The sequence below is a fragment of the Mobula hypostoma genome, chromosome 13 (assembly GCF_963921235.1).
Source record: "Mobula hypostoma chromosome 13, sMobHyp1.1, whole genome shotgun sequence".
Taxonomy (NCBI): domain Eukaryota; kingdom Metazoa; phylum Chordata; class Chondrichthyes; order Myliobatiformes; family Myliobatidae; genus Mobula; species Mobula hypostoma.
Window position 1 is genome coordinate 92282483 of NC_086109.1, and position 72089 is coordinate 92354571.

General features: G+C 41.9%; 1 protein-coding gene across 5 annotated transcripts; it reads left to right on the forward strand.

The window, feature by feature from the left end:
• Positions 1–9627: 9627 nt before the first annotated feature.
• On the forward strand, positions 9628–52947 carry kif23 (kinesin family member 23). 5 transcript variants are annotated; one of them, XM_063066171.1, is made up of 24 exons: positions 9628–9708; positions 19389–19455; positions 20546–20674; positions 20764–20869; positions 21235–21371; positions 23768–23877; positions 24688–24858; positions 27196–27237; positions 29691–29803; positions 31614–31735; positions 32686–32788; positions 33703–33782; positions 38526–38645; positions 38994–39153; positions 41110–41268; positions 42801–42967; positions 43334–43507; positions 43840–44025; positions 45843–46154; positions 50461–50694; positions 50943–51031; positions 51417–51492; positions 51632–51702; positions 52142–52947. In XM_063066171.1, exons 1-24 carry the CDS (start codon positions 9698–9700, stop codon positions 52155–52157), a joined length of 2955 nt encoding a protein of 984 aa, XP_062922241.1. In that variant the 5' UTR covers positions 9628–9697; the 3' UTR covers positions 52158–52947. The 5 variants fall into 5 exon arrangements, with proteins under 5 accessions (XP_062922241.1, XP_062922243.1, XP_062922242.1 ...); XM_063066173.1 differs by lacking the exon at positions 45843–46154; XM_063066172.1 differs by lacking the exon at positions 27196–27237.
• Positions 52948–72089: the final 19142 nt, after the last annotated feature.

The following is a 72089-nucleotide window of genomic DNA, read 5'->3' on the forward strand; positions in this document are numbered from 1 at the left end:
GGTAGGATGCTGCTCACCGTTGGGTATTGAGTGGAGTGGGCGTAAGAGTAATACCTTACATTTGATCGTTAAGGAACTGATGCTCGCATTACTGACCAAGTAGCAAAATTAAAGTCAAAGCATATTTAATATCAAAGTACATATATGCCTTAATAGAGGTGTACAATATAATAAGAGCATAGATCGGGTGGACAGCCAGAGAATTCCTCTATGGCAAAAATGACTAATACACGGGGGCTTAATTTTAAGGTGATTGGAGGAAGCTATAGAGGGGATGTTAGAGTTAAGATTTTACACAGAGAGTGTCGGGTACATGGAACTCCCTGCCACAGGTGATGGTCGAGACAGATACTTACACTAGGGACATTTAAGAAGTGCTTAGATAGGCACGTGGATGATAGAATAATGGAGGGTTATGTGGGAGGGAAGGGTTAGATTGATCTTAGAGTAGGTTAAAATCGTGAACTGGAGGGCCTGTACTGTTCTGTGTTCCATATGTCATCAAATTCCTCACTGAGGTTCATTTCCTTGCAGCTATTTACAGGAATATATACAGTAGAATTTATGGAAAAAACTATACATAAGTTGGGTGGTGGGGTGGAGATGCGTCTCTACCAAAGGAGGTGTAAGGTGCTCCTTCCGTCCGCTAGCCTGCAGGTCACCCTTGGGCAAGGTGTAGCACCTGCTTAGCCCCCCAGATCAAGGCCACATGGAGCCATGGGAGTGCTAAGGAGTATTCTGGAGTTAGGTTATGTAGCAAAATATTCACTTCAGCAACCAATCTTTCAACCTGAACGTGGACTGAGGGTTAAATTTAAAATGCAGCCCTGGACAATAGGTTTCTAGAGCTGTGAGCAGCAGTTAATTGAAAAAACAGACAATGCTGATTAATATTCATTTTAGGTGTCCGGAGTGTGGGTGCGAAGAAGGACAAAGAAGGAGGTATGTGATTCAAAGGAAGCATTGTAGGTACATTGTAAATATAGAATTGTCCTTTGATCTTTAGCATATAAAATGTCATGTAATGTTGAGGTAAACAGGCCTCTTCCGCTGAAAGGGTCTCAACATGATGCCTATTGATTGTCTTTTGTTGAATAAACAAACCACTTCTGTATAAATAGTTTCAGTCCCTCTCTGTTGATTTTGTTCATATTACAACAGGAGCAGGTGGTCGTATGAGCAGCCGGTGCAGATCACAAGTCCAGGTTACGCGACCACTGACACCAGGCAGTCAATCCCTAAAGAGTATTGATAATGGCTGGTGTCACCCGTCTTGTAAAGACACTGCCCAGAAGGAGGCAATGGCAAACCACTTCTGTAGAAAAACTAGCCAAGATGAAGACCTTGATCGCCCACGTCATACCAACACGGCACATAATGGTGGTGATGATGATACATAAACAAAAACTGAAAAATAACCAATATGCAAAAGAAGACAAATAGTGCAAATAGAAAAATAAATAAATAATGCCGAGACTATGAGTTGTAGAGTCCTTGAACGTGATTCTGAAGGTTGTGGAATCAGTTTGGAGTTGAGTGATTGAATTTATCCAAGCCAGATCAGGAGGCTGATGGTTGAAGACTATGACTGTTCCTGAAGATGGTGGTCTGGGAAGCAGGTGAACACAGCAGGAGACATTCTTGGGCGTGACCATAAGACATAGGAGCAGAATTTGGCCATTTGGCCCATCAAGTTTGCTCTGCCATTTCATCATGGCTGATCCATCTTTCCTCTCAGTCACAGTATCCTGCCTTCTCCCCGTATCCCTTCATGGCCTGACCAATCAAGAATATATCAACCTCTGCCTTAAATATACATAGAGACTTGAATTCCACAGCTGCCTGTGGCAAAGAATTCCACAGATTCACCACTCTCTGGCTAAAGAAATTCCTCCTCATCTCCGTTCTAACAGGACATCCCTCTGTTCTGTGGCCTCTGGTCTTAGACTCTCCCACCATAGGAAACATCCGCTCCATATCCACTCTGTCAAGACCTTTCACCATTCGATAAGTTTCAATGAGGTCATCCCTCATTGTTCTAAATTCCAGTGAATACAGGACCAGGGCCATCAAACACTCATCATGTGACAAGCCGTTTAATCCTGGAATCATCTCTGTGAACCTCCTTTGAACCCTCTCCAGTTTCAGCACATCCTTTCTAAGATAAGGGGCCCAAACTTGCTTACAATACTCCAAGTGAGGCCTCACTAGTTTTCTACTGAAGCCTGCTGGCTAGCTGGAGGTGCACTTTCAAAAGCAATCATGCCCCATCGTCCTAACAACATCATGCTAACATGCTGTATCACTGCATGGTACGGAAACTGCACTGCAGGAGACAGGGAGGCTCCACAACAGGTAGTCAAAACTGCCCAACTCAGCACTGGAACCAGCCTACCCGCAATCAAGGACATGTATGCAGAAAGGTTCTGGCAAAGGACCAGTAACATCATGACAGATCCCACCCACTCTGCTCATAGTCTATTTGTCCCACCCCCATCAGGGAGGAGGCTACATAGCATCCATGCCAAGACCACCAGACCCAAAAGCAGTTTCAGAACTTTCCCCAAACAATAAGGCTCCACCACTACTTTATTATTTTCCATCAGTCACCGTCTGTACAGCCTAGAGTCACTTTATGGAAATAAAATCCATCTACGTATATAAGCTATCTCTGTATTTATACTTACTGTGTTTTATTATTATTATTATTGTGTTCTCTATCTTTTGTGTTTTTTTTGTGCTATGTCGGATCCAGATTAACAATGATATCATTCTCCTTTACACTTGTGTACAAGAAATGACATTGAACAATCCTGAATCACGTCTTTGTGGGGTCAAACGTAGGACATGGCACGGTCTAATCAAATCTGGGTATTTGTCCTAAAGTGGAGTTACCCCAATATTTTGCGTTACGGCATGGAAGCTACGCCGTGAGTATACCACCTTAAGGTAATTTCCTATCTCATCCTGCGTTCCAGGTGGCAACCCTGAATCTATTGGGGAGCTGAGAAGAATCACTGCATTGAGCTTGCTTGATGAATAGTCTCAGGGCACCACGCCAGCGTAGTGCTTGGTACAACGTTTTGCAGCACCAGCAATCACCCGTTGGGTTCGGTTCCCGCCACTGTCTGTAAAGAGTTTGTGCACTATCCCTGTGACTGTGTGACTTTCCTCCGGGTCTTCCGGTTTCCCCCTACATTCCAAAGGCGTACAGCTTAGCGTTAGTAAGCTGTGGGTGTGCTGTGTTGGTGCCAGAAGCACGGCAACACTTGCGGGCTGCCCCCCCCCAGCACATCCTCGGACTAGTTCAGTCGTCGGTGCAAACAATGCGTTTCACTGTATGTTTCAATGTTACAATGTGCATGTGACAACTAAAGCTAATCTCTCCCCAAAGCTGGATAAGGAGTAGCTGAGCTGAAATGCTAACTCTGATTCCCTCTCCAAGGACGCTGCCTGGTTTGCAGAATACCTGAGTCGTCAGCTCATCTGTATCTACCTTTGTTGTTTATTTGTTTATTTTTAGAGATACTGCACGGAATAGGCCGTTCGAGTCACTGAGCCAGCAATCTTTGATTTAACCTTAGCTCAGTCATGGGACAATTTAAAATGAAAACTAACCTACTAATCAGTATGCCCTTCGACTGTGGGAGGAAACTGCAGCTCCCAGAGAAAACCCACACAAACCATAGAGATGAAGTACAGAGGCTCCTTACGGGTGAATGATAACTTGGCACGGACTAGATGTACCAAAAGTCCTCTTTCTGTGCTGTAGTGCTCTCTACTCTATGATGAAGTGTCCCAGCCCTGGAATTTTCTCCTCTCCAGATGCTGCCTGACCTGCCGAATATTCCCAGCATTCCCTGCTTTCAGTTCAGACTTGCGGTAGTATTTCAGACTTCTGAACAAGAGCTTACTCACCACGGCACTGAACTGATTCTGCAACCTATGGACTCACTTTCAAAGACAATTTACAACTCGAGTCCTTTGTGTTTTTTATTTGCACAATTCGTCATCATTCTGTACGTTGATTGTTAATCAGCCTTGTTCATGCATCATCATCGTCATCATCGTCATCATCGTCACGTACTGTGTTGTATGACGTGGGCGATCATGGTCTTTCCATGACCATGATTGTCCGTGGCAAATTTTTCTACAGAAGTGATTTGCCACTGTCTTCTTCTGGGCAGTGTCTTTACAAGACGGGTGACCTCAGCCATTATCAATACTCTTCAGAGATTGTCTGCCTGGCGTCGGTGGTCGCATAACCAGGACTTGTGATGTGCACCGGCGGCTCGTACGACCATCCACCACCTGCTCCCATGGCTTCACATGACCCTGATCGAGGGGGCAAAGCAGGTGATACATCTCACCCAAGGGTGACCTGCCGGCTAGCGGAGGGAAGGAGCACCTTACACCTCCTTTGGTGGAGACATATCTCCAACCTGTTTTGTATATGTTTATGTATAGTCTTTCTTAAACTCTGTTCTATTTCATTATTTTCAGGTAAATCCGTGCAAGAAAATTAATCTCAGGATAGTACGTGGTGACATATACATATTTTGATAACAAATTTATGTTGAACTTGGTATATAGATGACAGGGGCTTAGATGGACAAGGAAATGGAATTATCTTGAAAATATGTCCTGGTCAGCATGGACATTTGTGCTAAAGGGCATTTTCCTGTGCTCTGTATCTCCATAAGTTTAAACGTTAAGCATTCCCTGCCTTTATTTCAGTTTTCTAGTATCTGCAGTATTTTTTAACAAATGGCAGAGAGCAGACAAGGAGACAATTTTTTTCAGCTCTTATCTGATTCTTATCATGTTGTTATTTGCATTTTCAAATTGCTGCCAGCTTGTTCTCATGACATCTGGAGAGTGCAAGTGTCTCCCTGATTTTCTGAATGGAGCTGCTGTACTATCGTTGCCCACTTGAGGACAGCAGTGAGCCGAGACCCAGAGCAGCAGTCAAGGGCAAATGGGTAATTTAGAAATGAATGAAATTGCAGTGCTAACTTCACTGAAATGAAAGTGGGAGCAATAGAAACCCAAATCAAATTTCGGTAATTATGCAAATGTTGCAGAGATAAATACAGACCAGGGAATTAATTAGGCATATCTTTATTAATGATAATGACGATTAAACCATTGAATGGAAAACATAAACTACATTGAGGGTTAGAGACATCAATTTTAAATTAGGATTAAATTAAATAAAGACATCGAATAACTTAGAATGATAAGAAAAGAGATACAGGGATTGGCCATTCACCATGATCATGATGATCTGCCCAATCATCGCTCGCATATTTGTTCCAATTCCCCATTACCCTCAAAAGATAAAAAAAAAGATCAGCTTTGTTTCAAAGTTCAAAGTAAATTTATTGTTGAAATCTGTGCTATATATGTCAACATATCCTATCCTGAGTTGCATTTTCTTTCAGGCATTGACAGTAGAACAAAGAAATGCAATAGGTTAAATTTAAAACCTCAAAGACTAACAAACAACCAAGAAGGCAAACTGCAAGTAAAAAATGAATGATAAGATATAAAATAAAATATAACAATCATTTGTAGATACATAGAGAGAAGTAACAGAACGAGTTTAACCCGGTTAAATGTGCAGTGTTGCACTTTGGGAGATCAAATGTAGAGAGACAGTAAACCAGTCCTGCCAAAGCGTCTCGGCCCGAAACGCCGACTATACTCTTTTCCATAGATGCTGCCTGACCTGCTGAGTTCCTCCAGCACTTTTTGTGTGTTGCTTGGATTTCCAGCATCTGCAGATGTTCTCTTGATTGTAAACTAGGGTTTCCCAACCTGGGGTCCACAGATCCCTTGTTTCATGGTACTGGTCCGTGGCATAAAAAAGGTTGGGAACCCCTGCGGTATACTGTTAATGGGAAGACTCTTAACCGTGTTGATGAACAGAGAGATCTTGGGGTCCAAGTCCATAGCTCACGTTACCACCCTATCAAGTGAGGTTGATTGGACGGTAACAAAGGCAGATGGCATGCTCACCTTTCTAGCAAGTTAGGATAGGATTGTGAAGACACGTAGTCCTCTTTTATTGTCATTTAGTAACGCATGCATTAAGAAATAATACATTATTTCCTCCGGTGTGATATCACAAAACACAAGACAGACCAAGACCGAAAAAACTGACAAAACCACATAATTATAACATATAGTTACAACAGTGCAACAATACCATAACTTGATGAAGAAGTCCATGAGCACAGTAAAAGTTCAAAGTCTCTCAAATGTCCCACATCTCACGCAGACGGGAGAAGGAAGAAAAACTCTCCCTGCCATGCCCGACCACAGTCCGACTCCGAGTCATCCGAAAACTTCGAGCTCTGATCAGCTCTCTGACACCGAGTACTGAGCGCCATCTCTGTCCGAACGATTCGACCTCCTTCTCGGTCGCCAAAAGCAGGCAAGGCTGGAGATTTTGAGGCCTACCCTCCGAAAGATTCCCGACCACGCAGTAACGCAGACATTCCACCTCTCCCGGAAGATCCGGGAGTCTCCCACATATCGATAGTGGCTCCCTGACGCCCGGAAATTACATACAATATCACGGAAATAGATTTTTTTGAGAGAGAGAGGGAGAGCGAGCATCCTGATTGGTCTCTTTTCGTGCTAAGAGTGGTCCCCAACCACCGGGCCATGAGGAAACAATATGATTTGGCGATATGAAACAATATGAGTCATTTGCACCTTTCCTCATTCCCTGTCACGCACTGTTGAACTTGAACGCACGCGAGGTCATTACCCGCGCATCATCCATGTCAGCGTGGGAAAAAGATCAACTCCTCGAGCTTGTAAATGACGGCGGGCTGAAAAGTATGTTTGACATAACAGCTCTGCTGGCGTTCTGGATCAAAGTCAAGGCTAAATATCCTGAGATAGCCACAAAAGCACTGAAAACGTTGCTTCCATTTCCGACATCATATCGCTGCAAAGTGGAGTTTTCTGCAATGAATGCAACGAAAACTGAATTGCGGAATAGACTGGACATAAGAAGCCCCCTTCGAGTATCGCTGTCTCCCCTCATCCCTCGATGGAACCATGTTGTTGCAGGAAAACAAGCCCAGGGCTCCCACTGATTCAGCGATATTGGTGTGTTGCAATGATTTTATATGTTCATACGGGGAAAATATACGCTGTGTGTTTAATATCCAAACGTTACTTAAAATGTTATGATGCTATTGACTTATCACCTATATTCCGGTCGTGATTAACAACCCCCCCCCCCCCGCCCCCGGTCGGCTGGTCCACAAGAATATTGTCAATATTGACCTGGTCCACGGTGCAAAAAAGGTTGGAGACCCCGGCTAAGTAGACCTGTCAGTTTTCTCTGCGGGCAGGCTTTACAGTCGACCTCAAAAATAATGACAGTGTTGCTCGCTGCACTGTTTGCAACAGTGACTTTTCTATTGCCCATGGTGGGTTAAAACGTAAAAGACATGTTGAGGTGAGTTTAACAGGTGTCATTACAGCATAACTAACGTTATTTAAACTAGCTGGCTGGCTACTAAGGAGCTACACTATTGATGTCCTACGTGATGAGGCCAAACTCCCTGTAGACCTGCTTAAAGTTGTAATAGAATAAACATGATAATATAGTATAATATAAGCACATATTTTAATGTCACATTTGCTACATATACCCAACTTGGTTTACAGATTAGACAAAATCACTAAACAAAGTATTACATACACCCTTGAAGGTCGACGGGCGGGTGGGGGGGGAGCGTATGCTACCTCCCTGAAATGAGTTTTTGCAGGGTGGGATGTCTGGTAACGACAGCAGCGAACGGGCGTTTCAGAAATTTCTCCAGATGTCCCTCTGTGCTTTCACATCCATTCTCCATCAAATCAGAATTGTCCACGGCCCATATTTAACGGATACGATATCATTTTTCACCGGAGGGCTGCGCACACACAGGCGTGCCACCATCTTCTCCTCCCGCTTCTCCCGTTGAAGAATTGAGTTCAAGAGCAGGAAGTAAGGTTGCAGATTTAGAAAACTCCAGTTAGGCTGCATCTGGAGTTTTGGATGTGGAGGCTTCAGAGCGGGTGCAGAAGAGGTTTACTTGGATGTTCCCTGGATTAACGAAAGTGCTATAATGAAAGGTTGGACAAACTGCCACTGTTTTCTCTGGAGCAGCAGAGGCTGGCCGCGGGTGGGGGGGGGGCGCGGGTTCTGATAGAGGCTTATAAGATTATTAGAGGCATTGATAGACAGCCAGTATTTCTTCCCAAGGCTGAAATGTCTAAAACCAGAGGACATGCATTTAAGATGAGAAAGGGTAAGTTTAAAGGAGATGGTGAGGGCTGAGTTTTAGGTGACAGGGTTCTGGTAGTGGCAGATATGATAGGGACATTTAAGAAACTCTTAGATAGGCACATGAATGTACAGGGCCTGCAAGACAACTAACATTTAATTCAGTACAACATTCTGGGTCAAAAAGCCTGTTCCTGTGCTGTACTGGTAGATGTTCCAGTAGGAAAGACATTGCATTTCTCTGATTTGCTGTCAAGCTGAAAGCTTCCAGTATTTTATATTTTTATTTCACATTTCCAGCTTCTGTAGAATTTTTTAAAAAGCAAACCAATTGATTGACAGGGTATTCAATCCAATCAAATGACATACAACACACATCAAAGTTGCTGGTGAACGCAGCAGGCCAGGCAGCATCTCTAGGAACAGGTAGTCCTGACAAAGGGTCTTGGCCTGAAACGTCGACTGTACATCTTCCTAGAGATGCTGCCTGGCCTGCTGCGTTCACCAGCAACTTTGATGTGTGTTGCTTGAATTTCCAGCATCTGCAGAATTCCTGTTGTTTGCAATCAAATGACATATTTTGTTTGATTGGCAGAGACCAAATAAACATAATAAAAGAGGCTGGGTAAAAGTTGCAAACACGAGGAATTCTGCAGATGCTGGGAATTCAAGCAACACACATCAAAGATGTTGGGAGACGAATCAACTCTGATGTGTGATGGGTAGAAGTGGGCAATGATGATTGACAGTGATGACGCAGACCAATCAGGACACAGTGTGCTCTGATTGACGGAATTTTAACTAATGATAATGAAGAAAGGCTTTGATCGACAGCATTGCTTCCTATTAAAATATAGAATAGGGAAGGTTAAGCCAATGGCAGTGAACTAAAAATTTGATTGACAACAGCTCTTCCTATTAAAATATGGAATAAGGAATACTGAAGGTTGAACCGATAATACCTGAATGACAACAAAAACCAACAGGAATTCTGCAGATGCTGGAAATTCAAGCAACACACATCAAAGTTGCTGGTGAACGCAGCAGGCCAGGCAGCATCTCTAGGAAGGGGTACAGTCGACGTTTCAGGCCGAGACCCTTCGTCAGGACTTGAATGACACCAGTTTATCCTATGGAATGAAAAAAATCTATCGACCATTGGCTCAAAAAAAATACTGACAGTAAGAAGGGAAAATTAACCAATCAGAGGACAGTCTTAATGACTGGCAGCAAATTACCCAATTGCACCAGGAAAGGCGGGCTGGAGATGTAGTTAGACCAATAGAGCGGGGGCACCTGACGTAGAGCCAATGAGGGGCGCGGGATTTGAAATGGTGGCGGTTGGCGGGCGGCGCGCGGTACTGTGCTGCTAGGCGGCGGAGAGCGAGCGAGGGCGGCGGCGGCATGAAGGCGGCGTGAGTACCGACTGACCCCTCTCGGGGATCCGGGGCCTGTCATCACCCTCCCGTTTACTCCCTGCGTCCCGACCCCGGTGCAAAGTTGCTTGGTTAAAGTAGTCAGTGGCCGGCCGGATCACCTTCTGGTCAGCAGAGCCTGTGATCATCGGCCCATAAAGTTAACTTCTCCTTTAACTAGAGTCTCTGCTGGTTTTAAGTTAATTATCAATGAGCAGTGGTTAAAAATGTTAAGATTACCATTCTTAAAAATTAATTTTAATGTAGTTAATGGTTTAAGCAGGGGCTCGCTAAACTTTTAAACTGATTGCTCTGGGATAACTTACTGTTGTCATGCTGGTTTTGGTTAAACCAGTGGTCGCAAACTTTTAAAAGATAATCACTTGGGATAATTTTATTTGCATGTTAGGTGTTCAAGCCAATTCTTGTTAATCTTTTAAACAACTTCATTGGATAACTCTTTTTACTTATCATTTTAGTTGAAGCTTAAGCTAATTTTTACCTTTTAAACCATGATCACTTTAGTGAACTTATTATGTTAGTTTTAGTTAACTGTTTAAATCAGTCACTAACTATTTAAATCACGATTTTTTAAATTTATTTTTAATTGTGTTAGTTTGCTTGACGATTTAAATCAGTGGTTACTTTTTTCAAACTGTAATCATTTTGGTTGATTAAATTTACAGATGAAATATTATTTGAAATGTCAAAATGTTTTTTGAATGGGTTCCATACTGTTTCTTTGTTTTGTGGCTGTTAGAGGAAGACTAATCTCAGAGTTGTATAGTGATAATAAATGTAATTTGATCTTTAAATTCCTGGTAAAAGGATAAAACCTATGAAACTAGACCATCCAGTCTGCGCTGTCCTTATAGTTCCCCAGTCCCTCAATACAGTATCCACAAAAATACTGATTTTGCATTTAAATATAATCAGCAATGGGAGGGAGCTCCAACAATCCACCATCCTTTGTTTGCCATTCTGGATAATGGTGAGATAATGGTTTATATCGGGTTACACAATGAATAGTTACATTCTTGAGTATAGACGTGTAGGTTTTCTATGTTTCTATAGCCTAGTAGTTTCTAAGGTAGGGACATGTTCAGCACAACTCTGTGGGCCGAAGGGCCTGTATTGTGCTGTAGGTTTTCTATGTTTCTATAAGAGGCTGATAATGTTTTAGGAGCGATGGCAGAGGAGGGCTTTATCTGTTTATTGAAAACAAATACTTTTTTAACTGGTTTCAAATAGTAATACCCTATCTTTAATTCCAATTCCCATTTCCATTCTGACATGTTGGTTCATGACCTCCTCTTGTGCCATGATGGAGGCCACCCTCAGGGTTGAGGAGCATCACCTTGTATTCCATCTGGGTAGCCTCCAATATAGTGGCATGAATATAAATTTCCCCTTCTAGTTTAAAAAAAATTAGCTTTCTCTCTTCCCCCACCCCCCCTTCTATTCCCCACTCTGGCCTCTTACCTCTTCTCACCTGCCTATAACCCCCCGGGCCCTTTACCTTTCCCACCTACGTGGCTTCACCTGTCACCTAGCTATCCTACTGTCCCCCACCTTTTTATTCTGGCATCTCTCCCTTCCTTTCCAGTCCTGGTGAAGGCTCTCGGCTGGAAATGTTGACTGTTTACTCTTTTCCATAGATGGTGCCTAACTGCTGAGTTCCTCCAGTGTTTAGTGTGTGTTGCTATTGTATGTACCCCGTAACTGGGTTGTCAAACCAGCAGAAATGGAACACATGTTGGAGTCTGTGATTACTAGAAACTAATAAAGTTTATTAACAAAACTAGGTAATACAGTACACTAACCACAAGGATATAAATGTAACAGGTTAGCAATGATAGTATACAGATATACACAGAAATAGGGTAATAGGAATCAACCAAGCTCTATCGCAGTCTAGGGGTAAAATGATCAGGTGAAGCAAAGTTCAGTTCAGTCTGGTGTAGTTCGAAGTAATCGCTGTTGTACCGTTGTGGGGGAGGAAAGAGAGTGAGAGATACAGTTGGTTTCAGGCAACATCTGAATTGTGTGTCTCTCGTTATCTCTCTCTTCTCTCTTATTAGCATGTTGAATGGCTCTCCATTGTCTCTCATTATCTCTCTCATTAACATCATCTGTTCTGCAGTTCTGCTTGGCTTCACACATGACACTATCTTTAATGTAGAGTTCATCGGTTCCATGGTGTGAGTTCTGGCTGAATACTTAACTGTATTGCCATTGTTCATGTTCAGGTGTCTCACTTTTTTTAAAAAGAGGCAGAGCATTTCCTGATTTAATAATGGTTTGTCTTTATAAATCACTTCTCAATTAGTGCAGCAGTCCAGGAATTTTCATAAAACCAGATCAGACTGTTGAGCTAAGGAGTGAAAAAGTGGATCAGTGTTTATATCCTAAATGCAAACACTATCCTGGGAGGAGGTCGTCGTCGTGGCTATCCCTCGAGGTCGAGGATGATGGTCTTCGTTCTGAAGAAGTGGCCCACAGAGTGAAGCCGCCTGTGCGTGTATTTGTTTGACGTGTACTTGATGTTGCACTCCAAGAAGCACATGATACTTCACAAATCAACCAACTGATTCCAATGGCATGGAAACCACGACGATTGCAGCTGATGGATTTGTTGCAGCCTTCATCCGCCTTCACAGCCGTTGAGTTCAAAGTAACTTCGTCCGCCTGCTCCACGGTTGAGGTCTTGGATGGATTGTTCTTTGTCAGGAACCTCACCCTTGACCTTACCGCCATGGGTGACCCTATCAGACGGCACTGCTCTCGGGATCACAGAACCACACAAGCTTCTCCACCACGACAAGGTGACAATCCACGGAGAAGTGGGAGGAGGTACATGGGCCTGAAGACCCACACTCAATGTTCTAGGAACAGATTCTTCCCCACTACAATCGAATATCTGACGAACCATGTACACTGTCCTCCTCCTTCAAACAGAGGGCTTTCCTCCTTCCACACTCACCTGCATCTCTTCCATTCCACACACTTCTACCCTCACCCCATCCTTCCACCACCCGACCAGGGATAGGGTTACTCTTGTCCTCGATTACCACTCCACTGGCCTCCGCATCCAGCACACAATTCTCCACAACTGCTGCCACCTCCAGCACCAAGCTTACCCATTATCAGTACTCTTCAGAAATTGTCTGCCTGGTGTAAATGGTCGCATAACCAGTATGTGATGTGCAGCAGCTGCTCATATACCATCCATCAGCTCTCCCGTGGCTTCATGTCACTGATCGGAGGCTAAGCAGGTGCTACACTTTGCCCAAGGGTGGTGGGCAGGCTCGCAGAGGGAAGGAATGCCTTACACCTCCTTTTGTAGAGACACATCTCCATCCTGCCACCCAATCAATTTCTTTTATTTTTATATACATATAAAACTTGTTTTATTATACGTGTAATTAGTTTAGATAACTTGTAGAGATCTGTTTTCTCTTTGACACGAAAGTGTTTTTCTGTTGATCAGTGTCAAAACAGCCAAATCGACGTTGTAAAACAATAAAACACAAAGATTTCTGGTGGGGGGTGAATACTATATATATAGTGGAAAAAGTTTTATAAAACTTTTTCTTATTTTAGAATTTATCCACTAATGAGAAAGAAGCAACAGGCACTGATACAACAGCACTATTTGGGTTTGAATGTTCTAGTTCCACCATGAATAGTTACATTCTTGAATACAGACTTGGATTCTATGGTCAATGTTGTTGGGAGGGTAATGGGGTGAGAAGGAAGGGAAGGAAATATTAGTGGTTGGATTTCCAGTGCCTTGAATGTGTTGACCATGACATTATCAAGCTGTGGTCCTTCAGTTTCCTTTTAATCTGATCCTACCTTTTGGCAATTAGACCAGCACAGTGCCCAGATACTTGAAGATTCGAATATGTTTTGTATTAGGTTTTTTTTTTTGCATTGTTATTTTGGACAGTCCCTAAGTTTTGAGAATGACTTGCTTCCACTTCAGTTTGGTGGATTTTGAAGTGAACTGCTGGCTCTTCTATAGATGGGTAGTGGTTAATGTGTGAGGTAGTGTACTCCTTCCACTGCCTACGCTTGATGTGTGGATTGGAGATTCTCAATTACATCCTTAACGTCCCTTCATTTTGGGCAGGAGTTCCTGAGTCTGAGGACATTGCATGTTTTGAAGGAAGCAATGGGCACATTGTTGAATCTTTATCCCCTCTCTACTTTCAAATCTCTCCCCGTAACAGAGCTTGGTACGTAATGTCTATTTTGAGAGTGTTGCATCAGGCATGGAAATGATGTGGCCTCTCTGAACAGGCAGTCCAGCTAGAATTTCTGTGCTAGAGGTTTTAGCCTGAGAGGAAACGTGTCCTGTTCAAATTCAATTATCATTCAACTGTGCATGAGTACCCATGAATACAGCCAAATGAAACATCATCCCTCCATGACCAAGGTGCAGAACACATTAGCAACAGTCATACACAACACGTGGCACATACAAGATGGCAATAAACATGTGCTCAGGCAAAATAAATAAAGATAGCCCCATCGATCCACAGACGAATGCACACAATCCAGCTTTCCTTCCACTGAATGAACACTGGAGGCCAGACTGCAATCCAGCATGGATGCTGCACCACACTGCCCCCAAAGTCTTGCCTCCTGGATGGCTGCAACAAGCAAGCCCAAGGCATGAGGCCTAGTTTTCACTACAACTGATGCCCCTGTCATCAGTGAACCAGACTTGCCAGTGGATTTGAGGGCTTTTCAGAGGCAAGCTTGGTGGCATCTTTCCTGTCCCTAGAGGTGTCTGCTATAAGTGATCTCGATTTCAGACCTGTATAGGAGATTCAGTATCACTGCTCCCCAGCAGACCATGAGCTTTGTCATCGGTCTGAAGTTTTGCAATGCAAACATCCTTTTCCTTATCAGCTAAAAGCTACTGGCCTGTTGAAACCATCCTCACCACAGATGTCTGCCTGTGCTGAGAGGTGAGAAGTGATCTATGTTCTTCAGAGTCTCATCATGATAGTTGTATAGTCTATCCTATACCCCTTAACGAGAGAGCACAACAGCCACTCTGTAAACTCGAATAAAAGAGTGTTCTTACCAGTGAAATTATATAACATTGCACTGAAAACGCTGGAGAGGTAAAGTTTCATGTTGATTATTTCTAGCAAGAGCTGTCACTTGCAATGCTGCCAAAGTGAAATTGCATCTTTAACTTCCCAATTCCTTTTTCTTGGACAGGATCTTAGCAGTACTGCCCATAAGTTGTGTAAACCATTCAGCTGAGGCTTTCAAAAGTTTTCTGAAAACAAGCTTGAGATTGAGGAACTGAAGTTGTTGAGTTGCTTACTTATTTGAAATCTAAGTGTTGCTTATAAAATCCTGTGTGGGAAAATCTATTAGTATCCTCTAATGTGCTTATAAAATCCTGTGTGGGAAAATCTATTAGTATCCTCTAATGTGCTTGTCTTTTTATCCCTATCAAATGGTAGCAAAAAATCTGTCATTTGCTCCTCTGGGTTGGATGTGGAGATGTTGTCCAGAGGGTTCTTTGGAAGTCACAAATCAGGTGCACATCTTGTGGTTAGAGCAGTTTTTGTAGATGTTCATCATAATACAGGTCAGACAAGTTCAGCTTGCGCAGAAAGCAAGGCAAAGTAAGAAAGGAACTGTAACAGACTGTAGCAACACACAAAATGCTGGAGGAACTCAGCAAGTCATGCAGTATATATGCAGGGGAATAAACAGTGCATAGTTCAGGCTGAGACTCTTCATCACTGGCTGTATCTGGCACTAACTGTAACCATGGAACATGGATATATGGTTTCCTTTTGTACTGCAAACCAGTTTAGATAAGAAATCTGTTTAGCAGCTACCGACTTAATCACATTTCAGGCAGGCAAAGAAACTACGTAAATGTAGAACCAAATATGCTACAAGTTACTATTTAATAACTGGAAAGAAAATGTACAGTACTGTGCAATAGTCTTGGACACCCTATATGGATGTGCCTAAGACTTTGGACAATACTGTACCACTGATGGCCTTTCCTGTTTATCTAATCTGTCAATAACTCAATCTTGTATCTTTGAATTAATGTTTGTGCAGTTGACACTTCCTCACATTGTATTCCTTTTTTTTAATTTTATTTTTATTTGGATAAGGAATTCACAATTATCATGTACTTTTTTCACACATATAACCTTTTCCATTTTTTTATATGTATAAAACTACAATTATTTATACATTCTTAAGTACACATTGAGATGATATAAAAGGAAAATAAACGTTTAAATAGATAATTATGTACTGTGGTAAATCTAACCTATTAGGCTAAGTAATGAAATTAGTTGTTAAGAAAAATGGTAATAATAGTTTCCATACAACCCTTCTGGACCATTTCCACTCCTCACATTGTATTCCATCTGCTATCATTTTGACCATTCATGTAGTCATTGCATTGAAAATTTCTTGTTTGCATGAGTAGCTGCCTCACTTTGGCGATATCTGCAAGTAGAGTATTTGAAACATGGACAGATAAAAACAGAAGGATTTTCAAAAGGAAATCACAATATAAATCAACAGACCAGGCAGCATCTATGGGGGTGGGGGGGGGGTAATAAACAGTCGACGTTTCGGCCAAGACCCTTCAGAACTGGAGAGAAAAGATGAATTCAGAGTAAGAAGGTGGGGGTGAGGGAAGGAAAAAATGCAAGGTAGAAGGTGAGGGGTGAGGCCTGGAAGTTGATTGGTGAAAGAAATCAAGGACTGAAGAAGGGGGAATCTGATAGAGGACAGGATGCTATGGAAGAAAGGGAAGGGGGAGGAGCACCAGCACCTACCTTTTCGGTAAGTTCCTACGCTCCGTCTGCCCTGAACTGCATCTCTTCCATTTCGTGCGTGTCTGCGCTCGCTGCATCCTCTCACCACCCCACCAGTGATATGTAGGTTTTCTCTTGTCCTCACCTACCACCCATCAACCTCTGCGTCCAGCACAAACTCTCCATAACTTCTGCCATCTTCAACAGGATCCCTCCATGAAGCACAACTTTGCACTGCGTGCGCACATTCTGCTTTCTGTAGGGATTGCTTCCTATATGATTCCCTTGTCCATTCATCCCTCCTGGCACTTACTGTTGCAAGTGGAACAAGTGCTACAATACACCTGCCCTTACACCACCTCCCTCAGTACCATTCAGGGCCCCAAATAGTCCTTCCAGGTGAGGCGATACTTCACCTGTGAGTTTGTTAGGGTCATATACTGTGTCCACTGCTTCCAGTGTGGCCTCTTGTATATCAGAGATCCCCAACGTAGATTGGGAGACCCTTTGCCAAGCACCTGCGCGCTCTGTCCACCAGAAGAAGTGGGATCTTGCAGTGGCTACCCATTTTAATTCCACTTCCCATTCCGACATGTTAGTCCATGGCCTCTACTGCCACGATGAGGCCACACTCACCTTATATTCCCTCTGGATAGCCTCCAGCCTGATGGCATGAACATTAGTTTCTCACCCTTTAGGTAATCCACACCTCGCCATTCCCTATTTCCATTGCCATCTCTCACCTTACCTTACCTGCCCATCACCTCCCTTTGTGCTCCTCCCACTTCCCTTTCTTCCATGGCCTTCTGTCCTCTCCTGTCAAATTCGCCCTTCTCCAACCCTTTCTTTCACGAATCAACTTCTTAGCTTTTAATTTTACCCCCTCTCCGCCCACCCCCCCCCACGCTTCTGGTTTCGCCAATCACTTTCTACCTTGTACCTCTCCCTCCCCTCCCCCCACCTCCTTACTCTGACTTCTCATCTTTTCTCTTCAGTCCTGATGAAGAGTCTTGGCCGGAAACGTAAGCTGTTTACTCTTTTCCATAGATGCTGCCTGGCCTGCTGGGTTTCTTGTGTGTGTGTGTTTCCAGCATCTGCAGATTTTCTTTTTCACAATATAAATCATCCGCAGCATCTCGCTGTAATGAAGATTGGTGCTGCACATTATCTAGCTGCTGATTGTATTGCTGCTGAAGTACTAATTAGAACATATTATCCCGATGTTGTCCTTAATGCTGTGCAAGCCATTACGTGGTCAGTTGTCAAAGGGTGCTTCTCCAACACCATTTGTCCTTGGGCATGACGACACATTCTTGTATTGTAATGTTTTATCTCACCTTTGGGTGTGGGGGCTTTCTGAGTATGCCAGGTAATGTGAATGCCTTTCTGCAAATATGGATCATCTAATTCATGTTGAACAGCCTAATAAAGTCTGTCATTCCATAATTCCTCCTCATCCTTTTCCCAAATTTGAGGAATGTCTCAAGAATTCCATTTAAATCAAAGTAATTGGGATTGAGTATGTAATGAATGCAATTATCACAAAGCTCATTAAAAAAAACAACTGTAGGCAGAGTAATGTTCTTTAATGTGTCCTGTACATCATTAATTTATTTTGGGACCCAAGTACATCATTAATGCACCAGTGCTGGCAAAGAATCCTGTCTCAAAATTAACCATTCTCCTTCAAGCCAGTGGCAGGAATATCCAATATTCCCTGACCACAGCCACAAGAGATTGTTGTTTTAAAAAAAACCTCCATCTACTTTTCCTTTTTTTTTCCTCCCCCCACTCCCATGTGTTTTTTGGGAGCCGTGTATTGGCCAATTTCCTCGTTTATAACTCCATTGAGTAACTTGAGGGATATTTCAGAGGACAGTTAAGAGTCAACCATATTCCTTTGAAAGTCGGACAACAGCCGGTCCACACTGGGTAAAGAAAGCAGCTTTCTAAAATGAGTCAGATAGGTTTTTACAACAGTAGAGTTTCACTGTTCCAGAATTAATTTGATACAAGTTCCACAACTTCAGAAGCAGATTTAGTTTCACTGTTTGTGAGATGTTTTGCATCAGCAGTACATTGCAATACTTAATGGGGAAAAACCTTTAAATTACAATAAGTATATGTTTAAAAAATTAAAAGTTCAAAAAGGAGAAAAGTTAGTGAGGAAGTGTTAACAGATATTGTTGATTCAGAAATCTGATGGCGGAGGGGAAGAATTTGTTCCTGGAATGTTCAGTGTGTGTCTTGCCACCACCTTAATGGTGGCAATGAGAAATGGGCATGCCCTGGTGATGGGGGTTCTTAATGTCAGATGCTACCTTTTTGAGGCATTGCATTTTGACGGTGTTCTTGATACTGGGGAGGTTATTGTCTATGATGGAGCTGGCTGAGTTTCCACTTTCTACAGCATTTTCCAATCCCTTCCATACCAGATGCAACCAGTTAGCGTGCTCTCCATGGTACATCCATAGAAATGAATGTGTCATCGGTGACATACCAAGTCTTGTCAAACTCCTGATGAAAGATAGCCACTGCTGTGCCTTCTTTGTAATTGCCTCAATATGTTAGGCCCAGGATAGATCTTCAGAGATGTTGACACATAGGAGCTTCTGTATACTTGTCACCAAATTATTAATCCTAATCAATATACTTCCATTTTAGTCACTTCTACAACAATGTTATTTTACTCTTTGGATCATGACAGCTGATTTTGTGTTCACATTCATTTTGCTTGAAAGATTCAGTATGTTCTCACTCTAGGTCTAATTTGCATTCAAATTACAACAGGTCTTACTGTGAAAATTTGTAGTCACTTGCCTGATAGAATTCTAAATTTAATTTAGTTTTTTATGTATATAGGCGGTTACAGACTCCTAGACGTCCAGTCAAGAAACCATCAAATAACCGCCCCAAGGATCCAGTTGGCGTAAGTTCCAGGAAAACCTTTATTTCAAGATTTATTGATCTACTTACTATCAGAGAACATTTATGATTCTAGCTGCTGTGATTAAAGTTGTCACATCTTTCAATTCTGCATGTTTTTGTTCTAATGAATAAAGTTACCGCCAGCTGTTGTGTATATTGGTGTCCAAAGACATTTTGTTAGGACCACATTACAGTTGCAATTGGGGATACTGGGCATAATGATAAAAACTGAAATTTGAAAATGGTGAAGAAGATTGAATTGACAGAAGACAGGCTGATGGCTGGACAGACCTGAGGTAGATGAAATTGAAAGTGCTTTAAACTTTGGAAGGAAAAATGAGGTGATACCATAATGAATTGCAGACAACTAGTGCTTGCACTAATCTGAATATGGAAGAAAACGTACATGGTGCAGTTAGGGCAAAAGGCCCCTGGGTTTTATAGGGTATAAATTCTAGAAGGACGTGCTAATTTTAGATCAGCATATATAGCATAGATATGCCAGATCAGCACAGTCTTGAATATTGTGTCCATTTCTGCTCTCTGCATTATATATGTATTGTGGCAAGTGTACAGAAGAAATCTTGGGTATTAGACAGATTTTAAAATCAAACAATTTGCATAAGTAATGAAGAAAAGTTGTTCTCATGGCCAGTTGGCCAACTAGAAGTGAATGGCAAAAGGTGGCTAAGTCTTGGAATGCCCTGCTTTGTAGAGTTGAGATTCAGTACCAGCCATCAGAAGCAAGTTGATAAATAGTTGAAGGAGAAAAAACTTTGCAGAAGAGGAATGAAGTGGGTTCAACTGGGTTGAACTTTGAAGAAGTGTAAAGCCTCTGGTCAGAACAGCCTCCTTCTGTACAATATGACTGATTCTTTTTCAGGCCCACCAGCATGCAGTGAATAGCGGATATTTTATTTTCTAAACTTGTACCTGCATTTTGGAATGCTTATGTTGTACAGTTCACAATTCAGCCAATTGTTTCTCCTGGTCATCCTACTTGGTGCATTAGTTTCATAGTGTACTACATTAAATTAGAACTTTACCTTTAATGATATGAAATAACTCTTGGCACTCATGTTGGCTGACAGGTATATTGCCGTGTTCGACCACTGACTGCGAGTGACGATGCATGTTGTGTTGACGTCATCAGTAGTACGACAATCCAGCTTCATCCACCTGATGGGATTAGAGTCAACCGAAATGGGGAATTCAAAGAGGTAACTTGAGATCTAGAGCCATATGCTATCATCTCTTGTTTGTGGCAATTTCAGCAATCTAAATTTGAATTCTCTGATTGCACTTTTAGATGCAGTATTGTTTTAAAGAAGTCTTTGGTGCCTTCACAACTCAGAAAGAACTATTCAATGTTGTTGCTCAGCCCCTAGTAGAAGATCTGATTCATGGCAAAAATGGTATGTCAGTTAGATGCTATAAAAATATGGTTTCTGTTCTAATTCCAGGAACAATACCATTATTTCCTTGATATAAGCAAATGTGCACAGTTTGTTTTCAAAAATATTTTAAAACTTATTCCAATATTAACATATCCACTAAAGTTCAAAAATGTATGAGGAATTTACCAGATGATCTAAAACTGGATATCGAAGGAAGATCTGTTAATATTATCTGGGTTCAGACTGTTTATAATTTTGCTGTACTGCAACAATAATATCCAGAGTAGAAAGCTGTACCTTCTAATATGGTTGTGGGGTGGAGGGGGGGGGGTCAGAACATAAGAATATTCCTGTGAATGAGCTATGTGTTGATTGCCCATCAGGTTTGCTGTTTACATATGGTGTTACTGGAAGTGGTAAAACACATACAATGACTGGATCTCCTGGAGATGGTGGTCTTCTGCCCAGGTGCTTGGACATGATTTTTTGTAGTATTGGGCCATTTCAAGCAAAGCGTTACGTAAGTATTATTGTTCAGCAATGTTGTTGTAGACACAACATTGAAATGGGCCCTTCGGCCTGCCAAGTATTCATCATCATCATCATTATGTGTCGTGTTGTATGATAAGGGCAGCCATGGTCTTATCCTTGACCTTGATTGTTCTCGGCAATTTTTTTCTACAGAAGTGGTTTGCCGTTGCCTCCCTCTGGGCAGTGATTTTGCAAGTCTGATGACCCTAGCCATTATCAATACTCTTCAGAGATTGTCTGCCTGGCATTGGTGGTTGCATAACCAGGACTGGGATGTGCACCAGCTGTTCATTAGACCATCCACCACCTGCTCATGGGACTGAGTGGTTGCTATACCCTGCCCAAGGGTGAACTGCAGGCTAGCAGAGGCATGGAGAGCTTTGTCTCCTTTGGTAGAGATGTATCTCCACCCCGCCAAGTGTTACACTGACTGTTAACTACTTCTAAACTAATACTTTGTTTTTATTCTCTCCACATTCTCATCATTTCTCCCTAGAACATACCGCTTACCTGCTCACTAGGGACAATTTCCAGTAACGAATTATCCTAGAAACCAGCTAGTCCTTGAGGTATTGGAGGAAACCCATGTAGTTGAGAGGAGAAAGTACAGACTCCATACAGACAGATCCCTAGCTCAGGAATGAAAGCAACTCTGGCACTGTGAGCTACCAGTTCTGCTAACTGTGGCATTGCTTCCTTTTTGTATACTTAAAAAAAACAACAGCATTAATATGATGGATACCTTTCCTTGGGATGGGAGGTGTGAAATGACTATACTTCGTTTAATTATCTGTTTTGCTTAATTTTCTTTTTGTTGTTTGTTGAATAGCTGCCTTTCCTGGTGTTGAAATATTGGTTGCTTGGTACAAGTGTCAATTCCGCTGTTCAGGAAGCCAGCACCCTGATGCAGCATTCTGTATCTACTGATTGATTCCTATTGGAATGCCTTAACCATAAACATGCATCTACCAATTGCCATTAGTTTAGGATATGATTTCCGCAAGCCATCTGGTAAATGTCACCTATACCCATTTGGATTTTAACAGATTGATGCAAATGAATTTTTACAAAAATAAAAGTGAATTAAAAGCATGTTAGAATAAATTACTTTCCATGCTGAATTTCAAATGTAAATAATTTGAATCCATTATTGCAGTTAATAGACATTAGATGCTGAGAAAAGGAATGTGCCATGTAGAGCAGGTATATCAGATGAGATGTGGACTGAATGGCCTTGCACGTATACAAATTTAACATTTTATTAAGTTAATTCTTATTTTATGAAAAGGCTTTGTTTTAATTCACTGCTGTGAAGTTTCCTTTGTTTACAAAAATGCTTTGACCTGAGTGATAAATATTACAATAGTGTCATTAGATCATTTCTGTCTTTTGGTTGTTTTAAAATGCAAAAGAATGCATGGATTTCCCTCCCCCCACTGTGTCTCTATAGTTTTTCCCCCTGTAAATGATCTAACATTTTTGAGATTCGTTTTGTTTTCTTCTGCCCTAAGCCGTATGTTGCAATATAATTGTGTCATAGACTGTCTGGTAGGGATACAATTTGTGGATTTAGAAGTGGGCAGTGCTGTAGGATCTTTCTATTTACTTTATCTGGTTCCCTCGATTTTATATTTCAAACTGATTTTTGGTATTTATGCCAGAGGCAAGGAAAGATTTGGCTAAAATATGATGATCCTGGCATCATTGTAATTGTCATTTGCATCCTTTCTCAGTGCCAATGCACCCTTTCTGTAAATTGATCAGAATTGTGTGCAGTTATACCTTTTGGTCTAACATTTGTTTTAACACAAGTCTAGCATGATCTCTGTAATCTCTTTCTACAGTACGTTGCACAGCTAAAGCAAAGAAGTTAGGATGTCATCTGAATAGTTATCTTCAGAAATCTGTGGTGCAGCTTTTGTTCTCTATCTGAATTGCTATCCTATCATTTATTGTGCATTGCCTTGTTTAATCTTAATGTTTTACCTTGTATTTATCAGATTTGAATTCCAGATTGTACGCATCCTCAGTCTGTTGATAGATTCTACAGTCTACAAATTGTCCTTCTTATTATCAGTAGTGTCCTGCTTATTTTCATATTGTCAACCAGATGGGCGATCATCAGCAAACTTCTTTAATCATGGCCTCAGCATCTTGTGTGTAACATTATTGAGTACCATCAAAGGCAGGGGTCCTGGCTCTCAGGGTGCTGAGTAAGGAAACTTCTGGTTAAATCGTCTGCTATTCAATCTCACATTTAGTGATGAACAGCTGGTTGGGTGTTCATTCATGAACTATGATCTGTCCAAAAACTTTGACAATGTGTACAGATTTAACAAGCTGGGTTAACTACAATTTTGAATGATGTGTCTATCTAATGTGTAGGTTTTCAAGCCGGATGATAAGAATGCAATGGAAGTGCAGAATGAAGTTGATGCTCTGTTGGAACGTCAGAAAAGAGATGCCCAGCCATCTGCAACTCCAAAGATATCCAGGTACTTGAAATCCATGCTTGAGTCTCTACTTAACACTTTTGGTGAGTAATGTCATGGAGAGTTACAGCATGGAAACAGGCTTATTGGTCCACCGAGTCTGATCGAACAATCAACCACTCATTTACATTAATCCTATATTAATCCCGTTCTTCCTACATTCTATTAATCCATTACCCGAACCCTCCCTCCACCCCCCCCTCCGCCCCCTGCCAGATGCTACCATTTTCCCACACTAGATGACAACTAACTTATTGGGATTTGGGAGGAAGTTGTAGAGGAAACTTACTTCCACTTCATATTTTCCTTTTAAATTACAGTAGGGAACAAAGGCAAATAATTTAATCTTTCTAGCATTGTAATATCTTAAGCTGAATTCTTTCAAGTGCAGCTCATTGTATATTCTTTATTAATCTATGGTAATTTCTACCTTTAGAGGGCTTACTTTGTTTCTTGCATTATTATAGCAAGTATTGATTTCTGTCTACTGAGTGCATTGGTCTTGGATGATACAGAGTTACTGTTATTAGACTCACCACCACTGCACTCGCTATCATGTAGACACCTTGCCAAAGAATCAGGTGGAAAATTAAAATAACGTCGTCCCATTTGGATGATGTGGTTGTTTGGAAATATGGAAACTAAGTTGGAGAAAATCTAGAACACAAGGAATGGTGCTGAACTTCACATTTATAGCATATTGATTGAGATTTATTCATTATTGAAGTAACATTTAAATATTTGCATATTTGTTTAACTTTTTTATGTTGCCTTTAATCATTGTTGCACTAAATATTATTTTTATTTCAACAGGCAGAGAATGGATCCTGAGTTTGCAGATATGATTACAGTGCCTGAACATTGCAAGGCTGAGGGAGTGGATGAGGACAGCGTGTATAGTGTGTTTGTTTCATATATTGAAATCTACAACAACTACCTTTATGATCTGTTGGAAGAAACACCACCAGACCCAATTAAACCAAAGTAGGTTTTGTTAATGCTTTTATTGTTATTACTTCTGACTGTCTGCATTTAGAAAATATTTTTTTTTGCCTGGTTAATAATGACAAGGATGTTTATAGAACCCAGCTGCTTCTCCAAAGAAATTAACTGTGCTTTTGGGAGCTAGGCACTACAGGGGTGGGCAACTGGTTTAGCATTTCTAGCTTATTAACTATGGCCTAATGTTAGATTTAGAAGTGCTACCAACAGGAATGAAGGGTGATCTGGTTTCCCTGCATCGTGCAACTTTATATAGCAGACTTCAAAAAAGTGAGGGATGTTAATGTATCACAATACTGCAGAAATGTAAGTGTGAGATCATTTTAACCCAGAGCTGTTCTTGTCCATCTGCAGTAGCAACCTCTGCATTCTAGAATTGCACCTTTTATTTTGCCCAATCACATTGACTTGGCTAGAGCTGCAGATGATCTTTGTAGAGGATATAAATTTTAGTTTTTTCATTGTTGTCTCATTTGCTGTTCACATTACTTTCAATTCAATTTCTAATTTCTTATAAGTAATTTGTTGTTTTCTACTGATGATGTGCTTTTGGTTTGATAAAATGTGACTAGCACCTTGGGTCTGTCCTTGAATAAAAAGAATTTCAGTAGGTATCGTATACATTTCTGTAACATTAAATGTCCCTATCGAAACCTGTTAAAGTAGTCTTTGTACGAGTGTGTGATTTTTTTTTATTATTGTCATTAGTAATAACTTATTATTTTCAGATTGATTCTTGAATTTAACTTACCAGTTGCCATTATGGAATTTGAAATTGTCTGCGGATTAATGTTCTAGGAACTTAATAAATATATTATTATACCACCGCAAGTATGTTTTTAAAAAAATGTGGAAGTTAATGTTTTTCTGAATTCTTGCTGATTCTGCATCTTGAAATGTTATTACTTTAACAGTTAAACTTTATACTGGAAAAATATGTTTCTTGCCTTTGTTTTAATTGTTCTTGAAAAACAAATCCAACCTTTAACAATCCTTTAATCATATAATTTGCAAGTTTTTACCTTTTATAGATTGATCTTTAAATATCTTATTAATGTTTTGGAATTCATTGTGGCTTAGTTAGGATTTGTTTGAAATCGGGGTGACTATAGAAGAAAATTCAACATTATAAAGAGCTTATTTAAATTGTGCTTCATGTACTATGTTTTGCTTGTGTTCAGTTTGATTTGTGAGCGACCTTTTTGAATATGTATCCTTTTTCTGTATTGTGTGTGCATGTGTCTTGATTGTCAGTGACATAATTCCCGTTTAGTTTTTCGGGCGTCATGCCTGATGCCAACCTTAAACATGTCCATTTAGTTGATCCAATGAAACCATTTGGTGAGATGCACAATGTTAAAATTTAATCCACCATGAAGGAGAAAAAAAAGGAAAGTCACCTATGGTTTCTGCTCTTGGTGTCTTGTTCTTGGCTGCAATGCTAATCACCTGTACTCCAGTGCAACACAAAGAAACTTGTATAATTTTTTTAAACTTTAGTCTGTGACTTTTCGATTTGAAACCTTTATGCCTAATGTTTAAGATTTGAAGAAATGAACCATTCCATTCCCTAATATTGTTCAGAGAGATTCTATTTCTTGGACTTCAGTTGTGAGTATTTATGACTTGCTTCTCCAGAATACCTTTGGAAGTGAATTATTTTCCACACCTTGTTTCTCATTGAAGTTGAAGAAGAGAGAATAGAGGTTATTTACATTATCCACTTAAATGCCTGGGGTAAAAGTGGTGGGGGAGTGGGAAGAAAGGCAGACTTGGCAATAATGGTCAATTTTCACAATGGCAAGGCCTGAGGTGCCAATGTAATGTTAGTGAAGGATTAAGTACTAGCCAGGATAGTAGAAGAAAAAAAATAATTGTCTTTGGCTGAAGCTTTTAACTGAATAGTGTAAGTGAATAATTTATTCTCATAAAGTTGTTTATTATAGTATGCATATTTCAGAATACTCCAACTGAACTTAAAAACTGTTCAGTTTTTCTAAATGAAAATCATTTCTCAAAGCTTCCTCTTCCCAACATGCAGGTTTGAATTTTTAAAGGAAGGGAAATGAGCTAATTTCAGCATTTCATGTAGCCAAGTTTTCCCAATATAGAGCATATTCCACTTGTGCTGCTTTTAAAAGAAAACTTGCTACAAATTATAAGAGAATAAAGTATTGTGTGAAAATTCTGTGACAAAACACAATCTAATTTCTGCATGGTCGTAGATCAGTCAATACAACGCACGTTTACTTTTCCATACATCATCTGAAAGATGTATTGCATCAGACCTTTATAACTGTTGCCATATTTCTTTTTAAGGTGGATCAGTAATACCACTCCTGTGCGGACCGTTGAGTTCATGTACGTCTCTTTGATGTGCACACTCTGGATAATCTGTATAGTCATTGGGTAAAATTAGCTGGTTACTGGTTTGTGCTAGTTCATATTATTCCTTTGGCTAACAGTCCTTACTGACAATTTATCCCTAAGCTTTCTAGTTATTGTGACCAACAAAGGTCTCAAGCATGCAATAGAGGCTTTACTGCTTGCATTAGTGCTTAGGCTGTAGCACAAAACAATGCTAGTATACAATTTCATGGCTGTTAGCTTGCTTTGTTTAATGTCACAGTAGTAAACAATTAGTCTTGTCTGTTTAAACTTCTGAGCATTCTCCCTTTCTGTTTGTGCATTATTTATGCTATAACAAAAATTTGTAAGAGCTTTGTGGTTATCCATTTGCTAAGTCGTGCCCTGAAAATATGTATCAGTTTCTATCAGCTAGTATTTCTGTAAGCTGTTGTAGTTGCTGTATAGGTGACTGAGAACCAACATTGCAGCATTTGTAGTCATACAGTCCCTTAGGCTTAATCATTCATCATGTCCAAATTTATTAGGCACCACTGACATCAGTTTACATGAGAGAAGTTGGATTTGTGATGTGCCTTTGTGGAGCATATTGTGGCAAAATGTGAGGTTATAAAATAAAATCAAAAGGCAGACCATAGCAAATGAATGATCTGATGTCTTGTGGATGAATTGCAAAAAGTTAGCATCTGAACTACTACCAGGTTGCATATTGGGCATTTATTGCAGAGGAATTAGTATTGTTAGACTTGTATAGGATGTTGATGAGGCCACTTCTGAAGTACTCTGCACAGTTTTGGTTTCTCCTTGAGAAAGGATATGCAAGCCCAAAGAAGATTTGCTAGGTTTGACAATGTTGGTCTAAAACAAGCAGCTGTTTGTAGGTCTGTATTGTTTGCACTTCAGGATATTGAGGAGCGATCTTAAGGTTGTTAACATTCAATCATAATATCCTAAGGGGGTGTGACAGGATCAAGGTTTCCACCAGTGGGAGAGTCTGGAATGAAGGGACATAGTTGCAAGATAAAAGGAGTGATTGTTTGAAACTGAGGTGTGCATGAAATGCTTCTGGAGGGTGGTGAATCTATGGAATTCAATTGTAGAGCCTAGGTCATTAGAAATATTCAAAGGAGGTAGAGAACTGAGGACTGGGGAAAAGGCACAGAGAAGTTGAGGCCTGTAACAGATCAGGCTTGATCAGAGTACAGTGGCCTATCCCTACTCCTGTTTCTATTTTCTTGTTTTTTCATAACCTGTAGTGGTTCAGATGATGTAGCATGAAGCATAGGAACCTGTAAACCTGTAAAGTGGGAATACATAGCAATCAATTTGTACTCAGTACATCCCAACTTCAATCTGTGGTGTTGCATAATGTTTAATGAGCCCAGGACAAAGAAATACTTGAAGTTTATTATAGCTAATGTTTAGGGTTGGGCATTGTCATTTTCTAAAACTAGTATTCTGGTTTGTATCTTGAATTTCTCATTGTCTGATTTAGATTTGCAAGTGCATTTTAGAAATACTTGTATATTAGTCATCTACATTTTGTAAAAGTAGTTCCAAATTTTAATATGCTGAAAACAAAATGCTATAAATACTGACAATCTGAAATAATACACAATGTTGGAAATGCTCTGCTTGTCAATCAGAAGGTCTTTCACAGTAATTAAATGCTGGCTAACATTTTCTTTCAATGTATTCAGGGTGAAAAGTAGACTCCATCTGTAATGTAGTTTTAATTTTGTTGTCTTTTAAATTATCCTAACCTTGTAACACTGTTCTCCTTGCCAGCCAACTGCTGGCAAACAATCTCAGTTTAGTAAACTTAGTTGCTGGTTGGGAAAGGCTACCTTTACTTTGAAAATGGTGTTTAGATTAAAGCTTCTCAGAGTTAGATAATACCTACAGATGGATCCAGTTGTGAAATGCTGCTTGATGTAACTCCTGGTCTTAATCTAGATCAGTGATACTGATTTAACATGCAGAATTCTGCTATGTGCCTCATGTATTCACAACCTAAAAGTTGTTATGGCAATGCCACTAAATTCTGTCTTTGCTTCTAACAGATTTTCTTTTGTATATAAGATATCAAAATCATTGCAGTTGTTGAAATTAAAGTGGATTTTTCTTAGTGCTGGTTTAGCTAGAAAATCTCGATATGTTATGGGACTGGAAGAAATACTTAACATTTTTTTAAATGGGTGTGATTTGGCAAATGTGATTTTGTATTTGGGTCCCCTTATTTGCATGGTGGTGATTGGGAAAAGTACTGAATTTTAGCTTGTGTTTTTAACTGGACAGCCTAGTCCCTTCATTGCTGCCCATATGCACATATCTACTCAGTTTGGATGTTTATAATTAATGTAAGAGACATTTGAATCTTTTAACTTTGACCAATGTGTTTCTGGGATGAAGCTTTAAGATGTTTAACCATCAATATTCATTTACAGACCTCCACAATCTAAAAATCTTCGAGAGGATTCTAACCATAACATGTATGTGTCTGGTTGCACTGAAGTAGAAGTGAAATCAACTGAAGAAGCTTTTGAAGTCTTTTGGAAAGGTATGTAGTATTGGATTGTAGACATTTTCTCTCCAAGGTTTGTTTTCCTTTCTCTACCTTTGATCACAACTAAAGTAAGGTGTCGGTTCATCCAAATTGATCCAATGCAAAGGTCTTTGATTTGTGGATAAGACAGTGTGGTACTTCAGCCTGTGCTTTATGTTTCAACTGCTTTTCAGAAACTTTTTAAGTTGCAGATGTAAAACTTTTAAAAATTAGGTATACTTTATCTTCGGAAATCCATTCAACTCAAGGTCCTCGCTATTGCCCATCACCTGGTAGCATTCACATCTACTGAGAAGTGGTAGATATGAGTTCAGTTATAACATTTAGGATTTGATAGGTACATGAATGGGAGAGTCTGTATTCTGGCTGCAGGCAGGTGGGACTAGGCAGGAATCCAGGTAGGCATGGATTAAATGTGTTTCTGTTCAGTAGTGCTCTATGATTCTACTGTTATGAAGTGCTTTATAAAGGTTGGTCATGGCTAGAATTAGTTCCTGCCTGAGCAAGGACCTTGATCAGCTGCAGTTTGTCTGCTGCCACAATTGGTTTACAGCGGGCACAATCTATCTGACTCTCCACCCTTGAACCTCCTGGATAACAGCAACAGCAGGCTGCTGTTTATTCATTACAACTCAATATTCAATGTCATCATCCCACCAGTAACAATCAAACTACAAAACCTGGCCCCCTGTACCTCCCTCTACAAATGGGAGGTTTTTGGGAGACCACAGTCAGTGTGGATTGGTAATAACATCTCCTCGCTGACAATCAGCACACACGCACCTCAAGGGTGCATGCTTAGCCCACTGTTTTCTCTCTACACTCCTGACTGTGTGGATAAATCCGCTGATAACACCACTGTTGTTGGCAGAATATCAGATGCATATGAGGAGGCATATTGGAGTAAGACTAGCTGGTTGAGTGGTGGTGCAACAATAAATTTGCACTCAAATGTTACCAAGAACTAGGGGTTGTGGACTTGAGGCTGGGGATGTCAGGAGAACATGCACCAGTCTTCATTGAGGGGCTGATGGTGGGAAGGGTGGGTAGCTTCAAATCCCTGCGTGTCAGTATCGCAGAGAATCCATCCTAGGCCCGACATATTGATGCAATCATGAAAGCACACCAGTGGGTCTACTTCAGTTGGAGTTGGAGGAGACATGATTCTAGCAAGTTTCTGCAGCTGTACAATGGAGAACATTTTGACTGTTTGCATCACTGTCTGCTATGGAGGGTCCAATGCACAGGATCCCAGAAGGTTGTAGACTCAGCTAGCTCAATCATGGATGCAACCCTCCCCACTGTCAAGGACAGCTTCAAAATGCAATGCCTGAAGAAGACACATCTATCACTAAGGGCCCTCACTACCTGGGACATGCCCCCTTCTCATTACTGACATCAGGGGCAGCCTGAGGACACTCAATGTTTTGGGAACAATTTCTTTCCCTCTGCTATCAGATTTTGAATGGTTCATGAACACTACCTTGCTATTCCTCTTTTGCACTATCTTTTTATTGTAATTTGTAATTTTTTTGTCTTGCACTCCTCCACTGCCCCAAAACAAATTTCACAAATATGTCAGTGATGATAAACCTGATTCTGTCTTCTGTTCACTGGAATGACTGAAAGAGAAAACAGGGATGTTGCTGTAGGCAGGTTTCCTTAATTGTTGTATAGAACTGCAGCACTCCTTTGTTTCTTCCTATATCTTGTATGAATTTTGTTGTGCATCCATTACAGCAACCTGACAGGTGTAACATGAGACTTACACCACCTATCTACCTTTTATTTCTGTTTTTTACAGGCCAGAAGAAACGACGTATTGCTAACACAACATTAAATCGAGAATCGAGCCGTTCGCACAGTGTTTTTATTATCAAGTTAGCACAGGCTCCCTTGGATGCTGATGGGGACAATGTCCTTCAGGTATATTGTGCCATTAAAGATATTTTAATTGCCAGTTAAGTCATTGAATGTGAGTAACTACTACTACTACGTCGACTCAGGCCAAGGGGGCCGGCGTCGGGCACGATGACGGACTCTCCACTTCTCCCTCTCCCTCATCAGTGTGTTCAGTTCATCTACAATAGTCGCGCCGCTGTCATCTAGGAGCGTGTTGACCATAGTCTTGGGAGGGCGCCCAGGGTTCATCCTCCCATGCTTGGGTAATGTGAGTAAGGTATTACGTAGAACATAACTTTGTATATTATCATTGTTGGTAATATTTTGTTCAACCTTGAGTATATAATCAAGAAAGAATGTCACTTGACCACATCTGAACTGTTACTTTCCCCACTTTGGTTTCAGGTTTGTCATTTCTTTGGCCTTGAACGCTGCCTTTAGTTTTCCCCTTCCTTCCTTTGCCCACACTGGGAAAGTAGGTGTTGGTATGGCTATTGTGCAGCAATCACTTCAGTAGTACTTTAGTGCTGCCTTTCGGATAGGTGTCTCAAGTTATAGCCATTTGGGTAATAGAGATTTGCTCTTAAGGAATTTGCAGATCACTATTCCAAAAATCATATCTGGAATGCTATTTGCTCCAACAGAATTTATGTGGGGATAAGATTGAGTATAAATGCAAAGGAAACAACTTTGGTGTACTTTTAGTTTGTCAACTTACAAGATTGAAGTTTCTATAACTAATTCTTGCTAGGTCTATTTTTAAGTTTCTAATCTGAGATTTAAACCAAAGCTATTGAGGACATGGTGGATGCGTAGTCTGGAAATCATCTATGATCCTAGAGAATAGTGGAGTCTTGATTGTCTAAATCACCATCTATTCCTGTGTCTCTAATTATCTCAACTAGTTTGAGGATAGGTTTATATTATCCAAGCTCCAAGATGATTTAGTCACTCGGGTATTCATTTTATCTTAGGCAAAGGATCAGACAACAGTAAGCCAGCTGTCCCTGGTGGACTTGGCAGGAAGTGAGAGAACTACAAGGACAAAAGCTGAAGGCAGCAGGTTGCGAGAGGCAGGTAAGGTTGAATGCACAAACCAGAATTACTCGCTGTTGGAGTAAATCTCTGATTCCTTTTTCTAATTCTCTTTGCGGTGTGTTAGTAGTTGGAATTTGTCTAGTGCAAAGAATTGACAATTCCAGAGAATGCAAGTTAAGAAATACTTCGAATTGTCTTTAAAAGCTGCTTATCCAAATGTCCCTGCTGTTAGCACAAGTGTTTGTGCAATGACAGGGTAGAAAATCAAAAGCTGTACGGACTACATTCTTTTAGGGAAATGGTAGAGGCCACAACAGCACTTTCTTGCTTAATATTTGGAAGGCTTCAAGCTACAAAGTTCCTGTTCAAAGCTATGGTCCACCTCTTCAGCATTACTTCGTATTTAACCTAATTGAAATGAAATGTGGGTTCAATTTTGTTTCTCTTTTGATGCAACCCCAAGTTGTATATAGGTTTATGTGGAAATACACTTCCAAGTAGAATTTTTGTCATGAGCAATAATTGTGATTCTTTCGTTTTAAAGTTTAAAATTTGGGTTGTTTTACTATTTAAGGCTGTCCGACTGTGAAACTAGTCTTTTTTTTCCACTTAACTTGTGTATGTTAATGTTACATTTCTTTCCCTCAGCTGAACATGGGTCCATATTGACCCACTGTGTATGTAATATTTTGACAAGCAATTGCATCTGTTGAATAGTTCTTGTGCAGGTGCAACACATTCCATAGTCAATATTTCTACCTCAGCTACTTTAATTCAAAATTCCATTGTGCTGACAAACTCAGTATTAAGCTCATGATAATGTTGTTTATCTTGCACATTCTTGTTGAACTATTAAGGTTTTTACCAGAGTATGATGATTATAAAGTTGTTCATAGTGACTAACATAAATGCAATTTATCAGACTTTAAATAATTTTCAATTCCTCCTCGCAGGTAATATTAATCAGTCACTGATGACTCTAAGAACTTGTATTGAAGTGCTGAGAGAAAACCAAATGTACGGAACAAATAAGGTAAGGAGAATCAGAATCAATATCATTGGCATCTGTTGTGGATTTTGTTGTTTATGGCAGCAGTTCATTGCAATGCATAATAAAATTATAATTTGAACGTATATTTAAAAAAAACTAAATTGTTGTTCGTCCAGCGTCGTCGTCGAGGAAGACCTTGACACCATTAGTCACTTTGAGACTGGATGCAGTGTGTCCAAAGATGACTGGTCAGGCCAATTCGGGCACGGAATGTCCTGGCACATGTTGAGCAGACATGTAGGCACTGCGGTTGTTGCGCTGGTGGCTCTGGACATGCGCAGCTCGCGCTTACGTTGTGCTTCAGCAATGCGCCTTGCTTCATAAGCTTGACAGCCCTTGTGGATAAGGCCATGCCAGGTAGGGTGGTTTTGTGCCAGAGTTTCCCAGGTGGTCATGTCAGTGTCAAGCGACTTCAGGGAGGCCATTGGTGTGTCTTTGTAACGTTTCTTCTGCCCTCCATATGAGCGTCTTCTAGCATAGAGTTCCCCAAAAAGGAGCTGCTCGGGTATGCGCTCGTCCGGCATGACCTGCCCACTGGATCTTTGCTTTCATCAGCAGTGTGTGGATTGATGGTAGACTTGCTCTAGAGAGAACTTAAGTGTCTGGTACTTTGTCTTGCCATCTGGTGCCTAATATTCTGCGAAGACAAGTCATGTGGAAATGGTTGAGCTGTCTTGCATGCCTTTGATACACAGTCCACATTTCACAGGCATACAGGAGGGTAGTGAGTACCACGGCTCTGTAGACCTTCAGTTTTTTTTGCTGGGCTGATTCCTCAATGTTCCCATACAGTGGAGCGCAGTCTACCGAAAGCAGAACTTGCCTTTGCTATTCTGCAATTAACTTCTGTATCAATAGTCACTGCTTGGGAGAGGGTGCTGCCAGGATAAGTAAACTGGCCAACTGCCTGTAGTTTCTGTCCATTGGTTGTGATTTTGGGTTCTGTGTATGGTGCATGAAGAGCGGGCTGGTGCATGACTTCAGTCTTTTTGATGTTGATGGTGAGTCCAAAGTTGTCACAAGCCATGGAGAATTTGTACATATTGACTTGCATCTCTGGCTCCGAGCCAGCATACAGGGCGCAGTCACCAGCAAAGAGGAAGTCTTGCAGAACAGTCTCCTTCACTTTGGTAATAGTTTGAAGTCTCTTCAGGTTGAAGAGCTTCCCATCCACTCTGTACTTGAGGCTGATTCCAGCATCACTGTCCTGGAAGACATCATTCAGTGTGGCAGTAAACGTCATGCTGAACAGTGTGGGTGAGCACACAGCCCTGTTTGACACCATTGGTGACTGGGAACGCCTCAGAGGATTCTCTGCCATCCAGCACTCTGGCCATCATGCCACCATGGAACTGGCGTACCAGCTGAATGAATCTAGCGGGGCAGCTGAACTTTGACATGATTCTCCACAGGCCTTGTCGGCAGTCAGTGTCAAAGGCTTTCGTGAGGTCAACAAAAGTTGTGTAGAGTTCGCGATTCTGCTCCTGACACTTCTCCTAAAGTTGGCGCGCGGCACAAATCATGTCGATAGTCCCACGAGCTTTGCAAAAGCCACACTGTGACTCTGGCAGCAGGCCCGGTTCCAGATGAGTGACCAAACGATTTAGCAGGACTCTTGCAAGGGTTTTTCCTGCAATGGAGAGCAGTGAGATTCCTTGGTGATTGTTGCATACTTGTCGATTGCCCTTCCTCTTGTAGAGGTGTACGATGGATGCATCTTTAAGTTCCTGAGGAATGGATCCTTGCTTCCAAAAAGACTGGAACAACTTGGTGGGCTTCTCTATAAGTACAGGACCACCGGCTTTGTAGATCTCTGCAGGTATGGCGTCTGCCCCTGGGGCTTTGCCACCGGATAGCTAGCTGACAGCTTTCGGCTACTACCGGTGGGTCGTCCACGGCACTGTTGATGCCGACCTGGGGAATCTTGTCTATCACCTCATCGTTAATAGATGACAGTCGGTTGAGGACGGCTTCAAAGTGTTCAGCCCATCTCTGCAGGATCTGAACCTTCTCTATAATGAGAGTTGTACCATCTATACTCAGGCGGGGGGAGCTCCCAAGAGACTGAGGTCCATAGCGTGTGTTGAGGGCTTCATAGAATTATTTCAAGTCGTTTCCGTCAGCGTATCCCTGTATTTCATCTGCCTTGGCGCTCAGCCAGGCATCTTGCATTTTACGCAGTTTATTCTGGACTGTCCTGCGAGCACTGGTAATGGCGTTTTTCTTGGCAGCTGTTGATGGGTCGTTCTGATGGGCATGATGAAGACAGTGCTTTTCAACAAGTAGAGCCTGTATCTCCTCATCGTTCTCATCGAACCAGTCATGCTGCTTGTGGGTAGAGAGCCCTAGCATCTTCAGTGCAGGTGAATGGACAGCATCCCTGAAGCGATCCCAGTCGCCCACAGCGCTGCCTGCAAGGTGTAGGTCAGCAAGCTTGGTTTCTAAATCTTCAGCCAGTGCCGAAACAATGCTGGAGTTCTTCAGCCTGGCCACATTGATTCTTTTCATATCCTTGCTTCCTTGTGGTCGCCTCTTGGGTCTGATGCGGAGCTTCATTTTGGAGACAATGAGCCTGTGATCTGCCCAGCAGTCAGCACCACACATGGCCTTGGTCACTCTGACATCCTGCCTGTCTTTTCTCCTGACAATGACATAGTGGATAAGATGCCAATGCTAGAGCCGGGGTGCATCCAGGAGGTCTTGTTACGGGTAGGCAGGCAGAAAGTTGTGTTGGTGAGGAGCAGGTTGTGTGCTGCACGGGTCTTCAGTAAGAGTAGGCTGTTACTGTTACACTTGACCACTCTGACTCCCAACAACTCCCTGCCAGGCTGCAGAGTCACACCCTACTTTTGCACTGTTGTCGAGCAAGATCAGCTTGTCGGTGCTGCTCGCTGCTGATAGTAGGGCATCTAGTTCTTTATAGAACTTGTCTTTCATCTCGTCCAGGTTGGTCATTGTGGGGGCATAGACGCTGATCAGAATGGCTTGACTTCTGTTCTGTAGCAGAAGCGGTAGTGTCATGAGCCGGTCGTTCACACCCTTGGGGAGACTGGCAAGTTTCCGAACAAGGTGACTCCTGACGGCGAATCCAACTCCAGCATCACGATGCTCATCGCTGCCGCGACCGCTCCAGAAAAAAGTGTATCCGCCTCCTGTTTCAGTCAGCTGACCTACATTGGCAAGACGAGTCTCACTCAGGGCTGCTATGTCAATGTTGTATCTTGCAAGCTGTCTGGCAACTAAGGCTGTTCTTCTCTCTGGTCTGTTTGCTGTAGGGTTGTCCAATAGTGTGTGCACCTTCCAAGTGCCAATGGTGCACGGTGTCACTTTGCGTTTTGTTGTGTTTGTTCGAATGCCAAGATAGGATCCCTGCCAACCACGGTAAACTGGCCAGGGTGTAATGAAGCAGGCAATGTTTAGGGCACCCTTTCTAGCCCCTTCCTCTTGCTACAGAGGTGAGCAGTGCATTCCTAAAGAGGGCTGCTCAGTCGTCCAGGTAGACACCGAGATTCATTGCTGCTTCGGTCAGTGATAAACGACCATTAGACCTGAGCAGCCTGTGTGCAGGTCCGTGACTACAGCTCCCAGTGTATCCACACCTGCTGCTTCGTCGCTCACCTATCACCACAGAGCTTCAAAGGTTGAGGGTGGTGATGATGACGATGGTGTCGAGACTAGCGCTTGATTGGCTCTTCCTAGCTGTTTGCATGTGACAGTGGCCACACCCCGGGCAACGACTTCGACAAGCCGGCTAAACCAGGTGAGGGTAGCCGATGGGTTTTAAACCCTTGGTGAGATGGGGAGTTGTCTATCCCAGCATGTGAAGACAGACTCCGGCGGATTGAGAGGACGAGACCAATGGAAGGTCCAACAGTCAAGAAGGCAGTCTCTGCAAGCGCCGTGGAACATGTAGAGCAGGACAAGACACAGAAGACATCCTGGTCATCCACTGCGCCTAGTCCCTTCTCCAGCCACCTCGACTCTTGTCTTGCCACTGGATCGAGATGGGAATTGGGAAGAGAGTGAGGCTGACGCTGCGCAACTCTCCCTCACTTAAATCCAAATCAAGTGCTAGTCTCAACACCATCATCATCTCCATAAAACTAAGTAGTGTAAAACGAGCAAAAGAAAAGGAAAGAATAATGGTGTACATGAGTTCATTGTCCATTCAGGAATCTGATGGCAAAGGGGAAGAAGCTGTCCCTGAAATATTGAGTGTGTCTTTTCACGCTCTTGAAATACGTCTATAGCAATAAGAAGAGGGCCTGTCCAGGGTGATGTGGGTCCTCAATGACAGATGCCACCTTTTCATTTATTTTGAGGCATCACCTTTTGAAGATGCCCTTGCAAAAAAATGCAAATGCCTCAAAGTGGCATCCATCATTAAGTAACTGGTTAGACTTTGACTATTTAAACAAGAATGTACAAATTAGAGCAGATTAGTGGCTGTAGCAAAAAAAAATCAAGCTAAATCTGAACAAGGATCTTTGAACTGAAATGTTAACTCTGCTGTTCTGACAGAGATGGCTTGACCTGCTGAGTATTTCCAGATTTTTGTTTTTCCTTTTTAGTACTGCAACATATTTAGGGTGTCTTGAGATGAGTAAGAAAGAGTACTTTATGTTTAGGATTTTGCATAAATTGAATAGAAAGTATGATGTAAAACTAATGATTTTTTAAAAAAAGAACATTGTGTTTTGATCATCTGCTTTGGCTTTTCCATAGATGGTTCCATACAGAGATTCAAAGCTGACTCATCTCTTCAAAAACTATTTTGATGGTGAGGGTAAAGTTCGGATGATCGTGTGTGTCAATCCCAAAGCAGATGATTACGAGGAAACACTGGTAAGTGTTGTCCTGAGTCTAGATGTAACATTGGAACTACATTCTGGTTCTTTATGGGGAGAAGACAGGAGAATGGGATTGAGAGAGATTATAAAATAGCCATGATAGAATGGTGGAGCAGACTTGATGGGCCAAATAGTCTAATTCTGCTCCTGTGTCTTGTGGTTTTTAGTCTTGCTTAGTTTTGTTATTTAACACATTGATGAATATCTGAGGCATTTATTTTGAACTTCGACAAAAAGGTTATTAGTTATTTAGTATTTTATGCTACTATGTCTGGTAAATGGAAATCTTGATGACATTTTAAGTTCACACTGAATGTCATAATTCAAACTATTTTGTATGCAGTTGGTCATGCGGTTTGCTGAAATGACTCAAGAAGTGGAAGTAGCCAGACCTGTTGATAAACCTATCTGCGGCCTTACGCCAGGACGCAGGTACAGAAATCAGGCTTTCAAAGAAGAATTGACAAGAAAATTAGAACTGCGAGGAGGCCCCATTGACGGAGGTACTGTGAAAGGTTCAAAGGTTCAATTTAATGTCAGAGAAATGTATACAATATGCATCCTGAAATGCTTTTTCTTCGCAAATATCCATGAAAACGGAGAAGCGCCCCAAAGAATGAACGACAGTTAAACGGGAGAACCCCAAAGTCCCCCCCCCCCCCCGCACCTCCGCACGTAAGCAGCAGCAACAATCCCCCTGCCCCCCACCGGCAAAAAAAAGCAAACATTGCACTCAAGCGTGAGCAAAACAATAGCAAAGACGCAGACTTGCGGTTACCCCAAAGACTTAGCATTTCATCCGGCATTCGATATATCACAGGTTCTCTTTCCCTAATGAGGGAGAGGAAGGTGTCTCCATTTTCTCAGTGAGCAGGGGGACATAATAAACAACTCTGGTTTATGATGTTAAAAGTCCGTTACATAACTTTTTTCGAGCTCTGTGCCTGAAGATCACAGAGATCTTGGGTCTTCGGGCACATAGCAGTGGATTTCCCAACTTCCCCTGACGACGCAAAGGTATCCTGCCGTGACACCGACCCTCGATCCGCCCATCTCCAGAGCCCCAAGATCTTAGGCTTCCAAATACAAGCCGGACTCTCAGGCTGAACCCTTGGCGTGCCGAACAACGGCCAGTCATGAAACCCCGAGAATGGGTCCTATTCGTGCAGAGAACCAAAGTCAGTGTGTAACTCCAGGTCAGGGTCTTCAAATGAACCCTGAAAAGGAAAAATAAAGATATTAAAGATGAAAACAGAGCTGTTTCCGAAGATACAAGCACAGGAGTCGCCGTTTAGTGCCATCTTACTTTGCCTCCATCTCCAAGTGAAGAAAATAATTGTTGATTGTATAGTCTATATTTGTTTTTTTTCAACAAAGCATTCAAACATTTTCAAACTGGTACAGATCAAATTTGCTATTTTATTTTGGAAAAGTGGGAGCATCACTGACCTCTATTTAAACTGGAGAACATCTTTGAAATGAGTTCTCTGTTGTACGTGCGTGGATTTTTCATTACATTTGACTGTTTCTGGTTAACCTTCTACAGACTGTTGCTAATGGGAACATCACATCTCCATGCAAATCCCATTCAATTTATCATGCACACATATGTAATGGTTTGGATAACGATTGATGTTAGTCTGATACTTTGTTAGATTTTGCGGATCGTTGTCGTGAATCAATAAATAATTGATGTGCTTCTGAGATGGGTGGAGTATTTGGGCTTATTTAACTTATTTCTGTGCTTTAGACTTGTGTATAAATGCAGACCAATAGCCCCGATAGTTTGTAAAAGCGTCTTGATTCAGCTGACTTTCTGGTCAGTGGCAACACCGCGCGCCCCCCCCCCCACACACATTTTGTTGAAGGAGTACTTAGTGCAAGTAAGGCCTTTGAATATTGAGGACTAGTCCATGAATGAAGTGGAATGTTTAAATTTGTGTGTGTCTTTTTTTTAAAAAAAAATCCTGATAGTTTCAACCCTGTCTCAGTATTGAATGTTTTTCAGATGATTTTATTAGTGATTCACAGGCCATCCCCAAGCTAAGATCCATTCAACTTGTGAGCATCCCAACATAAAAATTAGCTTAGATAATAATCCAAGATTCTGATGTATATGCATACTGTATGTTTATTCTTATGAGATGGAAAACTAGTTTGCCTATTATTCTTTATTATCAGTCTTATTGTTTTAATGCCATTCATTACAATACTGTGCAGATATTGTTGCCATATAGAATGATATTGGTCTTTTTAAACCTGTAGACAAAACCACTTTCTACATTCCTGACTTGACAAGTGCATATTGTTTATTGCATCTCAATGATACCCATCTGTTTTATTTTTAGAGTACTGCTAAGTTTTTATGTCCTTTTGCAATTGCTAAAACACTCCAGTGATTTTAAAAACAAAAGTGTTTACAATTTTTTTCACTGAAGGCTCTTCCTGCCTCTTAACAGACCCCAACTTTACAGAAGATTTTCTACTAAGTTTTCCACCATTGCCTTCAGTTGAGTTAATGGATGCCAATGATGAACATACATTACCGCGACTTATAGAATGTTTAGAGCAACGCCAAAGAGCACGTCAATTGGCGATTGAGGAGGTGAAGAAACTCGGTATGTAATGGAAGGTGAAAGAATTTGAACCCTTTTGCTTCCTCTGTCATTCAATAAGATTGTTATTTAACCTTCCACTGTTGTACCTTTCCTCCATTTGCTCCTTTCTCCATTCCCACCCCCCCATATGCCTAGATTCCCTTAACATCCAAACATCTAATGATGTTTGCATTAAATATACTGAGTCTTGAGTAGAAACTGTTTAAGATTTTGTGTTCTCTAGATGGAGAGCAACGCTCAGCCCTTTAACAATGTAGCCCATGCAGGGGAATCAACCTCCCTACAGTTATCCTGGCAGTACCTCAGCTCCATGTTCTCCAGCGCTGGGATCAGTGCCCTGTGAATTTCTCCTATATAATCTATGAACCACAAATTAAAAACTCTGATCTTATTTATACTTTACCAGCATTTTACAGTATGGTTGACATGCAAATTGGCAAAGTGTCAAATAAATCTTTGCATGTGAGCATTGAGGTGGCTGGATTTTGTTTGAATGTTGCCTGTGAGATCTATTAACAGCAGGTCATGGTTAAAAGACCATTGGAAAGACCTGAGCTATTGAGGTTAATATAGGGGAAAAGCTGTTTTTAAGGCTTCCCTGTTAGAGCCCGGAGAAGGATCGATCTTCATGTGCAAGAAGACAAATTTGTTGACCCAAGACCTCCTTTGGGTTCACGAACTCCATTTGATTTGGTCTGGTGGGAATGCAACTTTTGTTCCCTGCTTGAGTCTTCAACTAATATAGGTCTCATTGATATCAAAAATACTTGTATTTATTTTAATTTCCTCGTCATCCTCATTTGATCAAACAGCATTACTAAGATTGGGAGCTGGTTGGAAGACTGTATCAAAGGACTTGAGCATCAGCAGCATAAAATGGAGTACATGTTCATTTCTGGTCACCTCATTATAGGAAGGATGAGGAAGTTTCAGAGAGGACGCAGAGGAAATTTACCAGGATGCCGCCTCTAAATTGGAGAACATGTCCTATGAGGATAGAAGTGCTTCTCTCCTTGGAGAGGAGGATGATAGATGATTTGATAGAGGTGTACAATTTGATGAGAAGCATAGATCAAGTGGATAGCCAGAGACGTTCACAGGTTGGGAAATGGCTAATATACATGGGTAAACTTAAAGGTGTTTGGAGAAAAGTATAGGGGAGATGTCAGGGGCCTTTTTTTAAAAAAAACAACAAAAAAGGCTGATACATTAGGGAGATTTAAGATACTCTTAAATATGCACTTGGATAAAGAAAAATGGGGGGGGAGGGCTATGTCAGAGGGAAAGGTTAGATTAATGATCGGAGTATGTTAAAGGATTGGCACAAAATTGAGCTGAAGGGCCTGTACTTTGAAGTACCGTTCTATGTACAATCTTGAGCAATGATATTTGAGGAGCGATAATAGTAAAATGTGTAGCTTCAGAAAGTGCATATTTCTATGTCCTTCTTATCCTCCATTGCTCTTGTGTATTGGACTCTGATATAGCTTCTCATAAAGGCATAACATTTTGTGTTTTTTTTTGTTGATCAGCAAACACTATCAGAGGAATGCTTCAAAACTGGGACAGCAATTTCTCTGCAATGGAAAACTGTGTACAAGGTCAGCAAGAAAAGCTGCTGGAAAAAGATCGGATTATAACTGGCCACAAATCGGAGACTGAGCGGTTAGAGAAGAAAATCAAAACTTTGGAATATAAGGTAATTCTGTGTTTCAAGTATTATTAAATACTGCATGCACAAGAGACTATGGCATTTAATTATTAAGAGATGCTGGAATATGGTGCAATACAGAAGATGCTAGAGGAACTCAGCAGGTCAGGCAGAATCTGGGGTGGCGGGGTCGGGTGGTAACTGGGCTGTCGATGTTTTGGGTTGAGACCCTCCATCTGGACTAAGATCTGGACAGGGTCCAGGTGAAGGATTTCAACCCGAACATTGGTTGTCCGTTTTCCTTCAAAAATGCTGCATGTCTTGTTGAGTTCCTCTTGTGTCTTTTGTGTTATTAAATACTGTCTTGAATTTTTTTTGGGGAAATGAATTAAAAATTTTAAATTTTGTTCCCAGATTGAAATATTACAAAAAACAGCAAATATCTATGAAGAAGACAAACGGACTTTGCAGCAAGAGTTGGATGACAGAGACCAAAAACTGCATAGAGAACTATCAGACAAACGACGCTTAGAGCAGAGAATGCAAGGAGTGGTGACTGATACAAAGATGAAATGGGAGAAGGAATGCGTGAGTGCATCATTCTGGATTCCAAATACCAAGAACGATTTGGTTATGGCCTAATTGTTAAATTTGTTTAAATCTCCAGTCTTGTGTTCAGTACAGCTCTTTGGATATGTATTTTTTTATGAATGCTGCTAGATATTGATAGTCCAGTGACAAAAATTCCAGTGGAACAAGGTTTAGTGGGCTGTGTAGCCAGTGCCTGTGTGTTTTTAAGCCGGGAAGATTTCTGTAAGTAAATAACCACGATATATTGACTATAGTAAGTAGATTAATCATTTTTCTTCCATTTTATTTTCTTCGCCTGTGGAATGTGCTTAAACAACACTAATCAACAGGAACGTCGAGTTCAAGCTAAGCAACTCGAGATGCAAAACAAGCTTTGGGTGAAAGATGAGAAACTTAAACAGCTGAAAGCAATTGTTGCTGAGACAAGGACAGAAAGGCCTGAGAAACCAGAAAAGACGCCAAGGGAAAGGGACCAGAAAGTACAAATACGCTCGGCATCCCCACCTTCAGTTCCTGTATGTACTAGTGAGATTCTGCTTAATGTTATACATGCAATTTAAACTGTTTCCTTTAGGGGAAATAAGAGCCTGTATAAACTTGACATACTTCATCCTTTGGGTAGACACTGGTGTGTCAATTTAAATTTAAAAAAATCTACATAGTTGTAGGAATCTTTGAAATGTAATATTAACAAGCTTTGTTAAAATGCCAATTTGCTTTGCCTTCCAGGTTCTTTGAAAATTAATTCATATCGTACAATTGTTTGTAGCAAAAGGAATCATAAAATAGGATATTTTTATATTGTGTAGTGCTATCTTGTGCTACAAGGGTGATCCAGTAGTGCTGTTTGGCGCTGTAGTGGCGATTCAATAGCTTTATTGTATTAAATTGGATGAGATTGTGACTGTATTCTAACATGGGGCCTTTTGCATGGTATATGGCTCTGTTCAATCACAATTAATGTTTACCTATTAGCAATCTTAATGTGACTTATTGTTGCGTGCCTTTTTAACTCACTATAATTGGAGTTTTGATTTGTGAAATTCTGTACAGATCCTAAAACCAATTTATTTTTGGTTTGTGGATTTTTTTCCCCATCCACAGAGATCCAAGTTTTCTTCTCTTCTCCTCCACCCCCAGCCCCCCGACGGTTAAAATTAGAATCTTTTTGAGAGTCACTTTTTCCCGAAGATTAACATTCAAAGCCTTTTTTTTTTAATTAGTAGAGAAAAAGAAAAGGAATATAACTAACCTTGTGTTGTTTGAGAGGGCTTAGAACTCTCCTGGGTTATTTGTACCATATGAATTTTTAGATCTTGTAACCAAATGTGGAGGGTTCTCAGTGGACAAATGCAATAGATTTAAGTAACTCCCCTTGCAGCCAATCCTGTAAATCTGAAACCTTTTTACTTGTTACTTAGGCTTGTACTGTTAAAGCATGCCACTGTAGCTTGGAGTACAGATTTCCGAATGTCTTTGAAAATTGGTTCTTTGCTTTAATGTCCTTAATTTGCCCCAAGGAGTCAATTTTATTATAAGCATGTGATCTGTATTCAGGTTGTTTCTGCAATATTTACCTTCATTAGTTTTTAATTATCATGCATAATTTTATATTAGTAAAATTTTCCACCTAAGTGAATTAAGATCTAAGCTCTAAAGCTGTTCTTAAATGTTGCAATAATTACAAACTCCATACTCATTGTTAGCAATAGTTGGTAGACGTATTAGTGCATGAAAACTCCCCCCTATACAGTTCTGTGGAAGTAACTACTGGAAATCTCAATAGAGGAATGTCACTGCGATGATTGTACTTTATTAAACAAATGTCATTCTACACAAATTATGAATTATAATCTAGGAAAGTAAACTGGCAAGGTAAATTGTGCAATTTTAGCAAAGCTGTCTCATACGTGTTGATGGTAGCACATGAGGATTGATTCTTCATTTACTTCCAGAATTTCTAACAGATTGTATTTGCAGAACCAGTATGTTGTGCAAAGTTTGTCTGCTTTCTAAATTGTGACTAGGAAAACCCAGGGTTCCTGGAATGAATGTGAGGTGGTTGAAAGTTTAGCAGTGATGCCTTTCTGGATAAAATAATTTGACACCTTTATTAATGAACTCCCCCTATGAAGAATAGTATTTCAAGTGAGTGATTTGACACTGTTTGAGCAAAAAACTCAGAATTGGCAAAGAATGATTGAAGATAGTAGCTAAGTATTACTGTTAGCTCTTGCAGCTTTACCTCACTATTTAATGTTAAGTATGTTAAGTATTTTTAATTGCTCTATGCATTGCATGTTCTTTCTAACTTTTCATCCTATTTCCATAGTTTTCTGGTAACATTGCACCACCTCTAGCCACTACAAAGTGCTACCCAGCATCTAGGTCACAACTACATAGGCGCTCTAATTCCTGCAGCAGCATCTCTGTGGCTTCCTGCATCCAGGAATGGGAGCAGAAGACTCCAGAACGGAAAACCGATGGTAACACACCATCTAAGAATAAGCATAGACCACTGGATTCTCATCAAGTTAGGGACTCCACTTTCGAAGGGAGATGGCAGGGAGTGAACAAGCCGAGCGGCTACAATTCCAGCAACCGTAGAAGAGAGATCGCAGTAGACCAAGATGCACGCTGGAGGGTTAGTGAAGCAAGTTATTAAGGGAGAGAAAAGCTGTGGGTTGAGAAAGTTTTTTTTTAAAGAAGTAGTTTTAGCAGGTGACTGCTCTAATTGTTGCATGTATTTCCCATCACACCTTTCACAGGTATTTTAACACTGATTTGATAAGATTTGCCTGTATTAGAAATGTATTTAATTTCTCGTAAAACTACCTAATTAATTTATAATGGACAGTTTTTTATGGTCAAGAGCCAGTTAACTTCAATACTAGCCAGTGCTATTTGCAGAACATGTATTCATTCTAGCTTGCCATTCTGCTTGTGTATTTTCTTGCTGAGAAGAGTTGTGTGTGCTTGCTTTTGTTGGTCTGAGGGTTTCAGTCTTGAAAATAAATAATTGGGCACATTAATTTACAAATTAATTGACATGAATTGGTGACGTAGATATTTAGAAGATTGCTGAAGGATACAACGGTACAGATCAGTTGCAGATATGGGTGAAAAAATGGCAGGTGGATTTTAACACAGCTAAGTGTTCTGGACTACATATAGAGAACTGCAACAGAAAATGGTGGTGCAACTCAGCAAGTCATGTTGAAGGGTCTCATCCCAAAATATCTACTGTTTATCCCCCTGCATAGATACTATCTGACCTGCTGACTTCCTCCAGAATTGTGTGTATTGCTCAAGATTTCCAGCTCGTGCAGGATCTCTTGTGTGTGGAGCATTGCATTCATTTCTGGTTGTCCCATTGTAGGAAGGATGTGGAAGCTCTGGAGAGAGTGCGGAAGTAGTTTATCAGGATGCTGACTATATTGGACTATGTGGTATAAGGAGAGGCTGGATAAATTTGGGTTGTTTCTCTAGAGTGAGACTTCAGAGAGGTTTATAAGATCGAGAGGTATAGATAGACAGTCAGAAATGGTTGAACTCATGGTTGAAATGTCTAATACTAGAAGATGGCATTTAAGTTGAAAGAGGGGAAGTTCAAAAGAAATATGTGGGGCGAGTTTATTTTTACATAGTGGGTGCCAGGACTGTGCTGCCCGGATCGGTGGTGACAACAGATATGATGGAAATGTTTTAGAGGCTCCAGATGTCACGCCAAATCTTCACAAACTCCTAAGGAAGCAGAGGCGCTGCCGTGCCTTCTTCATAATTGCACTTGCGTGTTGGGCCCAGGATAACAGTTGCTGATCCTCTGACTGTTTATTCCCTGTTACCTGAGCTGCTGAGTTCCTCCAGCAATTTGTGTAAAAGGGACAAATGCTTTTTATAGGATCAGTGGGAATGAGTTTCATTGTGGGTAAAGTGCTAAGTGTTTCACAATGTCTGTGCATTTTTGTGCAAACTGCAGGCAATGTGCTGCTGTTCTTTTTGTTCTTGTTTGGTGTTGCAGTTTTAATTACCATAATTATCAGATTCACAGTTGTACTTCACCTGTACAACTGAATGAATGCTGCAAGCAAGGCACATTAAATTCAAGGCCACAGCAGTCTAATTGGTTACGGTGCTTGAATTGCAAATGCCTTGAAGTTTTGTTTTTTAGCAAATGCTATAAACATACTGTACCTGATGCAATGTAAGTTACATTGAGCTGATACTTTGTAGCATCTGCTATATGAATGTGTATCTTGTTTGCATCACTTCTAAGTGGATTCCAGCTACTGCTGAAGATGTATAGAAAATATTTTGCTGCTTTGCCATTTTTGTATAGCCACACATTTTAAGATATTTTAATAATTCATCACTTGCTTTATCATCTGTGCCGAGTGGAGATTTCACTAATGAAAGAGTGAAGTGTCTGAGCACTTCTCGGGTCAGTGATTGCCCCTGAGCACCAGTGTTATGATTGGTACACTGTTCTTGGAAGGTTGCATTAGGACAATGTGGCTATTCTAAGAAAATTGTTTCTTTAAATAGCTCACTTTTCTGCAATCAGTTATTGTTAGAAGTTGGAATGTTTTTCTCAAGAATGATCAGAGTAAGATTTTCAAATTTTAGTGCCCATCTAACTTGTGGTGTAATGGGAAGGTTATTTGGACATATGATTGGTTCTGTACAATGGATGCTTTCCCTCATAGTCATTGCCATCTGAGCTCTTTATCCAAAATGGCCATCCCATCCGACTGGTTGCATGCCATTTTAACTCCCACTCCCATACCTCGGCCTTCTCCAGTGCTGGTGTTTATATTTTGTCGATCCAAAACACAAAAACTAATTTAAAGGAAAACAAGTTGGGAGGTGAGTTTTTACTTTAAATGAGGCGTGCACATATCATATGGTAGCGTCATGACGTATGTAATTCACTTATTTTTACATAACCGGTAATGAATTGTTTAAACAAGAATGCTTAATCAAACAATATTTCTCAAATACTACTGAAATATTAACAACAGGGTAAGACTAAAATCACATGTTATGCCTGGATGGTCTAATCCAATGTATGAACATAGTTTTCCAGTTTCAGATAACCTCCACTTCCTGTGCTCCTTTCTTTCTCCTCCTGTTTTCATTCCTCTTGCCGATCTGGTTGCATCCACCTATTGCCCACGCACTATACATTCTAGATTTCCTATTTGCCATCATTCCTACCTTCTCTGATTCTACTTTTCACCTTCCTTTCTTATCAGATTCCAGCATCTGCAACCTTTTCCAGCTTCTGCTCTATCCTTCTCTCTACCTACAACCCACCAGCCACTGTCTCCCATCTCCACACCTCTCCCTCCCCACATGGTTTCATTTGCCTGTCATCTCTCTCCTCTGATTTCCCTAATTGCCTGCCAGCACTTGCTTCACCCCTTGCTCTGACCTCTTTATAGTGACCCTCTCTCATCTACATTCAGCCTTTCCCTATTTGAAAATGAGTGAAAAAGCATCAGGTGAGAACAGGCTTAGACATTGGTCTACCATGGTGGCTGCTTACTGTCCAATATTCCACCAAAGCTCTACACTTTTCAAAGAGGAAGAGTGATTAATTAAGAAAACATTGCGCTGTACTTGGAATCCTTGCTGCACTAGTGTGGAGTGTGTGTGTGTGTTTTTCCCTAAAGTAGAAATACCCAGTGATATGCAATTCTCTGTGCTGCTTAAGATGTGTGGATATATCACTTTGTATTTACAGGCTTCAGCTGCTGATTAGAAGTCAGTAACTTGCATTTCTCTTAAAACAGGATAGCAATCACTGGCTAGTACTCGTTACTGACATTGTATTTTCTGCATATGTTATTGACATTGATGTATTTAACTGGTATTTTGTCACTTTAAAAAATTAGATTTATGAGCAAAGCTAAGCTGGTGCCCAAACGGGCAGAATACTGCAGTGTGTGACACTAATAAAGATCATATTTAGTGTTCTGAATAATGCTGACAGCTAATTATTTACTCAAATTAGTAAATATTTGTGCACTTTATAATTTAAGATGTATGCTGACATGTAGAGCCATAGACAACTGTACTACTTTTGAGTGACTGATCATAATCTCCTTTTGAATATGTATGAATCTGCAGAGATGCTTTCTAATGCATGTTTAATATGATGAATGCTAGGAAGAGAAATCTCTGCCTGCTTTTCTTGTATGAAAGCCAATACTTACAGTCAGGATTTAACAGAAGTGAAATTTGACAATTTAATGTGTAGAGCTTGCTTCCTGGCACTTACTGGTAACCCAATCTGCTTTAAATTTGCTCTTTAAGTGTTATTACTCTTAACAATTTGAGGATGTGCATAGTTTTTCTTGTATCTAAAATGTACTACTTTTGGCCCAGTTGTACTTGGGGATGTAAAGTTGGGTAACAGATACATTGTGCATGCACTAAATGTCTTAAGGTCTTCTAGCATTGTTCCTTTCCTGAGATCTGCTTGTTCATGTGGTTGCGTGAGAGTTCTGCTCTGCTTCTGGTGCATGGTGGCTTGCTTTGCATAACTGCTAAGGGTCTTTTTCCTAACCTACAGGAGGCTATTAACATAATCATCTTGAAAAGTCAATTAATCAAAACATTGATTTGGGGTTTTATTCTAAATTCAATAACTTTATGTTGATTTTGTTATGTATTTTGGAGTTTTCAAATAAAATTCAAAACAATGGCTAAAACCTCCCCATTTGTTTTCATGTATCCAGGAAATCTGGATCGTGCTAGATTCGCTTCCTAGCAAAGCTATGGGGTTTTGTTCTTCCCATTGAGACCAGAGTAATTTCGGAGAAAGGACTGTTGCTGATTTTAACTGTCTTTTATTTTTTTACTCAATCAAATTTGTTCTGTAAGGGATCCTTTAATCAAGAATTTCTGATTACAATTTCTGTTGATTACTGTTTCAATCTGCTTAGAATGCACCACCTGTTCGCCTACGCCACAGACGGTCACGCTCAGCAGGTGGGGAACGATGGGTAGACCATAAGCCAGTTGGTAGCATCGAGATAGACACTGTTCTCCAGCCACATATTCCCAATGCCATCACAGTGGCTGTACCAAATGAAAAGGCTCTGGCTAAATGTGACAAGTACATTTTGACACATCAAGAGCTTGCATCAGATGGGGAGATTGAAACTAAACTCATCAAGGTAATGACCTATATAACAAACTAATAAAAGTTAATGTCATATTGTTGTGCTGACTAGCACAACTATGTTAATGAATCTTTCCAGTCTTTGCTTCAAACAAGTTTGTAGGTGAAAGTAATCATGGTATTTATATTAATATTGGTAGTTGGATTCAATCTTAAATTATAAAGCATGCCTTTTTCAATGCATTTTCTTGAAGTAAATGTAATTTATTTTGATAGTGTTCACTCCAATTTTTTTCCCCCCAGGGAGAGGTGTTCAAAACCAGGGGTGGTGGCCAATCGGTCCAGTTCACAGATGTTGAGAAGCTGAAGCAAGAATCTCCTGTAGGTACAAGGTGTGTATCGTGTGAAGATTATACAGTATATTTTCCCTTCAAAACTGGTTTTAACTTAGAGCTATCAATATAAACTGTGCGCAAAATTTAGAAGTGAATAGGGTGGTGTCATTCCCTGTTATAAATCTAGCAGTCTCCAAATTAAGTACCTGTAGTGACAAAATTTGTATGAATAATAGGAATTGTTTGCGATGCCTTTAATATTTCAATGGCTGAATTAGTGCAGTGAAGTGTGTATATGTGACATATTCATCTATTGCTTATCTTAAAGAAAATTAACTTGTGTCTTAAACATTTGAAGCCCGTTTCATTATTTTTTTTGTAAAGGTAGTAAGGATAGTTATTTGTCAGTATTTTTAATGTTTTCAACACTTCCTTTAATTAGGAAACGTAGATCTTCTCCATCAGCACGTCCTCCAGAGGATACGACAGAATCTGAATGGACAGATGTGGAAACAAGGGTAAATGTACTTTCGACACTGGATTAAATAGAGGGAAGAGGGGCTTCTCAAATGTTTCAATTGCTTTTTGTTTCTGTTAGATTCTCTTCAATGCTGATGAGAAAAAGACAACTAACAGTCCTCCATTGCTGTTTTTCAGTGTTCCGTTGCTGTAGAGATGAAAGCAGGCAGCAACCTGGGGCCTGGATACCAGCATCATGCTCAACCAAAGTAGGTGTCCTAATCACCTTACCTTTTACAGCAGATTTTTATTAACGCTCTCTTGGCATCCAATATCTAATGGTCTGTAACCCAAACAGTTTAAGTGGCTGCTGAAATGCAATTTTGGTTTAAAATGATCACATTAGATTGAGTTGTTGTCCCTCTGGCTGACTGCAGAACAACCCTAGCAGACCTCGCGCCTCTCTGTGCAAGAGGTGGTCCACGTGCACTTCCTTCCATTGCATTTTGCAGTGGCTATTGCCTGCTAAGGCAGGAGCGTAGATTCAGCCACTTTGAGGCTAAGTTGGTAAAGTGAGCTAGGAAAACCCCAGGTAATAGTTCTCCAAGGTGATAATAGTAACCCCCCCACACACACATACACAAAAACTCCTTATTCATTTTGTAATAGCAAGCTGATTCTTAATGTTTATTCTTTCTTTTTTTTTAGACGCAGAAAGCCGTAAATGCCATATAACTTCATTTTGTGGAACACCTCGAGCGATATTGGAAAGTTAACACTTCAGGCTAGATGCTATGCAAAATTTGGGTGCTTGTGACACCAACAATGATGTAAAACATTTTGAATTGGAGCTATAGTAATCTTGCTGATACGTATATTAGATGGGTGCCTTTCTTTGTCTTTCAAATTATGCATTTTACTATGTGGGCCTTGCCCCACTTGAGGATACAATTTTATACCTCTCCCAAGTCAAATAATCATGATCTTTTGTTTTGAAACGTTTTGAACAATTGATCAGTATAAATTAAAATGTGCATTTTGAGATTGGCTATACTGTATTTACAAAAAAAACATTTGAGGAAATTCAGCTTTTAAACAGCATTATTCTATTATGGCACTTTTTTTATGCCTGTTTTTATAAAAATTGGATAATGCCTGCCCTATATAGTTTAGGAAAAAATCTGCCTGCAACACCCATCGCTGGATAAATCCTTATCTCATGTTTGGAGCTGCTGCTATTCAGTTAAGATGATGCACTTTAGAACAGTCACCTTTTTGTAAAAACACATCTAGTCAACTTCAAGCAACATCTTTCTATGCTGTTGTACAATAAGCTTTTCCTTAGACTAATAATTTTGTTAGAATTTACTGTATGTTTTACCCAAAGTATAGATTTTTGTAATAACATCTTTTTCTCTGAAATGGCACTTCTTGTGAGTGAATATTTACATGTATTTTCCACCATCCAAAATATAAATATTAAATTCATTTTTCATTAAAATTGTTCCTGTTATAACATGTAGAATTTTGTCTCTGAAATTAGTTCTTATCAAATTGGGCAGGAACAGTGAGCTATCGACCTATACTTGAAAATTTATTTTGACAGGAAATGTGTTTTTGGCTAATTAGTGGCTGTCTTGTACAGGTTTTCGATCTTCCTGGTCTTTTTGCATTTTCAAATCTTGAACTAATTTCCCTGGCTAATGAAGTTTAACACGGCATAACTCCACTTTAACCACACTATCAACTTGCGCAGCAACTATAAGGGATCTATACGTGAACCCAAGATCTGTCTGTTCCTCCACACTGCTAAGAACCCTACCATTACTCCTGTTCTCTGCCTTCAAGTTTGACCTTGTAACGCACATCACTTCACACTTCTCCAGATTTAAACTTGATCTGCCACTTCTCAGCCCAGCTCTGCATCCTATCAATGTCCAGTGACCTACAACTACCTTCAACACTATCCATAATGCTACCAATCTTTTTGTCATCTGATAGCTTCTCGATTAGTAAAGGCATCAAAGGTTATAGGGAGAAGGCAAGAGAATGGGGTTGAAAGGAAAAGTAAATCGACCAGGTTCGATGGGCTGAAAGGCCCAGTTCTGTTCCTATGTCTCATGGTCTAATCCCTTACAGTAGTTTGAGTATTGTGAGCAGTTTTGGGCTCTTTGTCTAAGAAAAGATGTGCTGGCATTGGAGAGGGTTCAGGGGAGGTTCTGGGAATGGAAGGTTTATTATACGAGGGAGCATTTGATATCTCTTGAGTCTGTACTTGAATTTAGAAGGATGGGGGGGGATTTTATTGAAACAGAGTAGATGTGGAAAGGATGTTTCCCAAGGTGGGGGGAGAGTCTAGGACAAGAGGACACAGCCTCGGTATAGAGGGGTTCCAGTTAAAACATGCAGAGAAATTTCTTTAGCCAGATGGTGGTAAATTTGTGGAATTTGTTACCACGGGTACCTGTACAGGCCAGGTCATTAGGTGTATTAAGACAGATTGATAGGTTCTTGATTGACCACAGCATCAAAGGTTAAGAGGGGTGGGGGTTGATCAGCCATGATTGAATGAGCAAACTAAATGGGCCAATGGCCATATTCTGCTCCTATGTCTAATGGTACCCAAGCCAATTAGATATCATAGAGCACAGAAACAGACTCTTTGACCTATCTAGTCCAAGCTGAGCTGTTATTCATAGTACATATTATCATGAGCTAATCCATTCTCCCATTTAGTCCCACTCCCCTGCCTTCTCACCATAACCTTTGATGCCCTGGCTACTCAGATACCTATCAATCTCTGCCTTAAATACACCCAATGACTTGGCCTCCACTACCACCCATGGCAACAAATTCCATAGATTCACCACCCTCTGGCTAAAAAAAATTTCTTCACATCTCTGTTCTGAATGGGCGCCCTTCAATCTTTAAGTCATGCCCTCTCGTACTAGACTCCCCCATCATGGGAAACAACTTTGCCACACCCACTCTGTCCATGCCTTTCAACATTTGAAATGTTTCTATGAGGTCCCCTCATTCTTCTAAACTCCAAGGAATACAGTCCAAGAGCGGACAAACGTTCCTCATATGTTAACACTCTCATTCCCGGAATCATTCTAGTGAATCTTCTCTGTACCCTCTCCAACGTCAGCACATCCTTTCTTAAATAAGGAGACCAAAACTGCCCACAGTACTCCAGGTGAGGTCTCACCAGCGCCTTATAGAGCCTCCACATCACATCCCTGCTCCTATACACTATTCCTCTAGAAATGAATGCCAACATTGCATTTGCCTTCTTCACCACCGACTCAACCTGGAGGTTAACCTTAACGGTATCCTACACGAGGACTCCCAAGTCCCGTTGCATCTCAGAACTTTGAATTCTCTCCCCATTTAGATAATCTGCCCGTTTATTTCTTCTGCCAAAGTGCATAACCATACACTTTCCAACATTGTATTTCATTTGCCACTTCTTTGCCCATTCTTCCAATCTATCCAAGTCTCTCTGCAGACTCTGTTTCCTCAGCACTACCGGCCCCTCCACCTATCTTTGTATCATCAACAAACTTAGCCACAAAGCCATCTATTCCATAATCCAAATCGTTGATGTACAACATAAAAAGAAGCGGCCCCAACACGGACCCCTGTGGAACACCACTGGTAACTGGCAGCCAACCAGAGTAGGATCTCTTTATTCCCACTCTGTTTCCTGCCAATCGGCCAATGCCCTATCCACGTATGTAACTTTCCCGTAATTCCATTGGACTCTTATCTTGTTTAGCAGCCTCGTGTGGCACCTTGTCAAAGGGCTTTTGATAATCCAAATATACAACATCCACTGCATCTCCCTTGTCTAGCCTACTTGTAATTTCCTCAAAAAATTGTAATAAATTTGTCAGGCAGGATTTTCGGTTAAGGAATCCATGCTGAGTTCTGCCTATCTTGTCATATGCCTCCAGGTACTCTGTAACCTCATCCTTGACAATCGACTCCAACAACTTCCCAACCACCAATGTCAAGCTAACAGGTCTATAATTTCCTTTTTGCTTCCTTGCCCCCTTCTTAAATAGCGGAGTGACATTTGCAATCTTCCAGTCCTCTGGAACCATGCCAAAATCTTAACAACTTTTGAAAGATCATTGCTAATGCCTCCACAATCTCCACAGCTACTTCCTTCAGAACACGAAGGTGCATTCCATCTGGTCTGGGAGATTTATCTACCCTTAGACTATTCAGCTTCCTGAGTACTTTCTCTGTTGTAATTGTGACTGCGCACACTTCTCTTCCCTGCCACCCTTGAATGTCCGGTATACTGCTGATGTCTTCCTCAGTGAAGACTGATGCAAAATACTCGTTCAGTTCCTCTGCCATATCCTTATTTCCCATTACCATTTCTCCAGCATCATTTTCTATTGGTCCTATATCTACTCTCACCTGTCTTTTACTCTTTATATACTTGGAAAAGCTTTTAGTATCCTCTTTGATATTATTTGATAGCTTCCTTTCATAGTTCATCTTTTCCCTCCTAATGACCTTGATTTCCTTTTGTAAGCTTTTAAAAACTTCCCAATCCTGTCTTCCCACTAATTTTTGCTTCCTTGTATGCCCTCTCCTTTGCTTTAACTTTGGCTTTGACTTCTCTTGTCAGCCACATTGCCCTTTGTTGTGCCAACCTTTTGACCTACTTTAAGATCAATCTGACCCTCTCTTCTCTGTAGGCCTCCATTTCGCTATCATCCATGTGCATATCTAATGTACAGTATCTGCCACACCTGGCAGAGTGTTTTATGCACCCACCCTTCTCTGGGTAAAAAACTGACAGCCCTCTATACTTCCAATCACCATTCAAATTATGGCCCCAAGTATTCTGCCTATTCCCACTAACCCATGCCTGGAACATAGCTCTCTATACTCCTCCCTTATCCAAACTTCTCTTAAATGTTGTAATCGGACACTTAATACTTCACAGGCTCCAATAGTGAATCCCAATGACTGACCACAGTATTAAAACAAGATAGGGTCCCTCTTCTCCTCTTTCCCCCCCCCCCACATTGTTGAATCTGTTTTGATCAAAAAGACAGTTGGCATTTGTCTCACTCTTATATGGGAGTCTGCAATAGCACACAAGAATTTCTGCTTATCTTCCTTTTCTCAGGAATGGAGTGATTCATGAATGGTTTCAGTCAGCTGCCAGAGTGAAAGGAGCTTATTTTCCTCTTGATTTGACTTGCTGCCAGGGAGACAAGTTATATTTTCTATTTTTGGGCACTTTAACCTTGCCACTGTCAATTCCTGCACCATTTCTTCTGTTTATTTTACCACATTGAATCATTGCTTCTCACACAGAATGGATCATTTTAAGACTTGAGTACACAGGTTGTTCAGCCAATATATCTTGGCACTCTTGTGGCTGGAGTTACCATTTATTCTTCTGAATTAATAGCTTGTTTTTCATTGACAAGGAATGCTGACATCAATGGCTATCACAGCAGACATTCACAGGTAGACTGCACTCTGCCAAACATCAAATTTTATGGTTTGCAAAGCTGGTTACAAATGTTTGGAGTGCAGGAAGGTAGGTGAAAATTGATGATTATGTCTACTTTTGCACAGAGGCATTATGCTCTGTGACCCCTGTTTCCATCAAGGGGGTCAGTGTGGACATGGTGGAGGATTACAAGTACCTGGGGATACGAATTGACAATAAACTGGACTGGTCTAAGAACACTGAGGCTGTCTACAAGAAGGGTCAGAGCCGTCTCTATTTCCTGAGAAGACTGAGGTCCTTTAACATCTGCCGGACGATGCTGAGGATGTTCTACGAGTCTGTGGTGGCCAGTGCTATCATGTTTGCTGTTATGTGCTGGGGCAGCAGGCTGAGGGTAGCAGACACCAACAGAATCAACAAACTCATTTGTAAGGCCAGTGATGTTGTGGGGATGGAACTGGACTCTCTCACGGTGGTATCTGAAAAGAGGATGCTGTCTAAGTTGCATGTCATCTTGGTCAATGTCTCCCATCCACTACATAATGTACTGGGTGGGCACAGGAGTACATTCAGCCAAAGACTCATTCCTCCGAGATGCAACACAGAGCGTCATAGGAAGTCATTCTTGCCTGTGGCCATCAAACTTTACAACTCCTCCCTTGGAGGGTCAGACACCCTGAGCCGATAGGCTGGCTTATTTCATAATTTACTGGCATAATTTACATATTACTATTTTCTATTACTATTTATTATCTCTATGACTATTACTATTTACTGATAGCAATAGAAATAGTAATAGTAATATTACTATTTATTGTTTATGGTGCAACTAACGAAAACCAATTTCCCCCGGGATCAATAAGGTATGACTACTTGGTGCAGAAAAAAGCTAGTTTGCAGTGGATAGACAATTAAATATCAATTTACACTGATGTTGCCATGACTTGGGAATTTGAGTTATAAGGAAAGGTTCAATAGGTTAGGACTTTATTCCCTATAGCATAGGAAAATGACCATAATACGTAGGAGTAGAATAAGGCCACTTAGCCCATTGAGTGTTCTGCCATTCTATCATGGCTGATTTATTTTCCCTCTCAGCCTCATTCTCCTGCCTTCTACCTAAAACCTTTGACACCCTTAGTATGCAAGAAACTATCAACCTCCACTTGAATATACCCAATGACCTGGCCTCCCTAACCGCTAGTGGCAATGATTCACCACCACCTGGTTGAAGAAATTCCTCCTCATCTCTAAAGGGGTGTCCTTGTACTCTGAGGTTGTGGTGCCTCATATCTTGTATGGTGGATTTTGGTTAATTGGGAAGTCAGTTAATCAGGGCAACCACTTATTTGGGACAATCTTAAAGAACAAAAGCTAATTGAGAAAATAGCTGGAATTCCCTTTGTTTATTTGGGACACTGTCACTAGAATGGGACAAGTGTTGCTGAAGTTTCTAACTTGTGTCAGTCACATGCACTTGTGTGACCATTGGTCATAAAATCTGCTCTCTCTAAGCATGATGTAAAATAGTATCAGTTGTGTGTGTTTCTGTTCAAAAAGCAGAAATTTTTGTCACTGATAGTTGGCAAGAAATAAGCAATAAGACAATTTGGAACTGTTTTGCTCACTGTGGTTTCAAACATTGAGGCTTGGAGATGCCATAAATAGCCAGAAGTGAAAATGAAACTATTCCACTACTTAAAACAAGTTAGGAACTGCGAAGAATTTGAAGGTATCGACAGTCATCTTGAATTTTACAATGAAAATGAAGACTTGGAGAATGCAATTGTCAAAATATAGTATGAGCACCTCAGCATAAATTCCTCATGATAGAGCTCATAGGTTAAGGGTGAAAGGTAAAATATCTCCGGTGAACCTGAGGGGAGGCTTCACTCAGGATTTTATGGGTGGGGAATGAGCTGCCAGTGATGGGGGTTCAATTGCAATATTTAAGAAAAGTTTAGGTAATTACATGGATGGGAGGGCTATGATCCTTGTGTGGGTCAATGTGATAAGACAATAGCAATTTGGCATAGACTAGATGGGCCTGGGACCTTGTTTCTGTGCTGTGTCTAAATGTTGACTCAGCCTACAAGTCCTATATCCCTTGTATATAATAGAGTTTCGGGAAGCTGATGGATGTGAGAGATCAACACTTTACTGCTCCAAGGACACAAATCCCTTATTTTCTCTAGTCAGGTTTATTTCTCGTGTCATTTCATGGCTTCACTTCTCCAAGAGCTGTCAACAGCATTTTCCCATTGACTTAACAAATTTTATTGATGTTCCATAGAAAGCATTCTATTTAGATGCCTAACAGTTTGAAACAGCAACTGTTCTATGATATTTCCCACCAATGCCTCTACTTTCTGAGGAGGCTGGACTTTGCACATCTATACTCACATCATTCTACAGATGTGCACTAGAAAGCATCCTAGCAAGCTGCATCACTGCTTGTTATAAAATGTGTTGTGGCAGACAGGAAGGCTCTACAACGGGTAGTCAAAACTGCCCAATGCATCACTGGCACCAGCCTGGCCCCTGTCTCCTCTTCCCCGCCCCCCGCCCCCCACAGACATATATGCTTTATGGACATACAATCAATCCATGTGTATTTATTGTGTGTTTTTTTTAATTATTATTTTATTCTTACATTTGCTAACACAGGAAATGACATTAATCAATCTTGAATGTGCAGGCAGAAACACATTACACTAATTGTGCCTAATTAAACGAATTAATTTGGCACAATTGGTGTTGAGGTTGAGAGCTTTAAATTCCTAGGAGTGATCATCACCAATAAATAGCCTGTCCTTGTCCAAGCATGTTATTTGCAGTAATGCACCATTAAGCTGGATGCCAACCGCCATAAAACAAGGTACAGACAGCATGTTATTACAATGACCAAGAAAGCTCTCCAATACCTGTACTTCCTCAGGAGACTGAAGAAATTTGGCATGCCCCCATTGTCTCTTACCAACTTTTTATCACTGCTATGTAGTAAGTATTTTGTCTATATATTTAACAGCTTGGTCAAACCTCCGCTGCCTTGCGGCCATACCCACTCATGGGAAAGGCTTTGAGAGTAAACCCTGAGGACAAATCCGGAGCTGGAGTCCCTAAGGCAGTCCGACATTGCCTTCAACCTCGTTCTAGCAACTCCTGCCACGACACTGGTGCCAAGCTGTATCGGCCCTTGCCCTTCCCTTGGACAACGTCAGTGTCATTGAGAGTGGAGACTTACAGCACAGGCAACTGCCGGTCTTCCATACAGCCTTGCCCAGGCCTGCGCCCTGGAGAGGACACTCCAGCGTCGCCTCACCGCGACGGCACAACACGGAAAACAGCAGTCTACCGGTTATGAGCCTACGCTCAACTGGCGTAGAACAAGACGCCAGGGGTTGCTTTCGATGGAGGGAGGGACCATCGCGTCTCACTGGACAGCTACTGCCCACCTCAAGCAGGGCAGCCCCCAGCCAGTTAGGGGCTGTCCCGCCACAGTCCGCCCGCTCCACTGGGTGCATGGGGCTTAGGGATACAAGTAGCCCGAACCGCGGACTGTAAACGCTGCACCAGGCACAACTAGAAGACAAAGAAAGAAGCCAGCACTCAGACTAGGATGCTGGAATATACGGACCATGACCACTGGTATATCAAATGACCTTCGGGAGATCAGCGACACGCAAGACAGCAGTGATTAACAATGAACTGTCGAGACTCCAAGTGGACATCGCAACTCTCCGAGAGGCACGTCTGGCAGAATCGGGAACCCTACGTGTAAGAGACTATACCTTCTTCTGCCAGGGGAAGGGCTCAGATGAGACCAGAGAGCATGGTGTCAGCTTTGCCGTGAAGAACTCGCTGCTGAAGATGGTAGAGCCTAGCGAGAAAGGGACAGGGCGGATTTTCTCACTTCGACTCCACACATCCGACGGGCCTGTCAACCTTGTCAGCGTCTATGCCCCAACCCTCTACTCTACACAAGACACAAAGGATGAGTTCTACAACCAGCTCTCAATGATGATACAGGAGATCCCAAGTCAGGAACAGTTGCTGCTACTTGGCGACTTCAACGCCAGAGTGGGCCCCAACCACAACTCTTGGCCAAGCTGCCTGGGGCAGTATGGGATTGGCAGCATGAATGACAACGGGCAACGACTGCTCGAGCTTTGCATGCTCCACGAATTGTGTGTCACCAACACCTACTTCCAGACCAAAGCTCAGCACAAAGTGTCTTGGTGACATCCCCGCTCCAAACACTGGCACCAGCTAGACCTGATAATCACAAGACGCCGTCACCTGAGAAACGTGCTCATGACTCGCTCCTTTCAGAGTGTCGACTGTGACACGGATCACTCTCTGGTTTGCTGCAAGATCAGACTTCGGCCGAAGAAGATGCACTGCGCCAAGCCTCCAGGCAAGCAGCGCATCGATGCCAGTAAGACACAACACCCAGACAAAGCTGCAGAGTTCATCAAGTCACTGGAGGATGCTCTCCTTGCAGACCCACCAGAAGGAGATGCTCAGCAGAGATGGGACTCTCTCAGGGACACTATCCACAGCACTGCACTCAAGACCTTCGGGAAGAAACGGGGCAAGACACAGGACTGGTTTGAAGCGAGCTCAAGTAAGCTCACCCCTTTCATCGAGGTGAAGCGTGTTGCACTACTAGAGCACAAATGCCACCCCACCCAGGCAACACTGCAAGCACTTAGGATAGCAAGAAGCAAGGCCCAGGAAACAGCCAGACGCTGCGCAAATGACGACTGACTACAACTATGCGAAAGCATTTGACACAGGCAACATCCGTGGTGTGTACGAGGGGATCAAGAAAGCCATCGGGTCAACCCAGAGCAAGACAGCTCCATTGAAAACCATAACAGGTGAGACCGTCAATGGCAAAGGCAAGCAGATGGAGAGATGGGTGGAGCGTTACTCTGAACTCTTCTCCAGAGAAAACAGCATCTCAGACAGCACGCTAGATGCCATGGAATGCCTGCCTGTCATGGAGGAACTTGATGCATTGCTGACTGCCAAAGAGCTGAGTAAAGCCATCGACAGCCTGCCCACTGGGAAGGCACCAGGACTGGATGGCATTCCACCAGAGGCCATCAAATGCACAAAGGGCGTCCTGCTAAACCACCTGCACGAACTACTGTGCCAGTGCTGGATAGAGGGAGCAGTGCCGCAAGACATGAGAGACTGCAACATTGTCACCATATATAAGAACAAAGGGGACAGAAGCGACTGTAAAAGCTACAGGGGAATCTCCTTGCTAAACATCGTTAGGAAGGTCTTCGCCCACGTGGTCCTGAACAGACTGCAGAAAATAGCTGAAAGGGTATATCCTGAGTCTCAGTGCAGTTTCAGGTCGGAACGCTCCACAATCTACATGATCTTCTCCCTTCGACAGCTACAAGAGAAATGCAGAGAGCAAAGGCAACCACTCTACGTCGCTTTCATTGACCTTACGAAGGCCTTCGACCTTGTGAGCAGAGACGGCCTGTTCAAAATCCTCACCAGGATTGGTTGTCCCCCGAGGCTCCTCAGGATAGTTCAGTCATTCCACACAGACATGAAGGGCGTCGTTCAGTTCGACGGCTCTTCTTCAGAGGCCTTCAACATCCGCAGCGGTGTGAAGCAGGGCTGTGTGCTTGCCCCCACCCTGTTTGGCATCTTCTTCACAGTCATGCTGAAGCACGCCTTTGGAACATCAACTGATGGTGTCTACCTCCACACCAGATCAGACGGGAGGCGAAAACCAAGGTTCGTGAAGTACCCATCAGGGACATGTTGTTTGCAGACGACGCGGCACTGGCAACACACTCCGAAGAGCAACTGCAACGCCTCATGGACAGCTTCTTAAGAGCCTGCCAGGACTTCAGCTCGACCATCAGCCTGAAGAAAACCAACGTGTTGGGCCAAGGCGTTGAGCACCCCACTGCCATTACCATCAACAACTACGAGCTGGAGGTAGTTCACGAGTTTACATACCTTGGCTCCACCATCACGGACAGCCTCTCCCTAGACCCCAAGATCAACAGACGGATCAGACGAGCAGCCTCAACATTCGCCAGGCTGACAAAGAGAGTCTGGGAGAACAGAAAGCTGACGACGCACACCAAAGTTGCAGTCTACAGGGCCTGCGTCCTCAGCAAACTGCTTTACGGCAGCGAGACCTAGAGCCTCTACTACAGACAAGAGCAGCGTCTCAACGCCTTCCACCTTCGCAGCATGAGACGCATCCTGGACATCACGTGGACTGGCCGAGTCACCAACAATGAGATCCTGGCCCGCGCCCAGATACCCCCAGCCTCTTCATCCTGCTCCAACAACGCTGTCTCCACTGGCTGGGCCACATTCACCGCATGTCAGACGGGAGGATCCCGAAAGACCTGCTGTACAGGGAAATGGCCTCCGGCAAGAGAGCACAAGGGCGGCCCCATCTTCGTTTCAAAGACATTTGCAAGAGAGACATGAAGTCACTGAAAATGAACGTCGAGAGGTGGGAGGACATCGCAAGCGATCGCTCTCACTGGAGGCTGGAACTACGCAGAGGTCTAAAAAGAGGAGAAGAGAAGCTGAGGCTTGCTGCTGAAGAAAAGCGCATTCGTAGGAAAAACAGCACCAAGGCAACACTGGAGGACAGCGCCTTCGAGTGCAGTCGCTGCAGCCGAGACTGTCACTCCCGTGTGGGCCTCTACAGCCACAACAGACGCTGCTCTAACACAAACTGAAGCAAGACCTTCCAGGCGCAGATCCATGGTCTCGCGAGACTAACGGATGCCACCACCATTTAACAGCTTGGTATGGCGACTGCTCTGCATGTAACCACAGAAACTGTAGAGAGTTGTGGACACCGCTTAGCACATCAAAGAAACCAGTCTCCCTTCCATGGACTCTGTTTATACTTCCCACTGCCTCAGTAAAGCAGCCAGCATAATCAAAGACCCCAACCACCCTTTCCATTGGACAGAAGATGCAAAATCCTGAAAGCACGTACCACAAGGCACAAGGGCAGCTTCTGCCCCACTGTTATCAGACTCTTGTACAATAAGGTGGACTCTTGGCCTCACAATCTACCTCGTAATGATTTTGTACTTTATCGTTTACCTGCACTGCATTTTTTCAGTAGCAGAGTAGAACTCGAGAGCACGCATTTAATATCAGAGGAGAGAAATTTAAAGGAGGCCTGGGTGATGAATTTTTCACTCAGAGCAAGGCAAATATAAGAAATGGATTTACTATCACTCCCATATATCATGAAATTTGCTGTTTTGGGCAGCAGTACCATGCAAGATTATATATAAAAAAAATTACTGCCGGTTACAATAAACTCTTGCCTCACTATCAACCTCATTACGATCTTGTACTTTATGGATTATCTGCACTGTGCTTTGTTGTGACATGAGCAAAATCACCAGAGAGACACTGAAGCTAATGGATATAGAAGTGTTTTATTCAACAAAAGTGAGAAAATGACATTATATTGAGACACTGTTGGAAGCAGAAGACTCTCAACCCAATATTATATGATATTTTAAATGCTGAAGATCAAAGGAAACACCAGGACAATTCTTTAGTTACAGTGTATCTACAGCGCTTCCTTTCAATTATATATAGTTTTCAAACATTGTTTATCTGTTCTACTGTGAATGCCCGCAAGAAAATTCATTTCAGGGTAGTACATGGTGATCTGCATTCCTTGATCATAATTGTGCTCTGAACTTTAGCAAAGCAGAGGTTTTGTGCAATGCAGACTATGTACAGCAGGTGTCACTGTTGTGCCGTGGAGAACAGGGTCCCGACAGGAAACCATCCGGTCCTTTCTGTTCACTTCACCGTTCACAGCGACTGCAGTTCAACTTTATATTGCTGTCAAAGGCAAACATACCCAGGGTGTGAATGCCATGAAAATTGGCTTTTTGCAGCAGCAGCAGTGCAGTACATTACAAACATAAATTAATAAACTTAACATCAATTATACATAACGTTCACACATGCTCAAAAATAAACAGCAGCACAAGAGATACTCCCCTTGCCCCAAAATCTTTAGTTATTTTTGGTTCCCAAAATATTAAAAATATCAGACTTAGTTAACAATTGTCCTAACCTGAATTAGCAAGAGCCTGAATACCCGTACTCCCAGGCTGAAGGTGAGATTCCGTACGACTATTGAACTGTCCCCTTGTATAAAATGGACCCTTGACCTCATAATCTACCTCATTTTGGCCTGCCTGCCCTGCACTTTCTCTGTAGCTGTTACACTTCATGCTGCATTCTGTTAGTGTTTTCCCTTGTCAAGTCAAGTCACTTTTTATTGTCATTTTGACCATAACTGCTGGTACAGAACACAGTAAAAATGAGACGTTTTCAGGACCATGGTGCTACATGAAACAATACAAAAACTACACTGAACTACGTAAAACAACACAAAAACTACACTAGATTACAGACCTACACAGGACTGCATAAGGTGCACAAAACAGTGCAGGCATTACAATAAATAATAAACAAGACAATAGTCACAGTAGAGAGCAGTAGGTTGGTATCAGTCCAGGCTCTGGGTATTAAGGATTCTGATGGCTTGGGGGAAGAAACTGTTACATAGTCTGGTCGTGAGACCACGAATACTTTGGTGCCTTTTGCCAGATGGCAGGAGGGAGAAGAGTTTGTATGAGGGGTGCGTGGGGTCCTTCATAATGCTGTTTGCTTTACGGATGCAGCGTGTGGGGACCAATATCCTGGTGGGAAAGTTTAATAGAGCTGTGAGGGAGGGTTTAAACTAATTTGGCAGGGGGATGGGAACCGGAATGACAGAGCCGAGGAAGGGGAAAACAGAAATAAATCTAAGATAGTGAGCGGTAAAGATGTCAGGAAAGACAGGCAGGTGATGGGGCAAATTTGTAGCCATTGGGATGAGTTGCAGTGCAATAAAGTTGCAGTGAAATCAAAGCGAAAAGTACCAAATACTGGTCTTAAGGTGTTATACCTAAATGCACGCAGCATAAGGAATAAGGTGGATGATCTTGTGGTACAGCTACAGATTGGCAGGTATGATATTGTGGCCATCGCTGAGACGTGGCTAAAGGATGCATGTCTCTGGGAGCTGAATGTCCAAGGATACACGGTATATCGGAAGGATAGGAAGGCAGGCAGAGGGCAGGCCTGGCTTTATTGGTAAGAAATGATATTAAATCATTAGAAAGAGGTGATATTGGATCGGAAGGTGCAGGATCTTTATGGGTTGAGCTAAGGAATAGCAGGGGTAAAAGGACCCTGATGGCAGTTATTTATAGGCCTCCAAACAGCTGCAGTAATGGGGACTACAAATTACAACAGGAAATAGAAAAGGCTTGTCAGAAGGGCAGTGTTATGATAATTGCGGGGTATTGTAACATGCGAGTGGATTGGGAAAATCAGGTCGGCACTGGATCTCAAGAGAGAGAATTTGTAGAATGTCTATGAGATGACTTTTTAGACAGCTTGTTGTTGAGCCCACTAGGGGATCAGCTGTACTGGATTGGGTATTGTGTGATGAACCGGAGGTGATTAGAGAGATTGAGGTGAAGGAACCCTTAGGAGACAGTGATCATAACATGATTGAGCTCACTGTGACATTTGAAAAAGAGAAGCCGAAATTTGATGTGTCGATATTTCAGTGGAGTAAAGGAAATTACAGTGGCATGATAGAGGAACTGGCCAAAGTTGACTGGAAAGGGATACTGGCAGGAAAGACGGCAGAGCAGCAGTGGCTGGAGTTTATGTGAGAAGTGAGGAAGGAGCAAGACAGGTATATTCCAGAAAAGAAGAAATTTTCGAATGGAAAAAGGATGCCCTCTCCTTTGCTTTAACTTTGGCTTTGACTTCTCTTGTCAACTCCAGCCACTGCTGCTCTGCCGTCTTTCCTGCCAGTGTCCCTTTCCAGTCAACTTTGGCCAGTTCCTCTCTCATGCCACTGTAATTTCCTTTACTCCACTGAAATACCGACACATCAGATTTCGGCTTCTCTTTTTCAAATGTCACAGTGAACTCAATCATGTTATGATCACTGCCTCCTAAGGGTTCCTTCACCTCAATCTCTCTAATCAGCTCCGGTTCATCACACAATACCCAATCCAGTACAGCCGATCCCCTAGTGGTTGACAAGAGAAGTCAAAGCCAAAGTTAAAGCAAAGGGGAGGGCATACAAGGAAGCAAAAATTAGTGGGAAGACAGAGGATTGGGAAGTTTTTAAAACCTTACAAAAGGAAACAAAGAAGGTCATTAAGAGAGAAAAGATTAACTATGAAAGGAAGCTAGCAAATAATATCAAAGAGGATACTAAAAGCTTTTTCAAGTATATAAAGAGTAAAAGACAGGTGAGAGTAGATATAGGACCAATAGAAAATAATGCGGGAGAAATTGTAATGGGAGATAAGGAGATGGCAGAGGAACTGAATGAGTATTTTGCATCAGTCTTCACTGAGGAAGACATCAGCAGTATACCAGACACTCAAGGGTGGCAGGGAAGAGAAGTGTGCGCAGTCACAATTATGACAGAGAAAGTACTCAGGAAGCTGAATAGTCTAAGGGTGGATAAATCTCCCAGACCAGATGGAATGCACCCTCGTGTTCTGAAGGAAGTAGCTGTGGAGATTGCGGAGGCATTAGCGATGATCTTTCAAAAGTCAATAGATTCTGGCATGGTTCCGGAGGACTGGAAGATTGCAAATGTCACTCCGCTATTTAAGAAGGGGGCAAGGAAGCAAAAAGGAAATTATAGACCTGTTAGCTTGACATCGGTGGTTGGGAGGTTGTTGGAGTCGATTGTCAAGGATGAGGTTACAGAGTACCTGGAGGCATATGACAAGATAGGCAGAACTCAGCATGGATTCCTTAAAGGAAAATCCTGCCTGACAAACCTATTACAATTTTTTGAGGAAATTACCAGTAGGCTAGACAAGGGAGATGCAGTGGATGTTGTGTATTTGGATTTTCAGAAGGCCTTTGACAAGGTGCCACACATGAGGCTACTTAACAAGATAAGAGCCCATGGAATTACAGGAAAGTTACATACGTGGATAGAGCGTTGGCTGATTGGCAGGAAACAGAGAGTAGGAATAAAGGGATCCTATTCTGGTTGGCTGCCGGTTACCAGTGGTGTTCCATGGGTTCATGTTGGGGCCGCTTCTTTTTACATTGTACATCAACAATTTGGATTATGGAATAGATGGCTTTGTGGCTAAGTTTGCTGATGATACAAAGGTAGGTGGAGGGGCCGGTAGTGCTGAGGAAACAGAGAGTCTGCAGAGAGACTTGGATAGATTGGAAGAATGGGCAAAGAAGTGGCAAATGAAGTACAATGTTGGAAAGTGTATGGTTATGCACTTTGGCAGAATTAATAAACGGGCAGACTATTATTTAAATGGGGAAAGAATTTAAAGTTCTGAGATGCAACGGGATTTGGGAGTCCTCATACAGGATACCATTAAGTTTAGCCTCCAGGTTGAGTCGGTGGTGAAGAAGGTGAATGCAATGCTGGCATTCATTTCTAGAGGAATAGAGTATAGGAGCAGGGATGTGATGTTGAGGCTCTATAAGGCGCTGGTGAGACCTCACCTGGAGTACTGTGGGCAGTTTTGGTCTCCTTATTTAAGAAAGGATGTGCTGACGTTGGAGAGGGTACAGAGAAGATTCACTAGAATGATTCCGGGAATGAGAGTGTTAACATATGAGGAACGTTTGTCCCCTCTTGGACTGTATTCCTTGGAGTTTAGAAGAATGAGGGGAGACCTTATAGAAACATTTCAAATGTTGAAAGGCATGGACAGAGTAGATGTGGCAAAGTTGTTTCCCATGCTGGGGGAGTCTAGTATGAGAGGGCATAACTTAAGGATTGAAGGGCGCCCATTCAGAACAGAAGTGCGAAGAAATTTTTTTTAGCCAGAGGGTGGTGAATCTATGGAATTTGTTGCCACGGGCAGCAGTGGAGGCTAAGTCATTGGGTGTATTTAAGGCAGAGATTGATAGGTATCTGAGTAGCCAGGGCATCGAAGGTTATGGTGAAAAGGCGGGGGGGTGGGACTAAATGGGAGAATGGATCAGCTCATGATAAAATGGTGGAGCAGACTCGATGGGCCGAATGGCCGACTTCTGCTCCTTTGTCTTATGGTCTAAATGTCTGTGATGGCAGGAAGAGAGACCCCGATGATCTGCAGGGTCTTGCGATCCGGGACAGTGCAACAATAATAAATAAATAAATAATATTGAGAACACGAGAAGTACAGTCATTGAAAGTGAGCTGTGGAATCAGTTCAGTGTTGGGGTGGGTGAAGTTATCCACGTTGGTTCAGGAGCCTGATGGTCAAAGAGTAATAACTGCTCCTGAACCTGGTGGTGTGGGACCTGAGGCTCCTGTCCCTCCATCACCATGGCAGCAGCAAGAAGAGAGCATGGCCTCGGTGGTGGGGATCCTTGATGGTTGATGTGACAGTGCTCCTTATAGATGTGCTCAATGGTGGGGAGGGCTTTACCTGTGATGTACTGGGCCGTGCCCACTGCTTTTTGTAGGCTTTTCCATTCAAGGATATTTCTGTATTCATATCAGGCCATGATGCTGTTAGTCAGCATCACTGTGCATTTATAGAAGTTTGTCAAAGTTTTTGATGGCCTGCAGAATCTTCGCAAACTTCTAAGAAAGTAAAGGTGCAGCTGTGCCTTCTTTGTAATGTGCTGGGCCCAGGACCGACCTGATCCTCTGAAATGTTAACATTACAAAATGTTTAAAATTACTGACCCACTCCATCTCTGATCCCCTGATAAGAACTGGATCTTGGACCTCCAATTTCCTCCTCCTGAAATCAATAATCTTTTCATTGGTCTTGCTGACTTTGGGTAAGAGGTTGTTGTGGCACTACTCAGCCAGATTTTTAATCTCCCTCCTACGTGCCAATTCTTCACCAGCATTGATTCGGCCTAGACAGTGGTGTCATCAGCAAACTTAAATACTGCATTGGAGCTGTGCTTAGGCTCACAGTCGTAGGGGAAAGAGAGCAGAGCAGGGGGCTAAGCACACAGCCTTGTGGTTCACCTGTGCTGACAGAGATCCTGGATGAGATGTTGTTACCAATCGAGCCTTACTGGGGTCTGTAAGTGAGGAAATTACGAATCCAGTTGCATCAGGAGCTCTGCCAACTTGAATTCAAGTCACAATGGTGCAAATAATTTAGCCAGTGTTTGGCGTATGCCAACTAACGTAACACCATTGTCTTACGTTTGGATGAAGCACAGGAGAACACCTCATGGCCACTTCATTTCGCAAACCAGATCTCTTGGGAGCCAGACCACACTGTGGATCAGCAGCCTGTGCCCTGTAACTCTTTGCAAAGCTGAACCTCTCTTCAAACTGATTACTACTTGCAATTTACAATTTACATAAAAAAACTGAAGACAGGCGCTCAGTTGAATTAATATCTGTTACATTCACAAAACTCCAGAGTTCTCTCTAACGGTCAATAACTGCCACATTGGCCTTGAAACCATAGTTTGTCCATTCGTTATGTGCCGTGTTGTCTGAGTGGGCAATCATGGACTTTCCATGACCATGATCGCTCTTGGCATATTTTTCTACAGGCCTAGTTTGCCATTGTCTTCTTCTGGGCAGTGTCTTTACAAAATGGGTCACCCCAGCCATTATCAATACTCTTCAGAGATTGTCTGCCTGACATGAGTGGGCACATAACCAGGACTTGTGATATGTACCAGCAGCTCATATGACCATCCATCACCTGCTCCTTTGGCTTAAAGTCGCCTGTGGGAATTCAGAATTCTGGCGTAAGCTCGAGGAGATGGTTGAGATTCACCAGATGCACCCTAAAGATATACATGTGTTAGTGAAAGCCAAGTGCCCGAGGAATATGTGGGACAGGATGGCCCAGGGGGTGCGGGATGGTACATGGGCAACTACCGGGAGCACCAGTAATGAAGAGAGATATCGCTCTTTTAAAGGGGAAGTGAGGCAGCGGCTGGGGGGAGGCGAGAGTAGCTGGGGAATGATAATGGCAGTGACCCAGAGGGCTGACGAGACAGCCATGGATTATGCAGAACGTAAATACCGAGCATATGAGGAGTATTCAGGGTTGGATAACCCAGGGAGGGACGACCCTGTCTTCCTAAAAATGCTGAAGGAAGGTCTGAGTTCAGCCCATCAGGAAGTTTTAGATTTAGGCATAACGGTAAGGTCTAACTACTCTGAGATAGTTTCATGGGCCAGTGAGATAGACCAAAGAAAAGGCAAGAGAAATCGTAAAGTGGGTATAGTGGATGCAGCTGCTGTGATGTCCCGGAGAGTTTGTTTTGCTTGCCGGCAATCAGGGCACATAGCCAAGGACTGCCGTACCAAGTATAAAACAGTGAAGGAGTTGATATGCTACAACTGTGGCCTATCGGGACATGCCTGGAGACAGTGTCCAAAGGGGAGGGGGAAAACCCAGGCGAAGGAGACGACAGACGCCCAGTCACTCACCCCATCAGCAACCAGTCTGACTGTCGATCAGATGAAAGAGTTAGTGACAGCGCCTCTTAAGGCAGAAAAGGATGTGACAGTGGGCTCCACGTTCGGCGCTGGTGACTCACGGATGTACACAACGGCATTGCTAGGGGGACGGCAATGCAATATGTTAGTGGACACAGAGGCATCTGTATCGATAACAGACTTACCCTTACCAACAACCGGACAGGCCAGTTATATCAGGGGTGTTGGAGGGAAAACAGTAACAACAGAAAGAAGCGAGAAGCAGATACTAGAAATTGAGGGAGTGCAGCTTCCAGTGTATTTCTGAGTAGGTCCAAATAATGAGGGCACGATTCTTGGAATAGATATCCTAAGGGAAGCAGGAGCTGTTATAGATTCAGGAAAAGGAGAAATAATATGGACGAGCCAGGGGCAGCGAACGCATACAACCAACAGAATACATGGCCTGGCTAGCATAGGAGCGGCTGCCCCGATCATTAGAGACTGCAGCCCGGATGGTGTCTATGGGTTACCTTGTCAGCAGTTCCCAGCCGTGTGGGCTAGACACAAGCAAGATTGTGGGCAGGTGAAGACAGACCCAGTTAAAATAGAGGAGGGTCTGTATAAACCCCCGAAGCAGGACCCTATACAAACTGACACACTGACCGCTGTTC

Coding starts and splice junctions, on each gene's coding strand:
- kif23 (XM_063066171.1), top strand. Junction 39,154..41,109: donor AGGAGGCCCCATTGACGGAG/GTACTGTGAAAG, acceptor GCCTCTTAACAG/ACCCCAACTTTACAGAAGAT. Junction 50,695..50,942: donor TTGAAACTAAACTCATCAAG/GTAATGACCTAT, acceptor TTTTCCCCCCAG/GGAGAGGTGTTCAAAACCAG.